This window comes from Lissotriton vulgaris, chromosome 7 (genome assembly GCF_964263255.1).
Source record: "Lissotriton vulgaris chromosome 7, aLisVul1.2, whole genome shotgun sequence".
NCBI lineage: Eukaryota > Metazoa > Chordata > Amphibia > Caudata > Salamandridae > Lissotriton > Lissotriton vulgaris.
The window spans coordinates 267,925,423-267,997,511 of record NC_141695.1 but is presented as its reverse complement, the minus strand read 5'-3'; the positions used below and the strand labels follow the sequence as shown (position 1 = coordinate 267,997,511).

At 44.7% G+C, this 72,089-nt stretch overlaps 1 protein-coding gene across 1 annotated transcript; it reads right to left on the bottom strand.

Annotated features, from left to right (window-relative positions):
- Positions 1-20,963: 20,963 nt before the first annotated feature.
- Positions 20,964-65,058, bottom strand: LOC147701359 (chymotrypsin inhibitor Ani s 6-like). The gene is made up of 4 exons (XM_086930056.1): positions 64,935-65,058; positions 34,819-34,875; positions 29,003-29,038; positions 20,964-21,418 (listed from the first exon to the last, which is right to left on the bottom strand). The coding sequence occupies exons 2-4, from the start codon at positions 34,856-34,858 to the stop codon at positions 21,051-21,053; spliced, it is 444 nt and encodes a 147-aa protein (XP_086786182.1). The 5' UTR covers positions 34,859-34,875; positions 64,935-65,058; the 3' UTR covers positions 20,964-21,050.
- Positions 65,059-72,089: the final 7,031 nt, after the last annotated feature.

Genomic DNA, 72,089 nt, shown 5'->3' with positions numbered 1-72,089 from the left:
GTATGCTTAATGAGGAAATTGAAAGAACTGAAAGGAGGCTCTCCTTGGACCCAGGTCGTACTGTTAATGCCATGGTTCATGACATCCCTGAGGGTATTGCCTCCCAGCCACTGATTCCATCCCCAGGTCTACCACAGGACTTGATAGACTTGGTTGATCCACCCTGTTTGTCTACAAGTTGTTACGTCCAATCCCAAAATGTTTCCCCCATAAGTTGTATTGAAGATGGCTTATCTAATTCCTCTCCTCCGCCCGCTCCAATCACGAGACGTTGCACTAGGGCTGGCGGGCAGGCACCCCCTAGTAAAATTAAACATCAGAAGGGGGCAAGGCCTCCAAAAGCAAAACCTAACTGCCACGCCCAAACATCCAGCCATCACTGGAGGAGTTATCTTACACACTCTGGGTAATTCTTAAAGAGAAATTAGACCTTACTCTGGGTCCCATCATGGCCATGTTAACATCTATTGAAAATAGGGTGATTGTTTTGGAGCAGAATAGTGGTTCGACCTCTCAGTCTAATGTCCCTTCGGTAGGATCAGCACCAGCTCCCCAGGAGCTTGTCGGCCAGTTAGCTAATCCAAAGGAGCAGATGCCCTTAACACAGGCCATATCTGTTCTCCCACATGTTACGGAGGGATTAACCACCATGGATCATGGCCATGAAACAGCTGCCCCAAAACGTCTTAGCGGGGCTGTAAATTTGGAGAAAGAGACCCCTCTTGTTACTCTTGCTGCCTGCCCGACTGTCCCCATTGGCATACATAAACCCTTAGTAGAGAGAGAGGCATTCCAGTTTATTCCAGTGGCTCGTTCATTAGTACTTGTCTTAGCTAATGCTCCTCCTCTGGGTCCTGGCCAAGTGGAAACTGCAGCCACCTTAATTGACAAAGCATTGCATTGGCTGACCAATAAACATGAGGATATCCGCAAGGGGTAGCCAGTAACTAGCAAGAAGGGTGATCTAGCATGGTTGGGCGATCACAAGAAAAGTTTTAAGGGTGATTGTATAGCCATGAACTTTTCCAATCCTCAAGTATTGACTAATGTGATGGCAAACTTACTCTCCCCCAACAAAGGGGTTCTGAAATAATACCACTAGCCTTGAATTTTGTTTATGATAGATTTTGGTATGCAAGGAGTACCAGCAGGTCTTGGCTAAAAACTTTCGTACGCACACCTGCCATTCGGGAGGATGACTCCATCTCTGTTGGACAGTATTAGTCTGAGGAATCGTTTTGGGGCCCTGACCGATATGGAGGAATGTGATTGACTACGTGGTATCTCTATTTTTTTCCTGAGAAATACATCTTTGAGTGTCTGAGTAAATGATCATTGGGAGCAGGGTAGTGTAGAGGTCTGTCAAGAACCCATTCCACTTGTATGTCCTTTAGTAAGTTGGCTTCCTAAAGCTGGGTCCACCCAGGACACTAACTCCCCCTTAGTGGTATATTTGAATTCCACCAGTGAGGGTGGACCTTGTAAAACAAATAGAATTCCGCCAAATGCACAATCTTTAATGCCTATCATTGTCGAGCAAACATCAGAGAGGGAGGGGGACATTTTAGTCCCTCAAACACGAGTATAACCCGGCAAAAAATCGAAGGCTTGTCCCTCCTTTCATGGAATATGGCAGGAATTGGTAATAAGGTATTGTCTCTGGAATGGTGTAGTTTCATAGATCAGCACGACATTAACCTTTTCCAGGAGTCTTGGTCAGTAACTCCAGTCTTTCATGTGGGATTTCTTAATCTTTGTGCCCCGCAACAAAAAAATCAAGAGGCACGTGCCCAACTTTTTTCTAGGCTTAAACTCTTTTTTACGAAGGTTTTGAGCCTGGAAAACAGAGCCACAAAGTTGCCCACGGCTAGGTGGTATAATGAGGCATGTAAATCAGCCCGCCTAAAATTGAGCTCGGAATTAAGGACAAAGAATCCCACTAGAGCGAGAGAGGAAAGGGTTTTTTATAGACCTGCCCAGAGGGTGGCTAAAAAACAGTGGGATGAGGATAGGTGGCGGGACTTGAAATATGATTGTGAAGCTAAAAACTCCAAGCAATTTTTTGAACATCATCAAATGGGACAGGGGAGGCCTAGCAGAACCTCCTCAAAATAAAGTTGCCCAGTCCCAGTGGTTAGAATTTTTTAAGCCCCAATACGCTTGCAGCCTTGAAGAGGAGTGTCCTCTACCTCCTACTATTTTTTATCAATGTCAGCTTTTTACCATAAAGATGTTAGCATAGCATTAGATTGTGTGATCGGTGGCAGAGCCCCAGGCATAGACGGCATCCCTGCCGACGTTTTTTTAAGTGACAGACCATCCTGGTGCCAGTATTTTGCACTGTTAGCGAACTCAGTGGCCAGGAGGGCTCCGATTCCATTTTCGTGGAAGGAAGCTGAAATAATCCCTGTTTTTAAAAAGGGCGATAAATCCCTCCCATGCAACTATAGGCCTATTAATCTTATAGACTCAGCACAAAAACTTATTGGTCAACTAGTACAAAATAAAGTACAGACATGGGTAGAGGAACGCAATATTTTATTTCCATTTCAAGCCGGGTTCCGTCCCTGCACTAGTTCAATAGATCAAGTCTTCTATTTTATTACACTCTATTGGGGGAACGTGGTCTTGACTAAAGGGTCACTTTATGCAGTCTTTGTTGACTCGAAATCGGCTTTCGATTTAGTTCCCCACTGCAAACTCTGGAAAGTTCTTGCTGAATTAGGAATGGCCCCTGAGCTATTGACTTTCCTCGTCCGCTTACATGAGAGCAATTTTGCTAGAATCAGATGGAGGTCACAGGGTGAGGTTACCGATTCATTCCCTGTCGAGCATTGGTGTTCGGCAGGGTTGTGTCTTGGCCCCCTCCCTGTTTTCCTTATATATCAATGGAATTGTTGACCATCTTCTTAGTTCCCCCACTGATGCCCCTGTTATAGCCACGTACCTGTCCTCATGTTTGCGGACGATACTCTGATTGTCTCACGGACGCCGAGTGGGCTGCAGAAGGCTGTCAACACCTTTGGGAAATTTTGCCAACAGCGTGGACTTGTTATAAAAACCACAAAAACCAAGTTCATGTCCCTGAATCAGCACAAACCCTTTAAAGGTAGAATCCTCTTGAATGATATACCCCTTGAGCAGGTGGAGGGTTTCACCAACCTAGGTATTTTACTCCAGAGCAATATGGGTTGGAAATCAAACACAGATGTGGCCATTTTAAAATTCCACCCGCTTGCAGGTGCCCTATCGTTCAAACACAAATCTTCTCCAAAAAAGCCAATTACACCTGCTTTGGAGATATACAACATGAAAGTAATAAGTGCTACCCTGTTTGAATCAATCTCCGTGCCTCTCTGCATATTTCCTTTATGCGCCGCCCGCCGCCCGCCTCCCGCCCGCCTCTCGCCCGCCTTATTAAATTATATTTAAAAGCCAAAAATTAAACTTAAATAAAACTTAGCTTATTGCAGTTGCATCCTGCCCATCACAGTTTTATCTGGAAACTACACCTGCGCGGGAGCTTGCACATGCGCATTCCTGGCCAGGACTGCACATGCGCAGGCTCCCGCGCATGCGCAATTTCCAGATGTAGCTCGCAATAAGGTACGTTTCATTTAAATTTAATTTTAGGCTTTGAAATATAATTTAATACGGCGGGCGGGAGGCAGGTGGGAGGCTGGCGGCAGGCGGGCGGCCAACTTCCGTTCTGCCGCCGAATGTGCAGACATTTGCCTCAAATCTCCGCCTTCTTTGCACAAGGGCGGAAGTGCAAATCTCTGCACAATCCGTGGGTGGAACGGAGATGTCCTCCCACCCCTAGTGTACCTTGGACCTACCTGATGGGTGTCTTACACGTAAGAAAAGGGAAGGTTAGGGCCTGGCAAGCAGGTGTACTTGGCAGGTCAACATGGGAGTTACAATCTGCGCGCGTCAACGCCACAGTGGTTGGCCTGAAACAAATTTACAGGGCTACTTGGGTGGATGGCCCAATCATTGCAGCAGGCCCACCAGTAGTGCCCTGGCACATGCAGTGCAATTTACAAGGGACTTACCAGTAAATCAAAAATGCCAATCAGGGAGAAACAATCATGATAACAATTTACACAGAGAGCATATGTCATTTAGCACTGATTAGCAGTGTTAAAAGTACCCAGAGTCCTAAAGCCAACCTCAGGGCAGGAACAAATCAGAGGAAGAAGCAAATTGTTTGTGGATAACCCTGCAAAAAGGGCAAAGTCACACAGTGGTGTTCACCTTACTGTCTCTCTTCATAATGCTTATCTTCCCTGGGAACTAGCGACAGAGGGGGAACTCATTTTGATACATCACAAAAGGCATGGGAGTCTCATGTGGCATTTCCTGCAGTTATCCACAAGCCCAGAGGCTCAGGGGCCACACTGGTCAATTATCCCACAAAGGGAGACAACAAACACTGTGTTCCCAAGCCATTCTGGCTTGTTTTTTGATGATTCTGTTATGTTATGTTATGTTATGTTAAAATGCGTTTGTATAGCGCTCGGCTACTCTAAAAGAGTGTCCCGGCGCTTTCCACGGGCTGAGGTGTAGAACAACATAACAAAAAGAACAGATTCCAAAGAAGAAGAAACCCACCTAAACATAAAGATTAAAAAGCCAAGTCTTCAAATTTTTTCTAAATTGAAGCAGATTGGGGGTACTGCGAAGTGCCAGTGGGAGCGAATTCCACAGCTGGGGGGCCTTGAGGCTAAAAGAGCGCCCCCCAATGCGGGCCTTCCTCACACGCGGGACCACAGCAGTGAAAAGGGATTCAGAACGCAAGGAGCGAGCAGGGCGATAGAAAGCCAATCTCTTCTGCAGATATCCCGCGCCTGAGCCAAACAGAGCTTTGTGCACAAGCGTCAGGGATTTGAACATAATCCGCTTCCGGATCGGCAACCAGTGAAGCGTCTGCAGCAGCCCAGAAGCCCGTGCTCGTCTATGCAGACCAAAAATCGCACGGGCAGCAGAGTTCTGTACCACCTGCAAACGCTGGACCAAGTAATCAGGAAGGCCTAAGAAGAGGGCATTGGCATAGTCTAGCCTGGATCCGATGAGCGCCTGCACCGTAATCCGTCTGTGCTCCGCAGATAGTAGAGGAAGAAACTTGCGGAGCATTTTCAGAATGCCGAAACAGGTGCCGGACAGGCCAAGAACGTGCGCTCTTAATGAGAGCTTGTTATCCAGCTTAACACCAAGGTTCTTTGCAACCAAGGAGGATTGTGCCAGGGGACACATGGCAGCCGGCCACCATTGCCGCCACTCGGGATCGAAGGCGCAGCCGAAAAATAGAACCTCCGACTTACTGGAGTTGGCCTTCAGACTATTCCGCTGGAACCACCCAAAGACCATGTCCAGGCAGTCCCGAATTCTCTCCCCATCAAATGGCTGATCTTTGCCACATGTGAAGAGGAGTTGCGTGTCGTCGGGATAGGACACAATCTGGGCTCCGTAAGCCTCCACCGCAGCCGCCAGCGGGGACATAAAGATGTTAAACAACGTCGGGCTCAACACAGAACCCTGAGGAACCCCAACACCCAATGGCGGCATCTCGGCGGAGCTCTGGGAAACCCAGACCGTCTGGCGGCGGCCATCCAGAAAGGATGTAAACAATCTGAGCACCGTCCCCCTTAGGCCGATGTCATGAAGCCTGGCGAGAAGCGCCTCGTGGGGGACAGTGTCGAAGGCCGCCGACAGGTCCAACATGACTAACATGGCCTTGCCACCCACATCCAAGGTCTCCCTGATGATCTCTGAGACCTCCACTAACGCCGTTTCCGTACTAAAATTCGGACGGAAACCGGATTGGGATGGATGGAGCAAATTGTTGGATTCTAAGAAGCTCGACAAGACGCCATGGACATGTTTCTCAGTGATCTTGGCCAAAGCCGGGAGCAGTGAAATTGGCCTATAATTGGCCAGAACCTCGGCATCAAGACCAGGCTTTTTCAGGAGGGGGATCACCATCGCCCTTTTCCAGGTGCGTGGGACACTCCCTTCCCTCAGGGAGGCATTGAGGATCGGGTTGACCAGAGGGTTCACCACTGCCGCCATCCCAGCCAGAAATTTGGCGGGGCAGGGGTCGAGTGGCGAGCCAGATTTAAGGCTGGCCAGAAGAACCTGGAACGCATCACTGGAGACAGGTGGAAAGTCCGCCAGTACTGCTGTTGACAAGGATGATGTTCCAAGTCCTGTCCCGAGGCCACAGCAACCCTCCTCCGAGCTCTCCGAGAAGGAGGCCTGAATTGCCTTGATCTTGTCGGTGAAAAAAGTGGCAAGATCACACGCCCACGCATCAGATGATACTGGCGGGGGTGAGTAGGAGCTAGGGGACGTGAACTCCTTCACAATCGTGAAAATCTCCTTACAGGAGTTCGCCGATGCCTCTATCCTCCTGGCAAGGTATTCCCGCTTGGCACCAAGAATGTCACGGTGATAAGCCTTCACAGCCGACCTATAGGCGAGTTTAGCCTCCCCATCATATTGAAGGCGCCAGGCCCGCTCAGCAACCTTACACTGGCTGCGAGCCACACGCAGCGCCTCCGTAAACCACGGCGCTGATTGCCGTATCGCCGTGGACCGAGGTGTTACCCTTGGGGCAAGATCGTCCAACCTCTCAGTCAGCCATCGCTGCAGAGCCTCAGTGTCTCTTTCCGGATCCCCCGAGATGGCGTCACCAGGCGCTTTATAAACTCCTTTGTTGTTGTTGTTGTAGATGACAAGGATGTTCCGTGAGCGCCTGCTCCAACATAGCAGGCGTCACTCTGTGCAACGCTCTCGCGGCTGACCTGGGCACCGTGGGGGCACAGGTGTCGGACCGCCCATTCTCCAACACGGATTTGGGTTTGTTTTGCTGGTGGCAGGCTCTATCTAGCTATGCTCAATCACTCCAGACTGGGGTCGATCCACGTGCAGTCCAGCCTTCCATGGGTCCTGCAAAATGCATCTTCTCTCCCAGCCTTTTGCTTTTGCAGGTTTCTCTAAGTGAAGGTGAACATTTCCAAATAGATGACACAGCTGCTTAATCCAAAGGAAACACATCATCCCACCAACACTGTCCCTAAACATCTACACAGAACGTGTTAAATGTAAGTGGCCACTGGTTGGAGCTCTATGAAATATTTAAGCTCAGCTAAGTGACACTTGCAGGCTGATTCTTTATTTCAAAAGCTTCAAAGGTGAGCATGTACTGTGAATGATGCCTGAGGTATGGCAGCCCCCCCCACCCATTTCTCTGGAGTAGGGCATGCCCAGATTAACAGACTGTTATAAATGTATTTACATTTTGCAGATTCTTCCCTCCACTTATTTGCCTAGCCTAACCTGTCCTCTATAGTACATCTAAGTACTCCATAAAGTAGACCCAAAATATCCATAGGACATGAAGCATGGTTTTTAAAATGTATGGTAAGTTTTACATGTTCTCTCAGTAAAAAATCTCCAAAGTCATCTTTCTCTGTGGCAAGGCTAGCTCTCCCACAGATAAGCACTGAGTTAAATTATAACACATTATAATGCATAGCATCAGTTTGGAGATAGCTTTATGCACGAATCAGGAAAGCAAATTATTAGGAATTTAGAAACCAATCTAATGATCAAGTCAGATTTTAAAGTACTATATTGAAAATGCTCCTAGTAGAAAGATAGCATTTTCCTGCCTAATGTCTCTAGTAGCGGTTTTAGAGTGGTTTATGCTGGCATCATGCAGTGTCTGAAACCTATCACATCCATTAATATAAATATGGTGGATTGGTGCTAGATGGATAATACTGCTGAATAGAATATATGTTTGTCCGATACAAATATATGGAAAACTACATTAACAGATTAACATGCAGATATGGTAGTTAAGATGAATCTTATAAAATGTAGTGTTAATTGAGTGTAGATTTATATGATATGAGGTATAATAAAGAGAAATGGAACCTAGATGCTGATCATGAAGGTCACTTATTTACTCAGAGGCATTACCTCAATCAGAAACAAATTACAGCTTTGCAGTCCAAGATCATTAGCTTGAACTGAGCCCTGTGTTAGTTGTTACTAGTCAACTTAGTCACTAGTAAGGTGTGCTTGAAGAGACTAAAGTGAGTGTTCTTAATGAAATTTAGAACGTTACTTTGCCGGGAAAATGGATACCAACTACTACAGAGTTACACTAGTCAATTTTTCTATGGATAGGTGAGGAAATGAGTGTCTTTGCTACGTAAATGAAAACATCCTATTGTATTTGCATTATTAAATAAATAACATTTGGCTTTCTCTTGTGATGTTAGGTATGAATATAATCATTTTATTTGAATGGTTTAAATGTACGCCTAATCTGAGGATACTATGGCTAGCCTGTCTAAGGGTAAGGTGTATAGTAGACATGGGAGTGTAGATGGGCCAGAAATTCAATAATTTGTGTTACTAATGGTTTCAAAATCAGTGACTGAACCACAATCCAGGGGCAGTTAGCAAGAAGGTATTTTGATATCTGTGAGAGGATGTGAGGAGACAGGAAGGAGGAAGACTTGGATCTCATCTGGATAGAGATGACAGAAAAGCAAAATGAAGTGATCATATTGTCCAAAGAAGAGATCGTGGGGTATATGTACAAGCTCCTATCACCACCACAACATCACTTTAAATGGCGTGGTGGCAATAGGGGCTACGTTTTATTTACAAGGCAGCATTAGCCACTTAACGTGGCTTAACAATGCCTAGTAAATAAGGCCCTGTTGCACGCTATGCTTAGTGCAAAAGGGGTGGGCAGTGGGTGTTGTGGTGGGTGTTCCATCGCAACACCCATTGATTTTGACGCTGCTCCCTATGTACAAGGACATCGTACATAGGAGGCAGGACCAAAATAAAGACCAGGAAAAACCTGGTCTTAACTTGGCTAAATGAGTAGAAATGCATTATTTCTCCTTGTTTTTGCTTTTTCCGTGTGCGCTGCCTGGTGCAGCACACTTGGAAAAAAAAAGCCATGGATTGTTTATGTACAGGAAGGTAAGCCTTCCTGAACATGAACAATCTGTAAATAAAGTGCCATGTTGTGACTTTCATGTGGGCTGCATGAAGCAGCACACGTAAAACTGACACAATTGCATTTTAGGACTGTATGTGCAGCAAGGGGGACCTCCTTTTTCATAAACAATCCCCCTCTGTACGCAGACACCCTTGCAGGATTGTACAAGGGTGCTGGCATTGATGCTACGCTGCTAAGTGTAGGGCCATCGCCAGTGGAAACGCAAGGCTGCACAATGTCCAATCAATATGGTGCAGCCTTGTGTTTCAGAAGTGGCGGAGTGAGGCGTTAGGCCATGATGGCTAACGCCTCACTCTGCCACTTCACTTGGACATATTCCCCATTGAGTGCATGGTGAACAGGCTTGTTCACTGTAGGATGCTGACCAGCAGATTTGTAGGGGTGTAGAGTGAGGGGATTTAGGATGTGTCGATAGAGTTTGTGAGTACTAGCTGAGAATTGGTCCTGTGAACTTACGGGTAATTAAGATGCCCAGAAGATCATATATTCATTAGTATCAAAATCACAAAAAATGTGAAAACATTCATTAGTATGAAAAGTCACAAAAGGGATGGGTATGGACGACATTTTTTTGTATTTGTCAGTAATGTTTCCTACAATTTCTTTCCTATGTGTGCGCCAGTGTATGGTCTCTGTGCACTCTTGCTTTAAAAAAGTGAAAAGATGGTGCATTTCCACACATACAGCACCATGTTAAGGGCCTTAAGGCAGGTTTGCAATTTGGATACACACGCCATGACATGAATTGATTACACAGGCAAGTACACGTTGGGTTTAGAAAAGCACAAGACTCAAATGGTGGTACCATCATATGATTTTACTGCTGTTGATGTAATGTTACTTGTTGCATTATATATCGGGATGCAGAGACAGAAAGAAGCCGCGAAATGCTAGCCTGTCAGCACACTAGACTAAGCAGATATTTCTAAGTGTTACCTAAGAAATGCCGAAAGTCCAAAGACACGATGTGTAAAGCGTAATGGCGCTCAAACCTGTCCAGGCCGCCCGATCTGTCAGGGGGCACAGGAGCTTAATTATTGGCCACGCAGGCAAATTATTTTTAAGCAGCCCAGGAGGGCCGACTCGAGTCCACTGCTGCATTATGCAGTCATGAGACAGCAGTGAGAGGGCCAGTCCTCACCAGTGGACAGTCACGCAGAAAAAACACATTCATAAAAACCTACCAGCCACTGTCAGCCACAGCATACCACCGTATACCACAGTATGTACAGTATACCAGTCACAATCAAATTGATTTATTTTCAGGAAAGCATGTAATATTCTTTCTTTGGAAGGTCCGGGCTGGCTATTGAGGAATGTCAAAGCTGTAAGCCATACACAGGACACAGTAGTACGCCCGACTTGCTATCGCCGCTGTAAACTTTAGACTACGAGTTGGTGAATTACCTGGTGTGTATTCTAGCACCAAATGTTAACGTTTAGCCTAGTACATCCGCACTTGACAGAATTACTGAATATTGCGAATCATAGTAAGAACTGAGCTACAACTATGAACTAAGTGGTGGGCAAATTAAGCATTGTTTTTCTTATTGTGGTGCTGGCTGCAGGCACACAGAGAGTGTGGGATTGGTGTCATAGTCCACTTGGGGCCTCAGTGGCAATGTACTGTGTGCATGCTTACACTTTCTCGTGACCAAAATCAAGCAATGAAGATGAGGGAAATACTTATACATCAGAAATTAAACCCATTTTAGCAGCGAGAAACTCTAAGAAGATCTTAAAACTGCTTTAAAGCACATGAAATGAAGGGCACTCTTGGACCCGACTGTACCAAATAGGATGTTAGAGGTTATACTCCCTGCAAATGAGCCGCATGTTCCATAAGGCCCCATCCACCTCACTGCCCACAGAAACAGGATAGAACCACATGCCTCATCCTCCCTCTGCATGAACTGATCAAACTGTGCTGAGAAACCCCAGCACGAACAGGCACACACTCCTGTACCATGGACCCTTAAAGCCACCTTCTGACACAAGCTTAAGGCCTTAATAAGAAGTGACAACCAGGCAGTAAATTCTCCTCATTCTGAACATTGACACTCCTCCCAGTAATAAGCACCTGTGCCTGACCAGGGCTGGACTGGCCTCTGTGGATCACATGTATGTCCTCCTGAACTAGCCACTTACCATTAGAGTTATACCTGGTTGTCTTTTTATTGGCATGAGGAATGTTCTATTGCTTTCGATAAAGTTTTGAAAAGCACCTAAAGCCTGTATTTTTCCCGCAGTAGTACATATTTTAAACAGAACAAACAAGAAAAAGAAAGCACTTTGCAGTGTTCTGGAGCTGCCAAAATAATTATTAATGGCTGCTAGTTAAAGTAAACAGACGATCTATAAAAATAAATATTTATAAACTACATTTTTGGTAGCATTGTATATCTTGTTTGACCCTTGAATGAGGTGAACACATAGTGGGTATTTCTTTATTAAAGTTGGCAATCCTACTTACCAGTTGTTTACTCTGCTGCTTAGGCATCGGCCGTGCCCTAGGCAGGGGCACTCTCAAGGGCAGTCTCTCACTGTCTTGGAGCTCAGGACAGTTCTAAGTCTCCATAAATCCCTCATCCAACCAGGACGCAGCTTACTGGCCTGAGTCAATGTAGCTGGTGAGCTGCTTCAGGCAGAGGGTCTCTGGCCAGAGGAAGAGGAGTCAGACTACTGGCAAAACGAAGTCCAGTCACTGCGTCTTGGCCTTCTCGCATCCTCACAAATGGGCAGATGCTTTCTTGTTCTGGACCGCAGCAATTGCCACTGCTAGTGCCTCACACATTATTTAAGAAATTACAATAGACATGTTCCTTCCTCGATGTCATGTCCGATGCCAGAGAGTCTGAGTTACTAAAACCAAGCGGCAGGCAGCAGAACACATTCTATGACCTAAAAAGCACATTTGTGTAAATTAATACTCACTGTTTTAGTGACACTTTTGTCAAAGTCTTCCTGTTATTTTATGTAATAAAAGCCACACCCTGTCTGCAGTTAGGAGTCCTAACTTTACTACTCCTAAACTGAGAAACATCCTAATTTTAAGACTTTCGGTATTCACAGAAGGCATTTAGGAGTCCTAAAGTTAGGAGTCCTAACTTTACTACTAATAAATTGAGAAAAATCCTAATTTTAAGAGTTTCGGTATTCACAGAAGGCATTTAGGAGTCCTAAAGTTAGGATTCCTATCTTTACTACTACTGAACTGAGAAAAAACCCAATTTTAAGACTTTTGGTATTCACAGACGGCATTTAGGTGCCAGGATTACGCCGTGAAGAGACGCTGTCCGCGCAATACGGGATAAATGGCAAGCATACAAACGAACTACGTTTCCCGGAATGGAGGGAGACGACGTCACGCAGCGGCGTCTGTCACGCAAACACCCGGAAATAAAACACATCCTACCGTCTTCAGCGGTGCCGATAATTCTCGACGCAGACTACTGACTGGTCGGTAAGGTGCTGTAAAGCGTTACGCTTGTGTTTGGAGAACTGTGGTTTGCCAAGGAATCATTCACCCCGTTCTGGAAGGGTGAATACCAGTAGCGGTTCCGTTGTGCACAAGGCTGTGTGCAGTTACGGAGAACCCTTGTGACTTCTAACAGGGGTTCTCTCTCCATTCCTTTTCCCTGTTGGATGTCAAGGTAAAACCTGCGTTTTGAATTGCGGGGAGAAACTTGTTTATCAAGCATTCGAAAGCGTGCATCGAGCAATTTGAGCACTTGTGTATGTATTCGGAACTGGGAAGAGAGCAAGAGTATTAAGAACTCCTTTGGTTTATGGAACTAAGTCTCTTGATTACGGACACAAGAAGTGTCATAAGGAATCTCCTAATACCTTATTGTATGAATTTCACCAATTGCGCAGGAAACATTTGAAAGGGTGCTGTAACCTTGCCTGCCGTTTTTTTGTGTTTTCCTTTTGCACATATTGTTTCTTCACTACGCTTTGTATTTGAATATACAGGGAAGATGATTCAGGGGTACGAGAAACAAAGGGAGTGGTATAACCTAAAGAGAAACACCAGAATTGTGTGGTATGTAGTAGTGTTATTGGTGACTTACATATCCTCATATGAAATCATAAGCTCATTGTGTTTTCTAGGCATTTGTCATTTCAGTTGGTTACAGTCCCTGATCTCTGCTCCCATCTTTCCTCCCCTAAAATACAAAGCCTTTGATTTTTCCCTTTCAGGTAGGGATTTAGATCACTGTTGTAAGGAATGTGATTTTCTTATTGACTACGTGCATTTTGGGGTTAGGGGGGTGTTTTCTAAATCTCTTTCATTGTCGTTTCAGATCTCCCTTCCCGCTGTCCCCTTTCTTTTCCCGCGCTCACAGGACTATCTTGGCAGTCAGTGTTATATACTTCAGACTCTAGAGAGTCGTGTGGGGGAGGGTATAGGATATTCAGCACAGCCCCGAAGAGAACCAACGCCGAGCCTGACAGAATTATCGGCCCACAATTGTTTTCTCTTCTTGGCTGTGTTGAAGAAATCATGGCTACTATAGATGATGTAATGGCAGCTTTGGTTTTAGTGCAGACGGAGCTAGCGGCCTTCAACAGAGAGGTGGCGGCCTCTAGATCCGAAAACGCAGTTAAAAGCCAGAATGGATCGTATGCAGGGGAATCCCTTTGATGTAGGGTCAGCTCCTCCTCCTTCCACCTCTGTAGTGGTGGAAATGCCCACACAAATCCCCTTGGCCCCTCCTGAGCGTTTCTATGGGGACAACAAGAAAGTGCAGGTGTTTATGACGCAGGTGTTGTTACATTTCATGTGTAAGTCCAAGATGTTTGCCACCAACCAGGCTAGGGTTGCTTTCCTTATTTCCTACTTAGGGGGGGAGGCCGCACAATGGGCAGTTCCTGTCGTACGGCGAGACGATCCCCTTCTCTACGATTGGGACGAGTTCAGGTCAGAGTTTGAAAAAACCTTCGACCGTAGAGCAGAAACCTTTACTGCCGATAGGGAGCTACTAGTCCTGAAGCAAGGCAACACTGACCTGGTGACCTCCCTGAGCAGTTTTCGTCGTCTGGTGGCTGAAACTGATTGGCCTGAAATAAAACAGTCTGCCTTGCTTTATCAAGGCTTAAACGACGAAATGAAGGACGTGCTGGCCCACATTGATCCTCAACCTCGCTCCTGCACGGCTCTCATTGAGCTGACACTAAGGTTGGACCATAGAATAAGAGAGAGAAAAGGGGAGCTCAAGAAAAAAGAACAGCCCGTTTTGTCCTATGATAAAGGAGGAGTGGGGGAGAAGCCAAGCACTACAACAGAATCGATGAAAATCGGAGCAGTACCAGCTGCTTTAACGTTAAACGAGAAAGAATATCGCAGAAAAAATGGTCTTTGTCTATATTGTGGCAAAAAAGGACATTACTTGAGAGACTGTCCGGTGAAACCTAAATCGGGAAAATATAGGACAGGGCAAACGACTGCAGGAACCGGTGAGAAGAAGTTGGAAAACTTCAGTGCTTGAAGGTGAGTGAGGGGGACCTATCAAGCAGAAAAGTCATCCCTTCAATAACGCCGGGCTGCGATCAAGAAAACAATCATTTGTTTCTGGCTATGACATTGATTGTGGATATGGAGGAGAAAAACATCAAGGCCATGGTAGATTCTGGTGCCACAGGATGTTTCATGGATTTTACAGAAGCAAAAAGACTGGTGGTACGTCTCATTACAAAAGAACAGCCTGAAATGGTGTACGCTGTGGATGGGAGTGAATTGTTTGCAGGGCCTATCAAATTCAATACACCCGAATATGAACTCATCCATAATGGAAATCATCACGAAAAGATCTCCTTCAACATTATACAAGCACCACAGAATGGAGTCATTCTGGTGCTTCCCTGGTTGAAAAAACACGAACCAGTTATTCATTGGTCAACCAAGATGGTACGATTCATATCGGACTACTGACGAATGGAAGACGGCCTTCAAGACGCGGTACAGGCTCTTTGAATATCTAGTGATGCCCTTCGGGCTATGTAATGCCCCGGCCGCCTGCGAGTTCTTTTTGAACGAGGTTCTGAGAGAATACCTTGACCATTTCGTTGTCGTATACATAGACGACATTTTGGTGTATTCAGACACCTCCAAAGAACATACAATACACTTGAGCCAAGTTCTTCAAGCCCTGATGCATCATCGTTTGTATTGTAAGATTACGAAATGTGAGTTTCATGTGACCACAGTAGAATTGCTGGGAGTGATGCTTACGCCCTCTGGTTAAGTCATGGCAGAGAGGAAGGTGAAAGCAGTAAAAGAGTGGCCTTGTCCACGAACTGTGAAAGACATACAGTGTCTACTAGGATTTGCCAACTTTTAGCTTTGTCATTTACAATGCCAATAGTTATAACTTTTGTATTTACGTGACTTAGATGTATTGATATTACAAATTACAATGGCTTTTAATTTTTTTAAATAATTAATACTTAAATAAAAGTGATTTTAATTTATAATGGCAATAGCTTAAACTTTGTAAATAACTTTTGTGAAGATTATGTTCAGTGTATTTTATTGTGACGAAAATCCAAGAACAGAAGTGAAATATTAATATCTTTTTTGTGACATTTGTATTAAAGCTTGAAACATTGAGAGAACATATTTGAACCAGTTGTTGTTGAATGTTTTCGCAGATTGATGCTGGGGTGGAGCTGAGTGGTGCTGTGGTGGTGCTGAGTGGTGCTATGATGATGCTGAGTGGTGCTGTGGTGGTGCTGAGTGATAGTGGGCTGGTGCAGAGTGATGCTGGGTGGTGCTGAGTGGTGCTGTGGTGGTGCTGAGTGATGCTGTGGTGGTGCTGAGTGATGCTATGGTGGTGCTGAGTGGTGCTGTGGTGATGCTGAGTGATAATGTGGTGGTGCTGAGTGATGCTGTGGTGGTGCTGAGTGATGCTGTGGTGGTGCTGAGTGGTGCTGAGTGGTGCTGACTGGTGCTGAGTGTTGCTGTGGTGGTGCTGAGTGATGCTGTGGTGGTGCTGAGTGGTGCTGTGGTGTTGCTGAGTGATAATGGGGTGGCGCTGAGTGATGCTGTAGTGGCGCTGAGTGATGCTGTGGTGGCGTTGAGTGGTGCTGTAGTGGTGCTGTGGTGGTGCTGAGTGATGCTGTGGTGGTGCTGAGTGGTGCTGTGGTGGTGCTGAGTGATGCAGTGGTGGTGCTGAGTGGTGCTGTGGTGGTGCTGAGTGATAATGTGGTGGTGCTGAGTGATGCTGAGGTGGTGCTGAGTGATGCTGTGGTGGTGCTGAGTGGTGCTGTGGTGGTGCTGAGTGATAATGTGGTGGTGCTGAGTGATAATGTGGTGGTGCTGAGTGATGCTGGGGTAGCTCTGAGTGATGATGTGGTGATGCAGAGAGCAGAAAGGCACAACAAGCAGTCTAACAAAGGGCAGAAGGGCAGAAAAACAAGGGAAAAACGAGTCTAACAGAGGGCAGAAGGGTACAAAAAAACAGTCTAACAGAGGACAGAAGGGCAGAAAAACAAGGGAAAAAACGAGTCTAACAGAGGGCAGAAGGGCACATAAAACGAGTCTAACAGAGGGCAGAAGGACACAAAAACAAGGGAATAACAGAGGGCAGAAGGGCACAAAAAACGAGTCTAACAGGGGGCAGAATGAATCCCGCCTGCATGTTTGTCCACGAAGATGCCACCTTTTTGTGTAATACCTCTACTCAACTGGAGTACTTTCTACTGTCTAATAAGTAAGTGCTCCCACGTTGGCTAAATGTAAAGGGGCAGATTTACAATAACTGGTTTTTCCCCAGGGATGCGCCAGTTATTTTGCGCTGCAGCTCCGCCACCTATGGTGCGCCGCATTTACAATGCGGTACAAAAGGGGGGTGGTGATGAACGGAGCATCTGAATCAATAAAACACTCACCCCCAGTCAAAAGATCTGGGTTTAATCCATCACCGTTCTTTAGCCCACTCTGCCACCCCAGTTCAGACATGGCTATATGCAAATCAGTCTGACCCTGTTCCTCATGGGAACAGTCCAGCCCGAACTGCCAAGCCATGTCTTCCCTGGACCGAAAACAAGCTTTCCGAGGACCGGTTTCTGGCATTCCAGCCGTCTTCAGCCCGGCTTGCTTGAATCCAGTGGCAAAGTGAGCAAGGGACTCACGTCTGAGCATACCCTGCCACACTTATGGTGGCCAAAAGCGGTAAAAAAGTGGGTGGAGCATCTGAATCAATTAAACACTCACCCCCAGTCAAAAGATCTGGGTTTAATCCATCACCGTTCTTTAGCCCACTCTGCCACCGTCCATCACCACCCCCGTTTGTACCGCATTTACAATTCGGCACACCATGTGGCAAAAACGGCACAGATGCGTCATCGCATCTCTGCCGTAAAAGCACCGCATTTCTGGAGCTGCGTCGCAAGCGAGACGCAGCTCCAGCAATGCTCTGGGGGGCCCTATCTCCCCAATGCTGCGTCAAGCCTTGTGCCTGCTTCAAGCAGGTGCAGGGGTTTGACGCAGCTTTGGCCTAAAAGTGACTGAGTGAGATCTTGTAGATTTCACTCAGTCACTTTTAGGAGGCATTCATGCGCAAGAACGCCCTCCCGAGCGCCGGAACGCCTCCTGATGGAGCAGGGCTTTACAACGTGACGCATCTCTCAGATGCGTCACGTTGTTAATACCCAGCACCATGGCGCATCTTTTGTGCTGCCGCTGCGTCACAAAAGTGATGCAACTGCGGCGCAAAAGAGGCGCAAGCGGCTTGTAAATCTGCCCCATAGTGCTTTTACTACACTGTAGCTGCGTAAACGGCCAGAAGATGTGTCTCCAGTGACCATGAGTGCCTGTGCATGTGTTACAGGCACACATGGTCACTGGAGACACATCTTCTGGCCCTTTACGCAGCTGCAGTGTAGTAAAAGCACTTTACATTTATCCAATCAGGGAGCACTTACTGGATTAGCCAGTAGAAAGTACTCCAGGGCAAATCGCAAAAAAATCTGCGATTTCGCGGGAAAATTTGCAAAATTGAGGATTTTTTTTGCAATTTCGCGGGGAAACCTGTGAATTCGCGGAACGCAAATTCGCAAATTTCGCCCATGCTTAGTTATAACTTACACACAAGGTACTCAAATGCAGAACTTTACGTTAGGGGTACCGTGACATTACATCACTAATGATGTGCCAAAGCACCCACATGTACCTGAAGCATTAAATGAGAGTCCAACGCTCCAAATTTGGTCCAGGTGGGGACTAAGGACGCATCAGGTCCCATCATCCACATCACCTACCTGTGCGAGCTCCCGGGCAGTGCCGCAGTCTGGACGTGCTGGGAGGGGCGCAGAAGCCATGGCGTGAGCTGGCGATCTCGGGAGGCAGCTGGACAGCCCGCTGCAGAATTCAACGCACCGGGGACATCCACAATCACCCGGGAGCCAGCCGGGCGAGTCACGCGCCACGCCAAGAAACAAAACTGGTCCGTCAATAGGAGCGGCACTGCGACTTCCTGCACCTCTTACACACTCCGCTGCTGCCAATTTTTCGCTCGAGCCACCTGTCCCGTTCGGGCAACGCTCCCTGACCCATGAGGGTGAGGCCCTGCCCGGCTGAGGCAAGGGCCGTGCCGCTGGAGACAGGTGCAAGAGGGCTGGCCGCTGTACTGTCCAAACCTTACCTCGGGTGAGGAGGGTGTATGGTGCAAAAGCACTCTGTTCAAACCATGTCGCCGGGACAGAGAGGGCGTGTGTGTCATGCAAAGCCAATCGACCAAGCCACGGCAGGCGTTAAACTTGAATTTGTTGCCACATTTTAAACGCCTTTTATTCAGAGCGTGAATTTATATGCTCCTTGCCTGCGCGCTAATGCAACCAAAATTCCATTTGCTCAGTTACCATATTTAAGGATAATTCCGTTTACCTGAAGGCTGCAGTTTAGACATATTCCCGGTCTCACTTCGGCCAGTATCAACAACGGTATCCATCCTCTCCCCCAATGTATTCCAGGATACTGGGGCCCGAGCCCCCCTTGCCAGCCAGGACAGACGAGCAGTGTCTCTCAGCTGTAGCTTCAATACCCAATGTGGGCTAACTCTCTCTGCACATGTGCGGGAAACCCAGCTACCAAGTCGCTTGCAGGCTTTCACTGATTACACTAAACACATCTTGAAACATCAGCTTTCCTTTTAGCTTATGACCTCAGTTGGGTGTTGAGCGGGCAAAATTCATATTCCAGACAATATTAGCATTAGCTGAGTGGCACCATCCATCTTGGGTTAGAATTTCCAATGCAATATATAGATAATATTTGTTTTGCTTATCGTGCGCAACACATAGGCAGCCTTTCTTCTCTTTATTGACCAAAGTGTGGGTTCTGATTGCTGCGGCTCGAATGCGCAGACCATTCTGACATGGCAATCAGTCTTTGATGAGATGAGGCTATTGGTGCATCCGGATTTTCACGAAATAATGAAAATGTATTTACAGCCATAGAAAACAAACTGTGTATACTGTGCCAGTTCTCAGGTGACCACATCCTTTGTACAAGAGCTTGCGCGGCAGGAGGGGGGGTGATAGACTGCGCGATTCACTTAATTACTTAATTACGTTAATTACTACCATCTTGTCGGGCGCGCTCCCGCATGTAAATCTCCTGACGTGCACGCGTTGCCATTGAAGGCAATGGAAAGCATGCATGTGCTCGGCTGAAAAGCCTAACCGATCGGAAAAGGTCTTTTTACCTTTTCAGCGCATTCGCGCTGCAAGGCGAGACCTAAAAAGAGCATTTACAGGCTCATGCATCAATATTATATTTTGCGATTCCTTAATTGCGAAAAATAAGGAATCGCAATTAAGAAATTGCAAACTGCAATGCATCAAGAAATCGCTATAAAAATAGCGATTTCTTAAAATTCCTTAATTGCGATTCTCTAATTGAGAATCACAATTAAGGAATACTTCCCCAACCATTCATATGGGCCTAGAGGTCCATAGGAATGAATGGAAAGACATTCTTCTTTTGTAATTCACCATTAAAAATTTGCAAATTAAGAATGCAATTTCAAGGGTGCAGGGGTGTCCAAAGGACACCCTGTTGCACCCTGAAATCTGCTTAGGAGTACATGTTGCACACTCACATGCCCCAAGGGTATGTGTGTGTGTAAAATGGAACTTTGAAAAATGTACTTTAGTGCATTTTTCAAAGTTTTCGCAAATTACCATGAAGGTCAACTTCATGGTAATTTGCTCCCCTTATTTGCGAATTCGCAAATTTTAAAAGTTTGATGCATTGCATTTAAGGAATCTCAATTTGAGATTCCTTAAATGCAATTGCAATTTAAGAAATCGCAATTTTGCGATTTCTTAAATTGCGACAATTACTAAAATGTTAATGCATCCCAAAAATGGGAATTACATTCGCAAACGGACGAGTTTTGCGATTCGCACCGTTTGCGAATGCAATTTCCTTTGATGCATGTGGCTGAGAGCACCTATTAAAAAGGTTATACTGAGTCTAAAAAGCAGGAAAAGGAAATTGATTAATAATGGCTGTGATCTAACAACATAATCGATTATGGACGATAGAACGTCAGTTCCTAAACTTTACTCATGTTTAAAACGTCTATTTCCCAAACTTCTCATCTGTGGGATTAGGACTTCTACTTAAGCCACTGTTCATCTTTTGGATACATTGGTTCCTAAGAAGGAATCATCAGTAGGTGGCCTGGGCCAGAATATGCTGTATGTCAGTCTTCTTAGATCTGCTGGCCTTGCCCGGGACAAAGAGGAAGGTGGCTTATCTTTCCAACTAGTAGCACTACTTTGAGTTTCTTCATTGTAGGTCTATGCATACTAACCGGATTTAATATTTTTCTTATTACGAACTTCTTTAATTCAGAGGAATATCACACTAGATTTTAATTAGTACGTATAACAGATACAGTTTCATTTTGTAATAACAACGATTTATTGCAATTGCACTAAAATACACTTTTCACACCTGATTGGAAGGATCCATTGAGCTCCAAGTCTAGGCTTTGGGTGCAAGAGGGCAGTCTTTAGGAAGCACACATTTACCAGGTTCTCCAGACCTAACATAGCCTTTGTTGCATGTGCATCCTGGCACACATTGTGTTGTGCATGCTACTGCATCTTTATAATTCTCACAGGTGAGCGGACATTGAGAGGCGCATTTAGAATAGTGAGCATTGGCGGCGCAAGGACAGGTACTCTCAGGTACACATTGAACAGAATTCCAGACATATCCTTCTTTGCAGAAGCATCCTTTAACACACAGTGCTGGGCACACCCTGACACTCCCCATGTTGGCCACGTCCTCGCAGGTTTTCGAACACATGCTGCCGCAGGTGTTGTACTCCATGTTTTTTTTGCACTTTTCTGCAATGACAATATGAGGAGAGTTACAGGATTAATATTGACCATATATGAAATGCGACACAGCAGCCTAACATTGGAACCGGTATCTTTAAAAATACTATACACTTTGACCATATACAAAATGCGACCCAGAAGTCTAACATTTAAATCTCTAACTTTTAAAAATACTACACATTTCCATGTATGTACTATGAGGTATCTGCAGCCCAATCTTACATCATCTGAAGCAGACATGCAGGGAATCCCAAAGATGTTTTGTGCAGGCCTGGGCATGTGAAATGAAAGTATCCAACAAGTAGACGATAACTGCCAGAAACATTAGAACAGCTACAGTGCTGCATTGTTGGGTACGAGATAACTTCTGCCCCTGAATTCCCTTTGGCCTAGGGGTTCTTTAGAATGTAGCGTTCTGGTTTATATCCTAGCTTCAGAATTTTAAAAACAGCCCCCCCTTCCTAAAGCCAGTAGGGCAGACATGTATACCAGCTGCCATTGGCTTACAAGCCTTCTTTACGAACTTCGGAGGAAGCACAGAGAAAACTACCCACATACCTGCATATGGATGCTACAAAATGAAATGCGGGCAAGGCCAATAAGTTGGGCTTTAATGTGGTAATGCATGCAAAAAATATGTGTACATTCCCGTATTTGCATATATTACCACATCACGTGTGTAAGTAAATACAGGGCCATATTCACAAGAACGGCAATAACATTATCTCTGCTTTGGCAGCAGGAAACTGCCGCTAAAGTGGCGATAAGGCGCTTGATAATATGCCCTTGTGAATTCACATAGAAGCCCAGGTTTGATGTCCTTCACACCAGAACCTAGGCTTCTATGAAAATTCACAAGGCCATATTATCAAGCTCCATATCGCTGCTTTAGCGGCAGTTTCCTGCCCCTAATGCAGCAATATTGTTATCGACATTCTTGATAATATGTCCCACAGTCTTTACTTTGCCATCACCACCTATCCTGACAGCACTCCATGACGCACCTTACCTTGATCTGAGCATGCTGCATTTGATAAACTGGGGCAGGGGATACATTTCAAAACAGATTGAGTTTATTTGCAATAGGTGGAGTTTATTTGCAATAGTCTTCGTGGTCAATTTAATATGATCTTGCAATGGGCGTAAATGCTCAGAGATATTGATGAGCCTTCTATTGTATCTGATGTTACTTTTGATGTATATTAAGTGATCATGTGGACACAGTACTATCCGGGAACAAAAAGAAAGCCGTTTCGAAGCCATAATGTAGAGCAAACATGGTCACTACTCTCCCGTGAAATGACTTTGAAATCTGCAGTAAGAAACCCAGCAGCCTCTTAGCTACATATGTCTTATGGTTATTGTGATATCTTAAATGTGTCGATTACTGTCAGTGTGTAACACTGAGCACAGAATGTCATTTTGTTAATAGATTGTTGTCTTAGACTGTCTCAGAGATCCATACCCTGGCAGTGGGTCTGCTGACCTCCATCCAGCTGGGGTGAGTATATCATAGCTTCGCCTTGAACATCTCTTTTATTAGTTCATGTGCAGTTATGCCATCTTCGGAGAATACACAAAGGACATATATCTGACTCTTGTTGAAACGCAGCTGGTAAGCTCCCACAAGAGTAATAACCCAGGGCCAGGGGCGGCTCTGGGGTCATGGTGGCCCTGGGCAGGGAGCGTAGGTAGGGGGCCCCGGAAGAGGGGGTCCGGGTGGGGCAGAGCGCGGAGGCCAGTAAAGAGGGGGGGGGGGTTTCAGGGTGTTTAGAAGTGGAACTGAGCCGGAGGCCGCCAAATCCCTGCCAGGGGCCGCCACACAAATATGTATCCATCCTCAGAGGATAAATATGTTAAGGATATATATTGGTTTGGTGGCCCCTGGGGTTTGGTGGCCCTGTGCAGGTGCACAGCTTGCACATGCCTAAGGCCGGCCCTGCCAGGGCCCACATGGATCAAACAATTTTGCATTCGCATATGGTGCGAATCGATAATTTCCTCCACTTGAGAATGCAAAAAAGCCTTTCAAGATGTATTAAAGGATTTCTAGTCCCAATTTTTGGTAATCACAAAAAGAGCCATTACCTAGAATTGCGACTATAAATAGGGAATCGGAAAGCAATGCCTGTGAAGGAAAAAACATTACTCAGTTGTATGTCAAGGACTATTGACCACCGGACGTTATCTTTATTTTAAAGAGCGCAAAAAATGCCAAGCAAGAAACAGAACAGAACAGGGGCCAAATCATGCAAAATAAGCACTTGGAGCACTACACTAAAACACTGTTAGGATCACAAACATTTGTGACTTGCGCCATGTCATACTCTTGGTGGTAAGGTACGGTAGTGCAAGCGATAAACACATTTTAACACTATATTATGAAAACAGTATTCCCCATGTGGTAACATGTCACAAAAATGATTGTCTCCCTTTGTGGTGCAAATTTTTTGAGTGGTTATATAGTCTGTTGTTTTTTGTGGTGCTGTAATTTTTTTACCTGGATTTTGTTGTGTTCTACAGTAGATGTGTTGCATTCTGGCTTGAATGTTTTCTTGGGACGTACCCTGTTATTTTTGAATGGTGTTGTTTTGTTGCTTTATATTTGTTTTTCTGTTAGGCACTGTATTTACGTTAGATATATTTGGGCCCTGGTAAACAACGGGACGGGGGAACTCAAATCAGCAGTAGAACCTAACATCGCCCCCTCTGTCTGGGAGGCCCATTTTGGGGCACTTTACCAAGATACTATTCTATGGCCCGTTGGAGCGGCGGTTGAGCCCCCCTGTACCCCGGATATGGCCCTGGAATTTTCCCTAGGTGAGGTGGTGATTGCACTGGAGCGGCTAGCGCTGGGAAAGGCGCCGGGGTTGGATAAGCTACCGGGGGATCTCTTTAGACATCACCCTGACATTTGGGGTCCGTACCTCCTTATCCTTTTTAACGCTATCTTAGGAGGTATGGCGGTCCCCTGCTCTTGGCTGGGGGCAGAGATTGTGCCGATATACAAGAAAGGGTCTCCTCTGCTCCCGGCCAATTATAGGCCGATTAGCCTTATAGATGTTCCCCAAAAGCTTTTTGCGCGCCTCATCCTGAACCATCTGTTAGACTGGGTGGAGGATAATGATATCATGAGCCCCTTGCAGGCTGGCTTTAGAAAAAACACGTCGACCATGGATCAGATTTTCCGCCTCGTCCTCCTTTACTGGAAGACGGTGAGGTTAGAGGGGGGAAGGCTGTACATGGTCTTCGTGGATCTGAGGTCAGCCTTTGACCTAGTCCCGCGCAGGAAACTCTGGGAGGTCATGGAAAAGTTAGGAGTACCCCCCCAGCTACTTAGTATCATAACCAGGCTGCATGAGAACAATTATGCGCAGGTCAGGTGCGGGAGGGATGGCAACCTTTCGTCCAGGTTCCCTGTCCGTCGAGGGGTGAGGCAGGGTTGTGTCCTGGCACCGACCCTGTTCTGTCTCTTCATTAATAACGTTATATCACATCTAGAAAACGTTAAGGACAATGACGCCCCATATTTGGCAGGCCGGAGGGTTCCGGCAATCATGTTTGCCGATGATACCCTCCTGCTTTCCAAATCCCCCATGGGGAGCCAGAGGATTCTGGATGGATTTGGTCTCTTCTGTCGACAACACGGTCTGGAGGTGAACACAGAGAAGACCAAGTTCATGATTTTCAATCCACCAAACAAAGCCAGGCCCAATCCCACCCTGGGTACTGTCAGCCTCGAGAGGGTTCCTACCTTCATTTATCTGGGGGTAACACTACAGGAAATTTATCATGGGACCGTCAGATAGCAAGATCAAGGGTTAAATTGTCCCACCTGTCTGGCGCAATTCTGAAGGTGGACAATACTTCCACCTTCAAGCCCATTAGCCCGGCCCTTGAAACCTATAGGACTCAAGCCAAGGCAGCGGCCATGTATGGCAGTGAGCTATGGGGGTATAAAGCAGGTAAAGATTTGGCAAGAGTGGAAAACAGCTTTCTAAGGCGCCTATTAGTTCTCCCACGAGGCACGCCACTCCTGCCACTGAGATTAGACATGGGTCTTCCACCAATTGCTGAGGAGCTTGTGTCAAAGCCAGTGAAGTTTTGGCACAGGCTTCGGTCCACAAACGAACTACACCACTACAGGCAGGACCTTATCCATGTCATGAGCCTGAACCACAATAGTAAAATCCCCTGGCTTGCTTTAGTAAAAAATGAATTGCTCACCATGAACCTATTGGAGCTATGGGAGGATCCCGTGCGAGGTTGCCAAAGGATCTCACGTAAAGCCTTGACCCAAATCTATAAAGACAAGAGCCTTTCACTTATGATGAATGCTCAAAACAGCGGCACCCTTACTGCGCGATTCCTGGAATCCAAAAATTCTTATGTATTTGAACCTTTTATGGATTTTATTTTCCCTATCCTGGCGAGGAAATTGTTTGTACAATGGAGGCTAGGCACACTCCCCTCTAAAGCATTTACCTAGAAATGGTCCAAGGGGGGTGATAAAATGTGTCCTTGCTGTAATATCCATGAGGAAGATGACCTCCACATCATGTTTGTATGCCCCACCTATCACAGACCCAGAAAATATTGGATAGCGCCGCTCTGTAGGAACCTGGGGTTCAGAAAGTACACACAGGCATTCAGAGTAATGAAAACCAGCACTCTGGGTCACATTGTGTTCGCTATATCCAAATTTCTAACGGCAGTATGGCTAATTAAAAAGAAAAAAGCCCTCTGAACCATGGTACTGTTATCACACTCCCTATTCCTCGCTGGATGAGAATAGAATTTTATACAATGTATTTTCTTAAAAATGTATTTTAAATGTATGTATTGTGTTTTGTACTGTATCTTTTATGGTCTATATGGCCGAAATAAAGAATTTTTGGATTGGATTGGAGATATATTTGCAATATTTCTATGTCTACAGACAAAGGCAGCACATACCTCCAAGGTTCCTGGGGAAAGCAATCAATTATCACAGTGTAAGTTGGTAAAATAGTGCTGCTCCTGCTCTACAACTACTTAAGACATCAGTGATCCCATGCTGTGGCATATATTTTATCTTAACTTTATGCTCTTTGTGTTTACTTTATGTGGTACAGCCCACAGTCTCCGGAACAGGTTTGGGCTGACTGGTGTCTTAAGTAGTTGAAGAGCTCCAGCAGAGAGTGGAGAAAGAAACAGCTAGAGATGACTTTGGAAGAAAAGGCAGAGAAAGAGGATGGAGAAGAGAAAAAAGAAAGATGAGATAGGAGATAGGAGTTGGAATAAGGGCCCTCAGAAAGAAATGTCCTGCTGACCACCCACTGTTTTACCTCTTCTCCCTTCAGTGTGCACAGATGTGTTTGCTATTTCTGCACACAGCACTCACTTTGAAAGAGAAGGAGGTTCTGGTCGAGTGGAAAGAGACCTGGAACATGTCACAATAGGAAACAGAATAGAGATTGTCACTTACAATAAGAGCCAGCATGCTACAGAATCTATCTGTTTAATGTCTTTGTTGGAAAGGAATATTTAATAAAGGTAACACCTAGTGGTCAATAGTCCTTGAAATGCAACTGAGCAATGTTTTTTTCTTCACAGGCATTGTTCCAGAATGAGATGTCAAACTCAGAAGGTTTGCTAAAAGAAAATGCCGTACCTCAGATGTGTTTCAACTGGTGTCCACAGAAGGACAGTCCACAGCTCTATTGGTCCTTGCAGCTCTGAATATGAATTTTGCTTGAAAGCAGGTATGTTGCCCTACATGAATCCCATTGGAATACTGCAAGTCTTGCATCTTTGTCTCCACAGCATCCACTCATCCTACAGATTTCTGCATTTTCATTTCAATGGTTGTTCCTGTGACTACCACTCAGGGCAGGCAAGCATATTTTGCTCCATATCTCCCCAGCATGACTTCACCACAAGTGCAGTTTTCTCCACATTATCCAATGTTTTCACAAGACTATCCAATACTAGCAACATCGCTTTCTGACCATGCACTACATTATTGTCAGTCCCCTCATTCGAAAAGGACTCCTCCCCATGTGTGTGGCAGGAGAAATTCTTCTTGCTCTGTTGCTCTCTCTAGCCATCCCTCACTGCCAGGGGGACTTCAGTGCACACCATTAATGGAGAACTGCCCCACTCATCACCCAGTCTCTGCTGACAAATAAAACCTGTCTCATTGTATCGGTAATGCCTCAGTCAAGCATACATTCCTTTACACGAAGCATATTTCTGGACCAGTGCTAGGGAGAGGAGAAGATAGCGCCATATTTAGTAAATATGGCGTACTTCTGCTCCCTCTCTCACACAACACAACCCAGCATTTGCGGCTGCTGCACTGCCTGAGCGACCAGTAAATCTGCCCCCCTAGTGTTTGTGTATTTGTTGGGCTGGAATCCATGGATAGCATGTGTTTGGGCACTAAACAGATACAAACTATATGATGTATTTATTGGATCTTGGATTACCTTGGAAATTTGGTTAAGTGATGACATATACATGCTGTAAATGCCACCTAACAATTGTTGTAAACTCCCAATTGAATAGTATTATGTTAACACTGTGATAGCAGTCAATGTATATATGTTTATATATGTCACTGCAATGGTTGGCATAGTTGCCTCTTTTAACTTAACCATTATTCGCATTCTTTACTATTTGTAAATGTTTGGCTATGTTAAAATTCCACCAATGCATTTTATGAACGAGCTTTGAGACCTCTAAGCTGTGGTTTATGCTATGCTACATGAAAACGTTTATGGGCCTGATTATGTGTCTGGCGGTTCATGGACTACCAGACTCACGGTGGCAATCTTCCCGCCACTCTATTCCAACTAGAGCTGTCAGGCCGCAATTGTACCACTACAGCCGCCACGGATAAGAGATCCCAAATGGTGGCATGGCAGTCTTGAGGCGGCAATATGCGTGGCGGAACCGCTGCGTCCCGCCACGTATATTATGCAATTCCTGTCCGCCACTGTTTTCATGGTGGTTCCTACTCCATGAAAACCTGGTGTAGAGGAAACAAAGGGGGGCCCTACAGGGCCTTCTGTTGTCTCAGGGCCATGGTGGAAGGGGGGGTTGGCATTCAAGGAGGCACATGATGTGCCCCTCTGTGTGCAAACACCTCCTGTACATGCACACCATGGACTGCCCCAGTCCATGCTGTGCAGGTAATGACTTTGACATTCCTATTGCAATGCCTATTACATAGTCACTGCCTTGGGACCTTCAAAGAGCCACCTGCCAGTGACAAAAATAGTTGTAATGTGGCAGGCGGTGCGCACACAGGTTTGGCGGTGCGGGAGCAGGGCGGCGACGTGACGATCTGGCCATAAGTCTTCCTGTCTGCCTGTCTTCTCTGCGCAATTAATTCCAAGTCTCACCCAGGTGTTCTGTGGGTCCTCTACAGGATAGTGGTTCCAGTAGGACCACTGCGAAGCATGAGTGCAGTAGGGGAATCCTTGGTTGTAGTAGACAAATACTTAAAACACACCTAGCAGGGCAGTTGTTGCCTTCAGAAGCACACATTTATATGAAATACATCGATTTATCTATTTAGAAACACATTAATGCTTATCTTCTTACCATCACAGTTTCCAATTGAAAGCGCTGCAGCCAACACTGAGAAGAAAAAATTATTGAAATATGAACATAATCAGTGTTAACACTCTTGTGCAGTTGCTTTGATGGCATAATTTACAGATTCTCTCTCACTACATTTTATGCAAGCACATTAAATGTTTCATAGTTAAAGAACATCTTTAGCAACCAGCAAAAGGAATAATACATGTAGAACAGGTAAACCTGGCACATAATTTACACAAAAAAAAACGACATCTGTTTAATAATCTCAAGCCCAATCCACCAATTTGCACACAGATTTGTTTGTGTACTTTGTTTTTCTGTTTCCCTATCAGTAAAACAGGAAAGCTGCTGGTTTGAAAAAGTTCATAAAGAAAATGAGAATCAAAAAAGAAGAAATAACCTGAAGCACATGTGGGAAGGACATCTTATAAGGCCCCGATCAGGAAACGAAGGGCTACACCGTTTAAATGAAGGCCATTGTGAATTGGAAAACCACTGCCTTTGAAAATTATAGGTCCGGTGGCCCAATGTTCACCCAAAAGCGCGAATCCTTGCTCGATTACCAAGATAACCACGTGGGATACTTTTTGAAACAATTACTCTTAATCGGAATCATGTATACTTTCCATGGTTAAACCAAAAGTAGGACATTTGTCCAGTCCTGCCTCTCTTGAACCAGCTGATTGAATTATTTGAGTCCACGACTAAATTCTTAGTAGTCCATCATGTTATGTTAAAGCAACTATGTAGAACTCCTCATCACAGATATCCAGGATACAGAAGCAAATAAAATCGGGCAATTGGTCATGACTGGAGCATGATCAAAGCTGAACCTCAATGCCCATAATCCTGTCACTATAGGCATCCGTGGTTTTGCTCCCGTAGAAACAGTCAAACCTGAAATGCCTGTCAATGTCCCAGGTGAACCGGAACATAAACAACTCCAGACGAGTTTCACCCTCAATGAGTGTTGGAAAAGACCATTTGTTTGTGGTATTCCTCCAGATGTTTGTGCACTGTTTTTGAGGCTGTATTAGTTAGCATATGACTGTATGCACTTAATTGCTACCAACTAGTGATAAAGTGCCTGTACTGTCCCTTTTAAATATGGTAATATTGGCATACACCAAGATGGCACATTTAATTTGCTTATAAGTCCCTAGCATATGGTACTATAGGTAGCTAGGGCCTTTAAATCAAATCCTACAAGAGACCTACAGCACTTGCGTGCCAAGCACAAAAGTAGCACTGTACAACATGTCTACAGGCCTGCCCTGGCAGCCTGTGTGTGCAGTTTTAAATTGCCATTTCGGCAGGGCAAAATAAACCTTTTTCCAGGGCTAATCTTTTCTGTTTATTACTTATAAGTCTCTCCTAAGGTAAGCTCGACGTACCTGTAGGGCAGGGTATATGGAAGGTTAAAAGTAGGACATGTATGATTACATTTTTATATGTCCTGGCAATGAAAAATCTTCAAAGTAGTTTTTCACTGTGGCAAGGATGAATCTCCCATAGAAAAGTTACATTATAACAATTCATAATGCATATCTTAAGTGTAGGACTAAGTAGAAAAATAAATCAAGGACTCTGTTTAATAGTAAATTAGAATCCAACCTAATGGTCAAGTCGACTTTAAAATTACATTTTTTTAAAAGCCAGCTTTAAATGTTGACATTTTTCTGCTGAAGCGAAATGTGCCTGTGTTCAGTGTCACCTGAATGTGAATGTCTCTTCAGTGGTGAGATGTGTATTCCTGTTACACGTGTGCAAATATCCCTGGGTGTGTTAGGTGTGTTTCTCCCATACACAGAATGACCTGTGGGTTTCACTCAGCACTTGATTGCATTTCAAAGGGTAGCCCGGGGTCTGTACCTAGCCCCTGTCTCGCTTCAGAAGAATCCTACCCTATGACTGACAGATGCAGCACTTGCCTTGGCCTGCCTGTCCTTTGTCTCTCTAGTTAGACTGGCACCAAAGCAAGTGGGGGTTACTGGAATTGACCAGAACTACTTTAGGGGATGGAAAAATGAGTGCTTCCCTGCTTAACTTAATTAATTTACAGAGTCTTATAAAGCACACAGCTATTTCAAGGTGTGTCCTGGCGCTAGAAAAGTAATTGGTAGGAGCTATCACAATAATTCCTGCGCTTAGAGCCAAGTCTTGAGTTTTTTCTGAAAGAAGACTCAGAAGAAAATGATCGAAGCCCAAACCGGAGCTTGTTCCATGCATGAGCAACTAGAAGGGAGAAGAGGTGGCCTCCCCTTCTAGCCTGCCTTAGTATCTGCCCCAATGCAAATGAAGCCTGAGCAGAACGCAAAGCTATAGAGGGACTACAGAGTTACAATCAACTACCAAATATTGAGGTGCAGTCAAAAAAGGCCCTAAGGGCCAGAACCAGAGAACTGTAAAGAATGCACTACTTTACATGTAGCCAATTCAAAGAGCTTAAATAAGAAGGGAGTCATGTCTAAAAAGGATGTTTGAGAATGAGTCGAGCAGCGCACTCTTATCGATCCGGAGTCCTTCAATGAAGAAATCAGGGAGACCCAGGAAAAGAGTTTTGGCAGAGTCCAGCCTAGAAGTATTGAGGGACTGTATGTGCCACTGTGGATACCTGCGTTTGAAAATAATAATGATTATCATATATCACCCCATGGTTTTTAATTACCACAGATGGAGAAGATGGAGAAGAAGCTCTATTTACTCAACAACTAGACCACCATCCAGATTGAAATGTCCCGAATAAGAGGACCTCCATATTGTCCATGTTGCACATAAGGTGATTCAAGTGCAGCTATCTAAAGACAGCAAAAAGACAAGAATTAAGAGGCTGCAGTCCATATCCACCCCGCCTGGGAAAAATAAGCTGAGTTGTTCAGTCTACAAGATCACATAGGCACCACAGCGTTCCACCAAAGTTGCAAGGGGAGCACATTAGACATTATAAAGAGTTGGACTCGAAGTAGAACCCTCAGGTTTTCCCACCAAAACACATTTTTAATCAGATGAGGAGTGTAATTCAATCTAGCACTTGTCCTCGCACCCCGAAGGAATGCTAATGCTAAAGGTGCAATGTACGTGACACAATGTCAAATGCCACAGGAAAATCCCACTCTAGTTGAAGGAAATTCAGGACCCCAGAAGTGCCTCCAAAGGTAAGTTGGCTGACCATGTGTCTGAGCTACAGAGATACAACAAGCATTCAAAGGTGTCTTCTTGCAACTGCCCAACTGACCATCCCAACTGGACGTCCCATGTACTCTGCTGATGGCCTCTGCTAGAGTGAGTCCTGAAACCCATGTGGTGCCCCTCTGGTCTTGGACCCTTTGATTAGTGTAAGAGTGTACTCCTCCTGTCTAACCTCTTGGCGCTTTAAAACGTTTCTGCAAACTTCTGCTCTGAGAACTGGAGTGGGACTGGGGTCTAATAGCAAGCCACTCACTGAGGGTGCATCGCGGTGGGATTGACATCAATGCAAATGCTGTTGTGTTGTTATGCGCAGTAGCAATTCCTGTTTAGCCGAACCTCCTGAACACAGTATGCAGCCTTGTGGAGCCCTTGTAATCTACAACCTGCATTGTTCCCTTGCCTGAGGAAGTCTGAGATCCAGAAAAACATCAAATTTTCAAGGTAGAAATTTCCACCAGGCCCACCATCACGCTGTACCCCATCGAAAACAGCCTCCTCAGCGTGAAATCTTGACTTTTCTCTCACTGAGCTTTTTTCCCTTCAATGGCTTCACTAAGAAATTGTCCAGCGGCTCCTAATCACTGTTGACAGCGTCTTTGGATCCAGTCAATACCTTGCCCCACAGAAGTGTTTGCCTTGTCAGAATTTCTTCTACATTTGAAGGTAACTCTAAAACAGGATCCAACTTGAACCTTCTATCTGACCCAAGCTCCATCACAGTTAGCCTTAGCTCTTGACTTTGACTGGTCATGCACAGCCAGATAACCCGGTAGGCCCTTTGTTCTTTTTGGCACTATTTTTCAATTCAAAATGTAAAAAAATCATATCTCTGATTCTTCCGATTGTATTTTTGCTGTTTTGGTGGCATTTCATTTATTACATTTTCTCTATTTTACTATATTGTTTTACATTTTCATTTGTGTTGCGTTTTCACTTCATTACTGTTTGAGTGCTGCATTAATGTTTTACACTGTTTCTTTAAGTTAAACCTAACTGTTTTTGTTTCAAGCTGCCTTGGGGTTAAGTACATGTTTATTGAGGGACTTTTGGCTCACCCAGACCAGACTTGTTATTATTATTTGAAGTGGGTTCTTACTTCCCACAACTAATACTCCAAGTTCGTATGATGGCTCTCAAACGTGAGTTGTAACCCAAATACTTAGGGGTTTTCACTTAGAAAAACTAAAATGTGGATAGAATATTTGTATTAATCTGAGGCCTTTTTAAATATTTGGGTTACATTCCAGTCCATTATCTTTTTGCTCCTCATGCCACTACAGACAGAGACCAATGACATACACATCAGACAGGTTTCTGCTCCAAGAAGAATAGTCCAGATCAAACTGCATGGGAAGACATGTATTACCTAACTGGTTTTAACATTTTTGAGCCTTGGCAGTGAGGTTCAGCCTAGGTTCTAGTCACAATGAGCTAAAAGATCCATGTCCTGGAAAATACCTACAGTTCTTTTATGGTGTTTGTGCCAAAGGTGGCAGCGACGGCTCGTGGAGGGAGTTACGGTGGGGCAAGACAGTGGGGAGGGGGAGGGAAAGCGAATTTCGTAGCTCGCACTGCATTGCATTTTGCGATGCAAGGCGCACTACGAAATTCGTTTTATTAATTAAATTGTTTACTTACCTGCAATTATCCATATGCCGGTTTTTAGCAACCTCCACCCTGCCCCTCCCCCTCCCCACCCTCCTGCCCCACCGTAACTCCCTCCACGAGCCGTCGCTGAAAGGTGGGGCACATGATTCCAGTCTAGTATGTCAATGACAGATTTCCCTAGAAAGTAATAATCCTTTAAGAGACATCAGAAGACACTGTATCACGTTTAAAGATATAAGTCTTTGGAAACATTCCTCCAGTTGCTGTTACTTGTGAAGTTAACTTGGCTTTGGAGTTTTCTCAATGAAAAAATGTATCCATATTTGAGATCTATGTTTTAAATGAATCTTCAGTGTTGGCATTGGTGCTTCAGTTTATGCATTCTTTTGTTTCAATTGTCACGTTCCCTCAGATTCTTTCACCTTTAGTCTACATTTCACATTTAGTTATTTTGTCCGATCATTAGATATTTCTTCTATCATTTGTTGCTGAATATTTAGTATGCATGCACAAACACCTTTGCACAAAAACTCACCCACAACTTAAATGAGTACTGCTTTGATCCTGGACGCCTACCAAAAATGATGACGTAAGTGGACCTAAGTTAGTTGTGGTCCATTTAGTGCGTGGCTTGGCATTGCACTCATCTATTCTCTTAACTCCACATACATTTAACCAAAGGCATAAGTAGATTCTAATCCCTTAAATGCAGAAGATGGACAATCAAAATACTAAACGTGTGAAGAAGAAACCAGCTAATTTACATCAAATCCAAAAGTACGTCCTTTATGAATGTATCAATATAATTTGAGTTATCAGGATGGATCTACTATCACTTATTTTTCATAGATTCTAGGTTACCCCTACTTTATGCAAACACATTAATCTAAACATGTACTTGGGTGATGAGTTTGATTTGTCAGGCATTTGAGACTTTCACAGTTCTAATACTATTAGCTAAGTGTGAAATAGACAGAATTATATCTCAGTTTTATCAACGCTTTGCTTGTGGTACTCACCTACTGCCATCATTGTAAGTAGATTCATGCTTTTAAACATTTTGGTAATCAAAGGCCCTGAAATAAGAAGAAACAAGAGTGAAGAGTGATACAAAAGTGATATTTTGATGACATTGAACTGAATGTCAACACATATGTTTTCAAAAGTTAAGTCTTGATTTTGTAATTTATTTCAATATTTGTTGCATTTGCACAGTACGGACTTAGCTATGTCAGCAAAAGCCAGAGTGCTGTACAAACAAATATAACCGGAGATGTATTTGAATATAGGTTGGGAATGGCAATTGTACTGGTTTGTATATTTTGGAAGGGTTTTGGAAATGTGATCTGAAGAGAGAAGTACAGAATTATTTCTTGCAAAACAATAATTCAGGGCTGAGCTTGCTTTCCTATAAAATTTGCAACAGAGAACACCTAGAGCTTTGCTAGTTAGTCATTGTATGCTCTAGAAGTAAACATATTTTGCCTCATGTATTTAGTTTGCCTAATGTAGTGTGAAGTTTGTCCTTGAGGAAGGTAGGTGAACTGAATTGCACACATTTGTATTTTGTGAAGTTTATTTTAAAGTGTTTTTTGACCTATCACTAAAAACACCCTCACTGTCCTCTACCCTTCGAAACACCATTACCTAATCCCTAATATAATATACAGAAAAAATGACCAACAGATTCAGGGACAGGGGATACCCTTAAGGGTCCCTAAAACTGTTAGGGAGAAAGCCAGCAGTCTGACCAGGGGCAGTCTCCTTACTAAGAAGAGGAGACACAAAGAAGATCCTAATAAAGTAAGACTCATCACCACTTACAGCAGTGAGTCAATGAAAAACAAATCCATGATCACAAGACACTGACAATTGGGAATGTCAGACCCAGTGATAGTGGGCAAAGTGTCCCTCCATCCCCTTGCAACTTATTGCAACTCGAAATCCATTGGAGACATGTTGGGGCATAGCTACACAGGCACACAAGGCAGGAAGGAGAGGAACAGGGTTCCTACAAATGTGGAAATTGCAACGCTTGCAAGGATAATAAAAGCAAGAAAACATACTAGTTACCCACTTGTAAGACAGCCAACATCAACAATTTTATTCAATACAGCAATGACTTGTGTGTGTGTGTCTTTGTATACCAATGTGTGCAGTATATTATTTCCAGTAAAGAAGAGAATAGTGAAGCATTTCAGGGTGATGAAGAATTGTGATGTGAATTACCCTGTAGCAAGACATCGGTCAAAAGAACATACACAGAACTCTGCCATTCTTTTGCCATTTCTATAGCAAAGTATTTAAGCATATGACTAGCACAATGCTGTCTCTGCTCTGCTGTAAAATGACAAAAGCCATTTATTTTGCTCTCATTAGAGCTCTTCAGAGAGGTATAGCTTTGTCTAGACACAAGGGAGCATCCTGTTTAAGTTCAAACAATACCCTTTAAACTGGGTGCTCCCTCGTGTCTGGAGAAAGCTATACATCTCTGAATAGCTCTAATGAGAGCAAAACACTGTGTCAGGGGTTGCTTTTACTCATTTCAGGTTAGCTTCGTTGATATTTTAACAATTAAAAACTGTAATACTGTCCCTGGAGTGGTAAATGGTTTTTGTCATTTTACAGCCGGGCCATGGATGGCACTGTGCTGGTCCTATGCTTAAAGAATTTTCTGTAGAAATGCCAAACAGCTTTGTCCCTTTCTATCTCGGGGTGGATGGCACTGTGCTAATCCTATGCTTAACGACTTTGCATATTGATGAGCGGAAACAATAGCACTTTGACAGTAAAATGCAATGAAAGTGTACCTGTGATAATGTAGTATGAGGGGAAATCAAATTGCCCTTAATTCCGTGATATTTCTTCCAAGGTGCATTATGGGAACGGCAGTATTGAAAGACTACATTGAAACCTAGTAGTCGGGGAGTTTAGAAAAACTACAATGCAATGCTGCAACAGGATATGATGGTTCACCTCTGAAAAAGAATTTGAACCAAGCTAAATGTGTCAAGACTGAAAGATCTAAAATGAGTTGCCATTCCTTTTTATTAAATAAAGTGGCTGATTCCTTGAAAGGTCCTGGTGTGCATCATTCTTCTTTATGTTCATGGGGTGCTCCGTCACCAAATGTCGAGGCTGCCCTGCTGAGGTGAGGCTTCCCTAAGCAGAGAAAGTCGTGGTGGATATATATATCTATGTATATATATATATAGAGAGATAGATATATTATCTACTGGCCGTTGCCAGTTAGCATTAGGACCTATTATCTATAGGAAATCCGCAACATTCTATTGGCAAAAACATTTGCTTCAATTGAAAAATCTTCTTGAAATTTTCCAAACTTTTGACCAGCTCAGTTCCGCTCCTTCCCTGAAAGGTTGGGGGTGATTAGTGAAGCAGGGGCCGAGAAAAAAGGGGGGTCCCAAAATGTGTTTTCCCCATGCAATTTCCCTTAGGACCTTTAGCCACGGCTACAGCTCGAACAGCTGAACAGAATTACACCAAATTTGGCAGAGAGGTAGCCCTCAGTTCCGACTTGTGCCTTTGGCATATCTGGTGTCAATCTGTTCAGTAGTTTCTTTGAAAATTACGTTAAAGTCATTTATATATCTATGGGCGCGGAGGATCCGCGGATTGTTTGAGGATAGGCCTCGTAGGATAAGCGCACAGTCCCGATCACGTGCTCAATTTTAATTGGTTGTCAGGCGGTTGTAAACATTCAAAATCAGGAACTGTTGGCAGCCATTTTGTGCCTCGGTAGAAGCGAGGCTGAGGAAGTCATTGAAATATGTGTGGAACTTATGAACACGGGGCAGGGTAGACACACCCTGACCCCCTAGGCCTGCTCAGGGCCCCCAATTCTTTTTTTTTTTAAGTCGTGATCGTCCCTAGGCCCGCCCCCTTATTGCACCACTCTGCAAACACGCCCCCTGATGCGTTTGCAGAGGGGGAATTAACTCCCCTAGAATACTGCGGGTCCCTGGGGGTCAACTAGCCAACCAGGAACCTCCAGCATGCACCAGGGGGCTGTGTTGCAGAGAGGTGTTCTGAGACCACGGCCCTTTTTACACCTCTCTGCAACACAGCTCTGTGGTGCTTACTGGAGGTACCTGGTGGGCTAATTGGCCACCAGGGGACCTCAGGATTTAAGGGGAATTTATCCCCTAACTTAAAATGCGCACGGGATGCGTTTGCACAGTGGTGAAGGTAGGGGGCGGGGCCTGAGGTGATATGTGTGCAAACACGCCCTGTGGCGTGTTTTAAGTTGGGGAATTAATTCCTCTTCAATTCAGAGGTCCCCTGGGGGCCAACTAGCCCACCAGGTCCCTCCAGTATGCGCCAGAGAGCTGCGTTGCAGAGATGTGTTCAGAGGCCACGCCCCTTTTTACAACACTCTGCAACATAGCTCCTTGGCGCTTAATGGAGGTAACTGGTGGGCTACTTGGCCCCCAGGGGACCTCTAGATTGCAGAGGAATTAATTCCCCAACTTAGAGTGAGCATGGCCTCTGAATACCTCAATGAAACGCAGCTCCTTGGCGATTACTGGAGGTACCTGGTGGGCAAGTTGGCCCCCAAGGGGAGCACAGCATTGAAGAGGAATTAATTCCCCAACTTAAAACGCGCCACAGGGCGTGTTTGCACACATGTCACCGCAGGCCCCGCCCCCTTCCTTCACCACTGTTGAGATATTTCTCTAAAATCAGCCGAACTACGAATTCCGATTTACTCACCTGTTATCAGGAGAGAACTCAGTGCTGCATTTTTTAGCATAGCACTGACCCTGAAAAGTAATTCTAAGTGTGCTTACCAGTAACTTGTATTTCCTTCCATAAGAATCCATTGTGTGATTTTCACCAGAAAAGTTTCTGTCTATTTTCACAAACTAAAAATATTGCCTGTATGACTTAAACACATTCTTTCAACTGTTTACAGGAGATGCACCCATGCTGGATCCAGGATACACCACTGAGTAAGAAAAAGTAACGTTAACATTACTTACCTGATAAGTGAATTTCCTCCCATAGGATAACATTGGTGGTTCTATGTGAAAACATTTCTTAGTGTCAACTTTTAAAATACAATAATTCAATAATATTCCTTAAAAATCACTACTGTAACCATAACGTTTTTACTCAAGTGTTTACAGGAGATATCCCAGGACTGAATTTAGCATCTAGTCTTGTGGTTAGAAAAGTAATCCAAAAAGTAACTCATTGCATTTAACTAGAAATTCGCATTGAGCTCAATGTTGCATTGTGTCTGAAATTGTGTTGCGCATTACAACTGAAACTACTGTACTTAAACGTCTATTGCCTATTTGCAAGTATTTAAACTAAAGTAATTCATTCTGAGAAAGTATATTTTGTAATGAAATGTATAATAACTATTATGTAATTTACAAAATAGAAGATCTAAAAATAAATAGTTAAAAAAATGTGGTAAATCCGTATAAAAAAAATATATAAGAATTAATACATTTAAAAATTGTCATTTACAAAACCTTTAAATTCACTGAAAAAACTATAGTTTTCATACATGTTATAGTTAGGAATTAGCATTTAAAAAACGTTTAAAATTAACTGAAAAAAACCATAGGTTTCAGACATGTTATAGTTAGGAATTAGCATTTAAAAAACCTTGGAAATTCACTGAAAAAACCATAGGTTTTAAGGGTGTTTTGTTTAGTTGGACATTTCACTCGTATAAAACCATTGAAATTCCCTGGTTATAGTTAGTTGTACTAACTATAACTAACTATAACTTGCGCGCCCGCAATCCACTGATAACATCACTGATGACATCCCAAATGACATCACTGATGACATCACTGTTGACATCATCCACGTGACAATCTGATACATCTTATCATACACTAGTATAACCTTTCAACACTCTTTATAAAATATGGAGTACCATATTTGAAACTATTGACACACCAATACAAGTTTCTAAAAACACACTCAGTGATTCCTACATCTACACACTTACCTATAGTTTCACTCATACATGCTAATAAAGATCAATAGAACAATATTAAATATACTTATACACCTACATCAACATTACACACCAGCACACATTCTATTTACTTATGTAGTAATTCTACTCCTTTATGCAAACAGTTGATCATACTTATATTTACTAAGCTACACACTTACACAAACACCTCTTTATTTATTGATATAGATAGTAACTCATACTTAGTATGTTTTAAAATCACTATTACAAGTATACAGTTATCCATACGTCACTCATGCAATCACTGAGTCTTATGTATAGTTATTTATATAAAACAACTGTCACATACACTGCTTTTTATATTTCTAGTTTCGTGGACATGTATCATTGAGAAATATATTTACTCATCACCACACCCATAAAGAGATTCACTCACCCAAACAACTGTTACCACATACAGTCTTAACCTTACATACCTACTAAATCTACTATTTACACATCTTTGGACAGTTACACACCTCCCACCCAACCACACACACATTCATTCACTATCCCATATTAATACTCACTTGAATAATTAATAACTAATATAGACTTTCAAATAGCTAGTAACTAACCTATGTAGTAGTTTACACAACAAGAGATAGAGTGCTACAGGTATTCACAAAGTTTAATCACTATCCCATATATTTAGTGAGACACTTTAAATTTGTCACTTACACAGTCAAACACATTGCTACTAAATCCTCCATTCAGACACTTATACATGCACTCAGTCTTCAAGGCAGATTGTATTATATATATATATATATATATATATATATTCACAGAAAAAAACATAGGTTATAGTGGATATATAGTTAGGAATTTGCATTTACAAAACCTTGAAAATTCAATGAAAAAACCATTGGTTTTAGGCCATATATAGTTAGGAATTAGCATTTACAAAACCTTATTTTACTCGCATAAAACCATTGAAATTCCATATATAGTTAGAAGCGCTAACTATATATCGCGCACCCGCAATCCACTGCTGATGATGTCACATATTACATCATTCATGACATGGTCAGTGACATCACTGATGACATCACTGATGACATCTCAAATGACATCACTGATGACATCACTGATCACAACATCCAGTGATTGTATGTGTCTGTAAAGTTTAAATATGTTTTACATATTGAAGAATGAGTGGATGTATAAGTGTCTGGATGAAGAATTTAGTAGGTGCATGACTGACTGTATGAAAGAGTGATTAAATGTGTCTCACTGAGTGCATGGGTTAGTGACTAAACTGTCTTAATTTGTGCATCAGTATGTTTGTTGTTGTGTAAGCTGCTGCATGTGTTGATCAGTAGCTATAAGAGTGGCCATATGGGTTATTGATTGGTTGCCCAAGTATTTGAATGGGAGGCTGAGTGTGTGTGTGGGTGGCTGGGAGGTGCGTGACTCTGTGCATAGATGTGTAAGCAGTTGATTCACTAGGAGTATGAGTTCAAGAGTGCATGTGGAAACAGCTATATGGGCGGTTGACTGTGCATGGGTGTGTTGGTGAGTGAATGGATTTCTCATTGCTACATGCGCAAGTAAGTACGTATGTAAAACACAATACATGTGAGAGTTGACATATATAAATAACTGAACATAAGAGCCAGTGAATGTGTGAGTGGCTGTATCAATCACTGTGAGCTTGTATCAGGGATTATATAAGAGAGTAAATATGTGTTATTATATGTTTGAATAAGTAAGATGTGTATAACTGTATAGTTGAGGAAATGGAGGTGTGATTGATTCTTTGCATGACTGACTAGGTGTGTGAGTAACTCCATGGATGAGTGACAGTCTGTGAGTGTCTGTTTATACTGAGTGTATGTAAGGTTATATTAGAGTCTGAAGAGGTTCATTGTATTATCACATGAGTGATGTGATCAGTGATGACAAATGAGATGTCATCAGTGATGTCATTTGAGTTGTCATCAGTGATGTCATCAGTGATGTCATTTGAGATGTCATCAGTGATGTCATTTGAGTTGTCATCAGTGATGTCATCAGTGATGTCATTTGAGATGTCATCAGTGATGTCATCAGTGATGTCACTGACCATGTCATGAATGATGTAATATGTGACATCATCAGCAGTGGATTGCGGGTGCGCGATATATAGTTAGCGCTTCTAACTATATATGGAATTTCAATGGTTTTATGCGAGTAAAATAAGGTTTTGTAAATGCTAATTCCTAACTATATATGGCCTAAAACCAATGGTTTTTTCATTGAATTTTCAAGGTTTTGTAAATGCAAATTCCTAACTATATATCCACTATAACCTATGGTTTTTTCTGTGAATTTCATTGGTTTTTTAATAGCAAATATGAAAAGCTTTAAAATGTAAAGTACGTGATAGATAAAAACATTTTCGTATTTATGCACGCTGATGTGCTTTGAACGCTGCCCCCCTCCCCTCTTTTCTCTTAGTAGTACTCTCTCTTTGCAGATAGTGAAGAGTAGTTAACGCAGGCCTTTACCCCCGTTGTAATCCGTCCTGCCTGCTTGTCTCTCCATTTGATTGATTATTATCCAAGCATTTACTGTTTTTCAATTGATTCTCTTTGGTTCATTCTCTATTTACAAACAAGCACAAAGTCGCAATACTCTGTTTAGTCTTTGCAGATCGTGAAAAATCGTGTAAAAAAATAAAAGTAATCGAGCAAAATCAGTAGGCCACTAATTGGATCTCTTTTTGACCTCACTAAAATAGAAATATTATAAACAACCCTTCATGAGAAATACGAAAATAGTGAGATGAACTGAGCTCCACACCATGAGGGCTGCAAGACAGCTCGGCTCCGTCACCCACCCCGCCCAAAATAACGACAAACCCTATGCAAATATTAAAAATATAGACAACACACCAGCAAAGAAACAGGGTAAAACATTTTATTAAATAACTATTTACATAACGTTGGTTTATAAGATGATGTCAGTAGTGGACCGATGTGTGAATAGGTCGGAAGCAGCACAAGGCGCCAAGATCCGGATGGAAAGTCCTGGATATTGGGTGCCATAGTTCAGAGTTCTGAGTTTGAGCCTTTTTCAATGCCTGTGCTTTGTTGTTTCCCCTCCATCAAAAACAAAAAAAATATATAAAACTGTGCAAAAATACAAAAAAAAACAAAAAATGTTTACAAAAGCAGTGCTTGTAAGACTGTCTGAAGCTTATTTCCACCTACTGCAGCTTCACTATTCCAAAGTAAGTGAGGGTCGTTTGTGGACCTGACTGCATTTGAAAACAATGTTATATGGTACCTCCCTAAACCGCTTGACGGAGGCCCCCGAGGGGCGGTGTGATGACACGGACTCGGAGAAGACGCTTGGCTCCGACCCCCTCCCCAAGTCTTATAGCACTGGTGTAGCCTGAGATCGCCCCCGACATAGGCGGCCGGCTCCCGGGGTCCGGCGGAACTTTTTGCCTTTTGATGACTCTTCTATTCTGGACTTTGTCCCACAATCCGTTTGACCTGAAGACACGCTGTAGTGGGGCGCCCCTTTACCGTTTTAGTTGCCATTCCGCCCGCTTTTGCTACACTGTGCCTCTTCCGCCATTCAGCTGTTTACCGCCCGCTCTTGCGACTACAGCGTCTCGCTCACCATGTAGTTAAGTTGCTCCCGCTCTTGCGGTGCAGCGATAGGCGGCTGCCACAGGACTCTCAAAATGGCGGCCGGCTCTTCGGTTTTGGGCCTGGTCCACTAAAATGGCCCTGGGACACCTTGGAACTCGGACGCTTCCCTGATAGGGCTTGGGTCCCATTCTCGAAAAGCGTCCCCTCAGCCGTGAAGATTCTACAAAAGTCTTGGGGGCCTCCGACTCCCGCAGGCTTCTGGTGGGGAGCGGCTGCCATGATTGCTCGTGGAATGGCCACGACAGAGCTACGAGATGGTAGTGGTCTCATGCTGACGCCAGCTTTAGTCTGAAACATCCAGAAACACTATAGACTACCAATTCGATCAGTTCCGGTAGCGCCCCAACATGACCCGGAAGAGAAGAATTTGCCCTCCCCTCTTTGACTGATGGTTCTTGTTGCCTGTCCCCTCTGTTGTCATTTAACAGAACTTTTTGGACTGCTGAAAGGGGTTGTGTTCTGAACGCTGGTTGGTGGAGACATTTAGACTATATTCTTGACCTACGTTGTCGCGTAATGCGTTTTATGACACGCCGCGTTAGCGCACCCGTAAGTGATCCGAGGCGCGGCGCGCAGCGCGTAACGTAAGCATAACAGGTCATGTGACTTGTTAATAAAACTTTTCATTGGTTCATTTTACTTTTGTTAATTTAATGATGAAAAGCTTGGTCATATGACCTAAAAATTACGCTTTTTATTTTTTTCGAACATCATTTTTTTTTCAAACATATGTTATAATATTCCAGGCTAATGTACTTTCCCGGAAAATTTACAACTGTCCTGCAAGTAAAATATATTCCTTTTTCGAGAAAAAGGGCGTTTCTTCGTTCCATGACGGAGCCGTTGAGTAAGAGAGACTCGGCCTGCTGTCTTAGTCGCCGATACGCCTGATTATCAGATTCTTATCGATCACTTTATGTTGCAGAAATGAAAAACACAACTGCCCTTGACCATTTATCTTTACTGCGATCCTACATATTATACCTTTTATCCGTCATGTAATTGGACTGCTTTATTTCACTTGCCTTTTACTGATTCGAAAACAGTGACTAAAAGTAAAAACTTTACCAATGTAAATACTACTACCGTGTTTTGTTTTAAAAACCTTTATTGTGAAAATATCAGTATACAAATACGGGCCTATAACCACGTGGGCCGGCCACGGAGCAAACTGAAATCGTATATGATGAGGAGACATTTACACTGTAGAGGAACGTAACGAGCGGGCCATTATTTTGCAAGAACTAAGGTGTCTAACAGTTGCGGAATCGGTGGACGTACATTTTGTAATTAAAATAAGACAGGGCCACTTACAATAACATTTTCTAGATATACATTTGCGGGCAAGGAGTTACGAGTCCCATTTATACCGGCGCCATTTTGGGCGAGGCCGGGCAGGTCCAAGATATAGTCAAAATGTCTTCACCAACAATCGGCCAGACCAGAACCCCTTTCGGCCCTTTATGCTACAAGATGGTGTCTTCCATTCAGAAAATATTGTTGGCAGCATTTTGAAAGGAAAGATAAACAGCCGTTCTCCTAGTGAGTCTCACATTGTTACATTTAGGAAGAATGTTGAAGAGTAATATGTGGAAAATCTGAAGCCATTTTTCTACAAACTCTCAATCAGCCTAAGTCATGGGCGATCTTTGTCCACACCAGGGCAATAGTGAAGCTGCAGCAGGTGCAAAGGAGCTTCAGACAGTCTTACAAGCACTGCTTTTCTAAACATTTTTTTGTATTTTTGCACAGTTTTATATATTTTTTTTTGTTTTTGATGGAGGGGAAACAACAAAAAACAGGCATTGAAAAAAGCTCAACAGTGCAGGGCGCCTTGTGCTGCTTCCGACCTATTCACACATCGGTCCACTACTGACATCACCTCATAAGCCAACGGGGCACCCCACACTGACTTTCGGCGCAGCATTGTAGGATGGCCACACCAGTGCGGCAACTTGCTGGACACCACCTCGGTGCCATCCGGATCTCGGAGCGTTCGAGTCACTGTACCGCAAGAGTGACCGGAACTCAGCTGGTCACGCCGTCTTTCGGCGCAGCATTGTAGGATGGCCACACCAGTGCGGCAACTTGCTGGACACAACCTCGGTGCCATCCGGATCTCGGCGCGTTCGACTCACTGTACCGCAAGAGTGACCGGAACTCAGCTGGACACGCCGTCTTTCGGCGCAGCATTGTAGGATGGCCACACCACTGCAGCAATTTGCTGGACACCACCTTGGGCAACAGTGAAACTGCAGCAGGTGCAAATAAGCTTCAGATAGTCTTACAAGCACAGCTCAGAACTCTCAACTATGGCACTCAATATCCAGGACTTGCCATTCGGATCTTGGCGCCTTGTGCTGGTTCCGACCTATTCACACATCGGTCCACTACTGACATCACCTCATAAGCCAACGGGGCACCCCACGCCGACTTTCGGCACAGCATTGTAGGATGGCCACACCAGTGCAGCAACTTGCTGGACACAACCTCGGTGCCATCCGGATCTCGGCGCGTTCGACTCACTGTACCGCAAGAGTGACCGGAACTCAGCTGGACACGCCGTCTTTCGGCGCAGCATTGTAGGATGGCCACACCAGTACGGCAATTTGCTTGACACCACCTCGGTGCCATCCGGATCTCAGCGCGTTGTGCTGCCTTCGGCCTATTCGCACATCGGTCCGCTACTGACGCCGCCTCACGTGCCAACGGATTTTCTACGGTTTTTGTAGCCCTATGCCGCATAACAGGTCATGTGACTTCTTTATAAAACTTTTCATTGGTTCATTTTACTTTTGGTTTCCTAAAGATGGAAGGCTTGGTCATATGACCTAAAAATAACACTTTTCATTGGTTTAGAACATTTTTTTTTCCCAAACGATGAAAGCCCCACCTTGTTTCTGGATCATTCAGACTGAAGCTGGCGTCAGCATGAGAGCACCACCATCTCGTGGCTCCGTCGTGGTCATTCCGCGAGCAATCATGGCAGCCGCTCCCCACCGGAAGCCTGCGGGAGTCGGGGGCCCCCAAGACTTTTGTACAATCTTCACGGCTGAGGGGACGCTTTTCGAGAATGGAGCCCAAGCCCTAGCAGGCAAGCGTCCGAGTTCCAAAGTGTCCCAGGGCCATTTCAGTGGACCAGGCCCAAAACCGAGGAGCCGTCTGCCATTTTAAGAGCCATGTGGCAGCCGCCTATCGCTGCACTGCAAGAGTGGGAGCAACTCAACAACATGGTGAGCGAGACGCTGTAGCCGCAAGAGCGGGCGCAACTCAGCTAGATGGCCGCCACCTGGGGAGGCCCGTTCATGCCGCCTCCCCCACGCCCCCCCCGGGCCGCCGCACGCCAATTTTCGGAGTAGCATTGTAGGATACCAAAACCAGTGCGGCAGTTTACTGGACATCACCTGGGTGCCTGTCGTACATGTTGTGTCAGCCATGTGACACTGGACACAGACCGCTACTGACGAGGCCTCCCCCCGCACCACCCGGGACGCCCCACGCTGTTTTTCTGTGCTGCATTGTAGGATCCCTAAACCAGTGCGGCACCCAGGCGACATCACCTGGGTGCCGTCCAGAACTCTGCACGTTGTGCTGCCTTGGGACTATTCGCACAAAAGACAGCTTCTAACCATTGTTGCTTTTTGTGTTGAGAAATGTTTAAATGTTTTTAGTTTTTGTTCCGTTCGTTAAAGTTAATAGTTAATAAAGTTTTATAACCTTACTTTGTTGGAGTGTTATCTATTTTTTTAAAAACGGGTGAATGGGGCCTTGAATCTGGTTATTGTCATGTGTGGGCTTTGGAAGTGTGCTGCTGCAGGATCGGACATTTCAAACTCAAATGCACGTTCTTTTTCTTACCTTTCCGAAGCATGGAGCGCAATAGCAAGCAGAGAAAGGGTGATGCACGTGTTGAACACTACCTGACCTAGCAAGTTGCTGGCAGTGCCCCCCCGCCCGCTCCTGAAAGAGGAAACACACACACCGCCGCTCCGAGTACTTCACAAATCTTTAAAAGACCATGCGCTTGTTCATGAGGCTTAAATGGTTTATCACCTCTTCTAGAACCCCTGCATCGACCCTCTGACGTTTCCTGGAAAAATTACCATGTAACACAATACCAAGCCCTGTCAGCTGAAACCCCCAAGGAATCGTGGGCATATTATCAAGGGGGTTTAACTCCGCTTTTTTGGCTTTAAAAGCCTTGAAAGCGGAGATAAAATTATCTCCCTATTACCAAGCTGTCGCTAACACCAGTTAGTGACAGCTAAAAGGAGATAGCGACCATCTTGGGCCCCGCTTTGCATGTCAGTAATACTTATCACTAATGACATGCAAAGTGGCGTGCCAAGATGTTAGCGACTGGAAACAGTCCCTAACATCGCTACCTTCTATTACCAACTTTTGGAGATATTCGCGCTAAGCGCGAATATCTCCAAAATCTAACACCTGCCCTGAGCAGTTCTTAGCCATGTTATCCAATGGGAGGTGGATAACATGGCTAAGAGCATTTGCTCGATAATACATGAATATCGCTGACTTTTCTGCGATAATAGCAAGGTTTATCTGCGATAAAAATCGCCGATGTACGGCGATAATTTTTGTCTCTAAACAAGTTAGAGACAAAAATTATCGCTAGTTGTTCGTAATATGCCCCCGGGTTTTTGCTTGCAGAAATCGGGAGGCGGGAGACTAGCACTGAAATCAGTAGTCACACGCCTGAATCGGGAGGATTGGCATGTCTGAATTCTCTACAGCTGGGGCCATAAACTACATCCGCAGGGTTAGGTGATAGCCTGGGACCAGCCTGGCATCTAAAATGGCTGCCGTGCACGACAAAATTGTGGCATTGGAAAAAAGGCAAGATGGCGCAGCCGCTGGAAGAGATGTATCAACATATATCAGCCTCCTCAGCCACCCTCAGGAAACATAGGGGATTAGGATACGTCTCCCGCACCCCCTTATACCTAGTACTTTAATTAACGAAGCACAAAATGGCGAATTCCCGTTTCGCTACCAGTTTGCGGCCCAGTTCGCGGCCCGTGAAGCGCTTCTACCGTGAAAAATCATTTTTTTTTATTTTCCCCACGGGACCCTTTAATAACCCCAACAACATTCCTAGGGGGTCAAGAGGGGGATACCTTGCCCCCTTTCATTAAATTCCCCCTTAGTTTTTCACCTTTTCTTCTCTCTCGATCCTACCGAGAGACAAGATGGCGGCCGCTCCGGACTGTCACGCAGCAAAAAAAAAAAAAAGCTCACGCACAGCCGCTGGAAGAGATGTATCAACATATATCAGCCTCCTCAGCCACCCTCAGGAAACATAGGGGATTAGGATACGTCTCCCGCACCCACTTATACCTAGTAATTTAATTAACGAAGCACAAAATGGCGAATTCCCGTTTCGCTACCAGTTTGCGGCCCAGTTCGCGGCCCGTGAAGCGCTTCTACCGTGAAAAATCATTTTTTTTTTTTTTTTCCCCACGGGACCCTTTAATAACCCCAACAACATTCCTAGGGGGTCAAGAGGGGGATACCTTGCCCCCTTTCATTAAATTCCCCTTTCGTTTTCCACCTCTTCTTCTCTCTCGATCCTACCGAGAGACAAGATGGCGGCCGCTCCGGACTGTTTAGAATGTTGACAGACACCGGAGAGCCAATCAGCTTTCTGCGCGCAAAGTTCCGATAAGCGAAAAGTAAGCGGACCGGATCGCTGCCCAGAGCGCTGTTACAGATATATATCTTGGTTTGAACGTCAATTTCTCAAAAACTACTGGAGCACATATATTGAGACCTAGCAAAGGCACATCGGGCTAACAGTCCCTACAATTTTGCCAAGTTTCGTGCAAATCCATTCAGCCGTTCGAGCTAAAAGTGAGTCCAACCGCCCTATGGAAAAATGAATGGAAAAAACGCGTTTTGGGACCCCCCCTTTTTTCTCAGCCCCCCCTTGACGAAACTCCACCAAATTTTCAGGGGCTGCTCAGAATCAAAATGTGCCATTTTCCTGAAAATTTCAGCCGATTCCGTCCACAAACGCCAAAGTTATTAGACATAGAATTTTCAAAAGTCCCATAGAGAAAAAATTCTAACTATATATACCTACTGGCTATCGCCAGTAGGTAATATATATATATATATATATATATATATATATATAATACTTATTTAAATATAGAACCAAACTACATTCACTGGATGATGTCATCAGTGATGTCATTTGAGATGTCATCAGTGATTTCACTGACCATGTCATGAATGATGTAATATGTGACATCATCAGCAGTGGATTGGGGGCGCGCGAGTTATAGTTAGTACAACTAACTATATCAGTAACTGTATATGCTATGCAGGCAAAGATGGGGCGAAGGAGTGAGTCTCACTCCTGGATTAAAAAAACAGACCTAAACGGTGTTTCTGCCCACTACTTGCTGGGCAGCTGGGAAGTAAAAGTGCGGCAAGGGCTCTCACTGGCCCTCAGGACAAATGTGTAGAACGTTGGAGCCATCTGGCTCTGAAAATAAAGTATGTCCCTGGGAGCACTCATGCTCCTGAAATGACTATGCGCAAACTGGGGTAGCACAACCCCCTGAGGGCCCCTCTGGGCCCTTTAAGTAAATATGGTCAAAGGTTAGAGCCATCTAGGCTCTGGACTTAAATATGCCCCCAAACGTTGGAGCTGCCCGCTGCACATTGAGGCTGCTCAGAAAGCATTGACAGGGTACTGTGCCTTTATCAGGCATCATCTATAGTCTCCACAGAGCCCCCCAGCCCTTTCCTACTTACCGAGCTGCTCGCATGGGACCCCTCTCTGTGGATGTGGCAGGGGCAGGCACCAGCAATGTGCCTCGTGCCCCCTCCACGAGAACCGGCTGCGGCACTTGCTGGGCTCTCCCCATTAACGAGAGCCCCGCCAACCGGGGGTCTCATTTATGAAAAAAGACGCATCGCTGCGTGAAAACAGCGATGCGTCACTTTTCACTGCGCACTCCTTGTGACACCAATGATGCGTCATATTTAATGTATGACGCATCATGTCGCAAGGACTTACAGATACGTCAGTATTTCTGACGTATCTGTAAGTGCAAAAGTGACGCATTGCTGGAGTGTGTCACAAAAGTGACGCAACTCCAGCAATGCGTCCTTTCACATGGGGAAAGCCCCATGTGAAAGGGCTTGCGTCAGTCTTACGCCTGCTGTGAGGCAGGCGCAAGATTTTGACGCAACAGCATCCTAAAAGTGACGCAGTGAAATCTCATAGATTTCACTGCGTCACTATTACGAGGCTTTTTGCCGGGGAACGCCCCCTCTGCATATATTATACCTGACGCAGGTATAATGTGGCGCAGGGGGTTAAAAGTGACGCATCTACCTAGATGCGTCACTTTTTAAATATGGCGCAACAAGGCGCATATTTTACACCGCTGGTGCGTCACAAAATGTGACGCACCGGCGGCGCAAAACTGATGCAAGGCCTCATAAATAAGGGCCCAGGTGCCTTTCTTCACCCGGTCCCCCATCTTGCGGCTGCCGTCTCCTCTCCCAGCTGGGTGCATGCCCGCCCCCCCAACCAGGCAGACAGATTCTTGGTTGCACTAGGCAGCAGCCCGGCAGCAACTCTCTTCCCTCAGCCGAATGTTTTGAACGTGGCTCGGTCCATGGCGGTGAAACACGAGGTGGGCACCCACTTTAGTTATAAGTTTAACAAAAGCGCAATGAGGGGTAGGCTCCCTCTAAATTGGACTATAAAGCAGGGTGGGCTCCTGCTATTTCAAATATAAAAATAGCGGCCATGTATCGTGGGCACCCACTGTAAATATAAAAATAAGCGGGATGGGTAACTGCAAGGCCGGCATCAAGGGGGAATCCCCAAGGTGGGGGTTCCCTCCCAAAGGGGAAAATTAGGATTCAGCGCTCCCAGGGTGCAAAAAGATGCAGAAAGGTCCTGTAGAGAATAGAAATAAGTCTCAGCAACAAAATGTTCTTAAAGATGAAAAGGGGGCAGGCAGGGCTGAGTGAAAAGAAGTCCTCCAGGCATCCAGGGGCAGGGCAAAGCCCAGGGAGGCAAGCCTTCCCCTGAGCCCCAGCAGCAGCACACCCCTGGTAGATTCAAGTCGCACACAAGAACATTTTCATTGGGTCACAGCCCCTCCTTTTATACAGCTAAATCCTTTCTTCTCAAAGGTGCAGGCAAGGGGAGAACCAGATACAACTGGTTCTGGAGCACTTTGTTTTGCTCAGCTCCCTTCTCTATTCACAGGACAGGCCAGGGACATCAGACGCACCACATGAGGTTGAGCCAGCATTGTGGAGGGAAGGCACAGCCCAATTCAGGTCCCAGGGGCAACTCCTCCCTCCCATCTACATGAAGATCTCCCTATTCACCACCGGGCAGACTCATCCTGGCTCCTGGAGCCAACCACACCAGCCAGCCCCTGTCACTCACAAGCAAGACAGGCAATTCACATCTCACAGAAATGCCAACTTCTAAAAGTGGCACTTCTCAACTAGACACAACAAATCTGCGCACACCATTGCGCAGCACTTATTCTCACGAGTTCGCACATACCACATTCGACCCTGCACTCCCCACATACCAGGAACTACCCTGGACATACATATCCCCCGTGCATTCCTATGGGTGGCAGTCCACTCTCAGCACACATTCACTCCGAGTGCACACACACTTTACAATGGGCCACAGTGCTAGTGTGTGCTGAGGCCTAAAATCACTACCACCATGCCAGAGGCTAAAGGCAAAAAAGTAAGGGGTGAACCTACCAAAAAGGCCCAAGTCCAACAGTTAGAGTAGTACATATGACTAGAAACAGCAATGGCATGTATTCAGGTTTTTTTGGGGGCGGAAGGGGAGAATGTAAATAAGAGATTTTGTATGCAGACATATATTTCAGTTAGTCTTCATAGAAAGGTATGCTAGACCAATTTTTGGAGTTTCTCCAGTATCAAAGTTACATTTCGTTAGGATGGCATTGATCTCTCCGGATTTAACTAATAAGTGAAATATGTATTATTAAAATGTGATGTTCATGATACTGTGATTTATAAGTGTCATATTTAATGCACAGTGTTGTATAAGAGTTCAGGCATAGGCTCCTAATAATGTTACATATGATTCTTGGATTCCAAATTCTCCGTTGGAGTTTATGATTCCAGTTCTTGAAATGATGACCGATTTGCAGTGGTATTTTCCATTGTGTGACATGAGAATGCATTCTGAGAGATTTAAGCTGTTTGTTGATCTTCTGTATTTTCCCAGCGAAGAACTTTGCAATATTATTTGTAATACCCAGGAGATTTTAGGTTGTGAGATAGTATGTAAGTTAGTAATCTCTTTATTTGCATGATTAACTAAAACCACTACAATAGGGTGAGCAATTGGCATTCAGTTTCTCAGAGTAATCAACCATAATTAAAGCCCCAAACTTACAATTCAATCTTATATTAATATTCAGGTACAGCAGTGTGCTATGTGCAGAGATCATGCAGTTAAAACAGTAAAAGATTGTTTATTCAAAAATAGAAATCCGGCATTTAGAAGCTAGAATTAATAGAATTAACAAACCATAGGACCACAAAATAATGTGTAGGCAGCAAGAACCAATGTGCAGAGTCAGCAGCATAAAAACTCATTATACAGATGCAAGAGCAGAAACAGTTAAACATTATTTATCAGAAGTAAAACCTGCTATTAGCTGCTAGATTATTTAGGCAAATGAACTGTAAGGCCATACGATTATGTATAGGCTTAAAAAAACAATGTGCAAAGTCTGCATCGTTTAGACTATTACCACAAAGTACTGTATGGGCGGCAAGAACAAATGTGCTAAGTTAACAGCATATAAACACATAGGGGCCGATTATGATCACGGACGGACTTGCGTCCGTCCGCGATCATTGAGGAGGAGGGGACGTCCGCATGGGCTGCGGAGTCCCCGCCTGTGCGATTAGGATGTGACCGCCAGGGTGGCGGTCACATCCTCTATTTTTAACATGGCGGCGGGTGCGGCTTCAAGCTGCTCCCGCGGCAATGTTAAAAATGCACGCATTGCATTTGCATGCAGAAAGAGGCAGGCACCGCGCGGTGCCTGCCGCTTTCTGCATACAAATGCAGGGGGGTACCATAGGTACCCCCATGTGCACCCCTCACCCCCCCTTCACCTAGGGGGCCCGCAACGGGCCCCCGCAATGAAGTTACACATGCTTTTCCACGGCGGAAAAGCCGCAGCGGAAAAGCATGTTTGCAGGCACATACAAATCTGGCGGACGGTGTCTGAGAGACACCGTCACCAGATTATTGCTTTTCCTCCAACCAGCCAACCGCGGAGGAAAAGCTGTGGACGGAAACCGGGACCCACCAGCCATCCTAATGTGGCGGTGGGTCTTTGGTGAGTCCGCTGCGGATTTTCCGCATCCTCCGGGCCGGCGGTGGCTTCCGCCGGCCTGGAGGATGCGGAAAATCCGCAATCATAATGAGCCCCATAATACAGATAGCACAAGCAGAAACACGTAAAAATGATTCTTCAGAAGTAAAAACTGTTGTTAGCAGCTAGAATATTTGAGGTTAAGAGTCCGTAAGACCACAAGATTCTGTGTGGGCTGCAAAAGTCAATGTGTAAAGTCAGTAGGATTTAGGGATATATTCACATGGTCTGATAACCACTACAAGATTAGTGTAACGCAACTTTCAACATCGTAGCCTATCGTGGGAAAATAACCCTGCATCAACGTGGAATTCACAACAAGGCAGTAGAATGCAATAGACACCAGACAACGCTGCAAATATCCGCGTGAAAATCAACGTCACGTCACAAATATGTGATACGCGAATGCAAAAAACAAGCGAAGAGGCCAACTGCGGTACAAAAAGTAGCGAAAACCGTCCACAGGCCTGCAAATCCCACGTGTCTGGTGGGACAATGCACCATAAAAACCAAGGTAAAAATACACCAGAGACAAAGCACGTAGCAACATGGATGCACCCTGACCCAGCGCAGACCCCAACTTGAACTCCACAACCCCCACAGACTACCAGCAATGAACAAGGGGTCGGGGAAGGCTAAGGAGAAGAGGTAGAGTAAAACAGGGTGCAGACTGCAGGAAAACAAGACCAGCATCACAGAGGTGACAGATTACTACCAGCAACTGACCCACAAGCAGACCACCTGTAATGCATTCAGGGAGAAGGGGAGGCGAATCCAGGAGGCCTACAGGCAACTGCATAGAATGACAACCTAAACCACGCACCAAACCGCTGCCAACAGGAAGGTGGTACGAAAGGAGGTGGTGATGGCCAAAAGCGGTACGAAAGGGGGTGGTGATGGACGGAGTATCTGAATCAATCAAACACTCAATCAAAAACTACACACAGCAATGGCGACAGGAGGTGGCAGTCCAGTGCTACTGAAGGAGTTGGAGGAAACCCAGCCAACAGCCATCAGTGTGGAGACGGGGCAAGGAGTAGGGATTACGGACACGGGGGAGATGGGCACATTGGCATACATGCACAATGAGGCATAGCACACCCACAAACACCCAGGATCATGTCTCGCATCTCCTTTGCACACAGCAGGTCACACACATAGCACAAACAGCACACCGACATTGACGACGACGTGGAACTACACGCATAGCCGACACTGCAGAACGGAGGACACAACTGGCTCCGCACATGCACACACACATGCCCACTACAGCTGACAGAGCCGGTAGCAGTGAATTTGAGTGGGTGATGACAAATCTCCATGTCCAAACCCCAACCCACTGCCTCCGGTGACATGTCTGCATCCGATGTACGCAGCAAAATGTAAAGTCATAGGGCCCAGGGCCCACATGCATACTACAAGAGCACAGGGACACATGCAGAGATCATGTAGAACTGGCTGCGGGCACATGCGACTGGCCCCTTTATTGGCAGGGCTACATGTAGTGACACCTCTGCTGGATGTGTGTGGGGTGAATATAAGTCAACCCGCACGGAATGTCTGATGTTGGCAACCACTCGGACATTGGACACCCGTGCAATGGATACAGAAAACACATGCAATACATTGACAAGTGCTGAGCAGCATGGGGTGAGGTGGATGAATTCCAGAGGACAGCTGACATGCAAACAGAAATGCCCGTGAGTTGCAGTGCACTGGGCTGTGGACACTAGAGATGAGTGTGCTCAGGTGCAGTAAAAGTCTCAGATTGTGTCCCTTACATACACTCCTGATGCAGATGCAATGGGGTGTGTCAGACCTGCATCATCCTCACTATTAATGTTTCAGGGTTCCCACACTGTTCGTGGTGACACACCTGCGCAACCGCTCCACAGCACAAAACACAAGCAGCAACGGACAATGTCCTGCAGTGCACTGAGTCACTGGCACCTGGAGTGCTGAGCAGGGAATTAGGCCGTTGATGGCATCCAAAACAGGCCTGAGCAACCCAGAAGTCTGTCAGGACCTCCGCTGCAACTCTGGCAGATGGGGTTTGGAGGTGGTCCTTGCAGTGGTGGCATGTGCCTCCTGCGGTAATGTGTTGTCTGAGTTGGACTGTAATCATGTGATCCCTGGTGGGACGCATTTGGGCCCGGAGGCTGCATACAGCACAAGGCCACTGAGTCATAGCGTTAATAACCCCAAGGCCTACGCCTCAGGGGCCAGCCTATGTTTCCAGAGAAGGGGTCCCGGACTTGACCAGAAAGGAATTGTTGGCCCTGGATGCGCTGCAGCCGGCACAGGCACCCAGCCACGGGACGGTGACCTGCGGTGCAGTCAGATGGGCCATAGGGACCTGAGCAGCTCACCATCAATGTCGGAGGTCTATGTTGTTGAGTGTTTCGGGGGACAGTGGAAGGTGTCCTCCAGGGCTAGATGCCGAAAGGTTTGAATTTATCTGAAAGCAATAAATGGGGGAGTGGAATGCAACAGCATGTTGTCAACACAATTCCGCATCAGCTACATGGGGGTAAAAACTGCCCCATAGTCCATACGCTCACATGCCACCACTGTTTGACCAGAAAGTGTCTATGAATGTCGGGGAAGAGACTTAGTGGCACCGGGGCTGAGTAGAGATGCAGACTGCGATGATGCCGATACACTAATATGGACTCCGCCATTGCTGAATCATGACTCTGTGACCTCCTGGACCACAGTTTAGGCATCAGGGAGTGGTCAGCAGTGGCTCACAGTCACATGTCTTTGGTTAGTGATGCACTGCGCTAGTAACACCAGGGCAGTTGTCGGAAGGGTGCAAACATCTCCGTAACGATGATCCTTTTCTTTCTGCCAAGTTGCAAGGCGACATCCTCTTAGGCCTCCCCTTGCATGCAATGATGTATAATCAGCCTTTGCATACTCGAAGTTCTGTTCCAAATGTGTGGCCTACTCGAGCACAGCCTAAGCCAAGAGCAGTGTAGGCAGCGGATAGCACAGGCAATTCACAGAGAGTCGCCGGCATAGGTTGGTGGGTTGGTGGTCCCACTGGCCTGTGTATTTCAGGTTAAGTCGCACCATGTGCCCGGTCACCTCCGTGACTGTGACCCGGCTTTTGTCCAGACTGAGCCGCATCTTCCTCTTATTCCCCTTCATTCGTTCACTGGTGTGGACTCTGCCAATCATTATTCGCAACTAGTTGCTGGATGTGAAACTTACTGGTCTGCAGGGTTGTCCTGGTCCCTCATCCACAGTTCGCTGGATGGCGTTGGACAGGATTTGTGGCAGCACGGCTCGCCGGATGGCGTTGGACAGGGTTTGTGGCACCAGGGCTCACCGGATGGCTTTGGACAGGGTTTGTGACAGGATCTGTCACTAGAAGCTCATATGGCACTAAGCTTCACTGATCGAAGGGAGTCTCGGGCTTTGAGCTTACACTGACACGTGGTGGACGCTCCATGACACATGCCAGTGTCGGATGCCGATCGCTATGGCCTGGCTGCATAGGGTCGGGCCTGACGGGGTCTTGGTCCAGCGGGCCGGGGTATGTCAGGCGCACTGGATCTCAGGCAACTGTGTTGGGCTCATTCCAGAAGAACTAACAGATTTGGCATCACAAAACAGCACAGGAATGTGTCCTGCGTATCGGGGTCCTATGCGTGGTTGTAGAAACGGGAATTATGATGGGGCACAGTAATTGTCTGTGCTGCCCCTGTGGTGGTCCAGGGGGGGTGTTGGGTGGGTGTTGTAGCCCTCTTGGGTGTCCGTAATGCATGTTCAGTTGCTCCATGTCATCTGTTGCTCCGATGACACCCTGGACAGGGCTCCCTATTGTGGAGCAGGCTGCCGTCCAATTTTACACAAGGTCAGAGCAGGTGTAAAATTCCTGCTGCTAACTCGCCTTATCATGTGTTTTGTGTTCTTATCACTGAGCTGGCTGGTCGTTATGAATGTTGAGGTGTGGTGTTGTTGTGGCTTTTTGCATGGGAACGCCTACTCTGCATCTCATTAACGATAGTTGCGGGGGTCCTCTGTGGCGATATTTTTTGCGGCTGCTATTGTGGGAAAAGTGGTGCTGTGGGCTGTAAGCACCTGCTTGTGAATGTTGGGGTAAATTTATCATGACTTTGGCTGCGATAAAGGGCAGTAAATTCAGCAATAGCTCCTTGTGAATATGCCCATAGTCTTAAATAATTCTCCTTTCCAAGGTATTTTGCCCTCTTGTGGTGTCAGTATTCTGGCCAAGAGAAATATACATAATTATTTATTGGTTGTCAATCTATTGCTACTGGTGTTGAGTTTTTTCAGCAATTCTCAGGAACAAGACAAGGCAGCAGTTTAACACCTTAAGTGCTGCCGTCGGCCAACGGTCGTCGTGAGCACTACCTTGCCAGTGCTGCACACGACCGTTGGCCGACGGGCCAGCATTCACTCGTCGAACGTTCAGCACTGGGCGCTGAACGTTCGACGCTCTTAAGGTGTTAATGGAACATATCTGCCAGCGAAGCATGCTTTCACTGCTTGACTTCTAGTTTTTAATCCCTTGGCATTAAAGGGAAATCTGTATTCATGTACAAGTTCTCCACATATGCATAGCAACTGAATCATATCCTCTTTGGCTGCCCCACACAAACTGCAACTAAATGTTGTCTGATGGTGTCTCTATGGTGGTAAGTGGAGCAGAGATGGAAGGAGGCCAAGCCAGTGCCATAGTTTTTTTTCTTTAGTTCTTGTGTTGAACCCTGCACCTAGGTAAGGTTGTGGAAATCCCTTGGGGAAGCTGAGCAGAATAAACTATTTGTGCACTCTCCCAGACAGCAGAGTTTCATCCTTTGCCAAGGAAACCCTTTTACCACTTGCTGTGACAGGCTGTTTGAAGCTGTTGTATGCTCCTTATTACTCCAAAAAACCATATAAGCCTAGTTGTTCTATTAACTCTTGCAAATAGGATTTTGCTGCACTGGTATATTTAGACAGCAATTGATTCATAAATGAGAATTTAGTGAGCCATGCTTAGCTCTCTTAATCTTATACCAGCTTTTGACATAAGCGGCTCTGCGTGCTCATTGTTACAACTGCAATCAGAATTCCAGTCTAATTTGAGCAGGTGATGTGTATTTTGGTAAGTTAAAAATCCTTCCAAATGCTCACGTTACTAGACCATCCTGAGTGATAGCATCCCGACCCCTCATACACTCGCTCCCATAGGTGGTAGTTGGAATGACTTTTGCCTGTACCACCTGGATCAGGGGAGTACATTTTGGACTGACAATTTTGTTCTTGAGATTTTTTTTGCTACTGCCATTGTAATTCCTCTTCTTTTTAATGCCTCTTTTTGAGCCGTAAATGCACCTTTGCTATCTTTTATGAACCCCACATATTTCTGTTCATTCACTTTTTCTACCTGTTGTCTGTCAGATGCCAGTGACATTTTAAGGTTATTTTTATTGGTTCAATTCCAAGCTTTTAGATTTGACTATGTTTATTTTCAGCCCATTTTCATCAGAATAACTTTTGGTGGTGTCCAGTAAGATTTGGAAGCTGATGGCCACAAGGTCATCAGGGTATAACAGCTTCAAAAGGGAAAGACCGACCATCTTTAGAGCATGGGAATTACACTTGTCCCATTTGTTTGATACATCTGGCAAAAAGAGAATGAACAAAGTCAGGACTAGTACCCTGCCTTGTTTCAGCCCCTTTGGGGTTGAAATCTTTATTGATAGATGGTCGCCGCCTGCAAGCTTCGCTTGGACCCAAGAATCAATGTGTAAAAGAATCAGCTGATTCAAAAGACTGGACGGAATATTTCTCTTAGTGAGTTTGTCCCACAGCTTCTCTCTGTCCGTGTGATCAAAGGCTGAGGATTAATCAATGAAGCAGGAGTATAATGGTAGTTTGTCATCTCATATAGCGTCTATCAACAGGGAAAGAGTTAATATGTTTGTGGTTGTCCCCGTGTGCTTGCTAAAACCTGTTTGATTAAGGGGGATGTCTGTGTTTTGTGATGCCCAATCTGTTATTTCTTCTGGAATGAGCCCAACACAATATTTTGCGTTGTTGTCTGTTAAGGTGACCAGCCTATCATTTTTTCCTTCATTCTTGTCACCTGTCTTGTGGATTGTAGGCATGGGCGGAAAATCCGTTCCGCTCGCGGATTTTGCGGATTTTCGGGAAATCCGCAATCCGCGAGATTCGCGAATCTCCCGCAAAATCCGCAAATCCGCGAGCAGCGGATTTTGCTCGCACTGCTCGCACTGTTCGCGTGAGTTCGCGTGAGTTCGCGACCCGCGAATAAGTGCAAAATTGCAGAAATACGATCTTAGCAAAACTGAAAGTAACTACTTACCAGGTTCAAAAGTTCAGGCTCATCATTAGTAGCCATTTCCTGTAGTGCTTCCTGAGGGGCCCCTCCAGAGTTCAGTTGCCAGTTGAAACTAATTTGTGACCCTGCTCTGAACCTCAGAATAGTTACACATATGCCACAAAGGTCCTGAATTACAGCTAAGGGAGACAAGCAGGAGCCAGGCTGGAAGTTAAAATCCATTAATCAGCCCCTAATTCATTATTGTCAGTTGGGGCAGGGCAGGTGTTGTAACTAATTTTGCAACAATGAAAGCACTTAGCAAGTGCAAAAGATCACTAATCAGGGCGCACTAAGGAAGCAGGTGCCAGCTAAAAAAATATTCTGTGACACATTAATCAGCCCCAAATTAATTCAGGTCACTTGAGGCAGGGAAGGTGTGCTTTGCTTTGCCGAAAATAATGTACACTGGACAACCAGAGGGTGTGGTGATGAAACAGAGGGTGGCATGGGTGGGCCAGAGGGTGGCATGAGTAGTCAGAGAGTGGCAGTGGTGACAGAGAGTGGCAGTGATGAAGAAGAGTGTCCCAAACAGGCTGGACACGTAGAAACAACAAGTTCGCGAAACTTGCGACCCGACAGGTAAGTTCGCAATTTGCGAAAGTGTACAAAACCCTCGCGAACTGGCAGAAACACGGGCGAACACAAAAAAAAAAAAATCCGCAAATTCGCGGGAATTCGCGGATTTTGCGGATTGCGAATCCGCAAATCCGCAAAATTCGCGAACGCGAGATCCGCAAAATTCGCTCATGCTTAGTGGATTGGGGAAATGATTAACCCCTCCATAAAGCTGGGATTGTGTGTGTGTGAAGAATGTTCTCAAATACTGGTTTTACTGCTTCTGCCCAGTAATCTGGGTCTAGTTTGAACAGAACTGAGGGGGATCCAATTTGGACTTGGTGCTCCTTCCCTCCTTTCTTTGGGCTTCCTGTTTGCAATCTGTGTGGCCGTAATTGCATTTGTTAATGTTGTCTGAGCATTTTTAGATCATGAGTTTCTCCTGTGTTTCTGTGTTTGTATAACCCGTTATCTTCTCTTTGTTTGTACTGCTGGAGTATTCTGTATTAAAATAATGACACAGAAAACTTACCCAGGTTGTTTTTGTCAAGTGAGAGCTAACTCTGTGAACTGTGGGATTCTGTAATCTGTTTCCTGTGTGCCAGAATCTTGTTCTGTTGTTTCTTTTGATATCATGGAGTAATTTGCCAAGAAGCGTCTACACTGATTTCTTGTTTGCTTGACAGATTACGTTTTTCCTGGTCACTTTTATTTGTTCGAACTCCTTTAGAGCATTATTATCAGAATCAGATAGGCAGTGATCTATTTATTGCTTTCTTAAGGCACTGAATTTGCCTATTTTGAAAGGTGGAGAGGTGATTGGCTAGCATGATTTGAGATGTGGGGGATCCCCATGTCAAGGCTTCTCTCTTGTCATTGATTGTGGCCCTTCATTTGCTGTGTGAGATTCTCCTAATAGTTTAGTGAAGTTTTCTTAGCTGATTGTTGCTTTTGGGCCTGTCATTTGAAAGAGCCTTCACCAAAGCCAACAGTCATTCTGGGTAGTAGGTTTTGCATTTGATCCTTTTGTTATTTACAGTATGTATGGAGTTAGGATGCTCCATTGGCCGGTTTGGATTTGCACCTTGCACACTCATTGTAATGTTTTGAGGGCGAAGATCACTATGATCCTTCGCTCCTAGATGACAGGTTATGAGACAGGGTTGGCAAAATATCTGATAATTTGAAAGAGTGATCTATGTCTTTTAGAGTCCTTATAGGGATGTTTCATGAATAGATTGATTTAGTGAGTTGTGCAATCTTTATGTAATGTGAAGGCATTTTAGGGTTGGTTCTGTTGCTAATTTCCTTTACTATGCCCGTGAGGCTGCTTTTTTGCTCAAATCAGCCATATGGCCTGTTCCTTATTTTAGTGGCTTCTGTTTCATCATTTCCTTTTGCAAGTGTCATTTCCTTCAGTGATTACACCCATTAGGTTGGTGATCATGCAGTCACTTTACAGTTTGTTCTGTATTGATCGATTACATTGGCATAGAAGAATTTGATATTAAGTAATAAATAGTAGGTGTTTGTGATTTTGGGCCTTATGGTCAAACCTACTTGGGTGGTAAAAAAGACTCTGACCGGCCTAAATCGGAACCTTTGTGACCTCAAAATAGCATTTGGGTATGTTCAAAACTCCAACTACATACCAAATCACAAATTGAAAAGGGCATGTTTAGGGCGTCCCCTTAAATTTGTGATTTATTAAGGTACTTACCTATGGTTTACGACAGCAATTGTGGTTGCAAATCATTTATAGGTTACTGATACCTCACAGAAGGTGGTAGCACACTAGCAAACAGGAAGGGGTCCCCTAAATGCACTTTCCTCTTTGTCAATGTTATAATAAGCATTTTTTGGGAGTAGGCAGTGGTTCCTGGGTCTGCTGCTCACCTGTAAAAGGCTTTAGAAGTTGTTCTTTTTCAGTTTTTTAAGTGCACCCTGTTTTCCTTTAAGGATTTGTAGACCTTATCATTAACTGTGCCCAAAAACATTGTTTAAATTAATATAGCAAATATGTATATCAGTTCCGGGTACCCAGCGACAGCAGATGACACCCCGACACTACTCTTGCTGCCAGTAAATTCAGACATCAACTTAGGCAGGAAAATAAAGATGTCTCCAAGTCCCATATTTGCTCTCTGTACATATCAGTTAAAGGTAGACCGGACTTATAAAAAAAATTGTTTTCTTTAATTAAAAGCAATCAGAGACAGTGATTTGCTGATCCCGGCAGTCCACGATCCATGTGATGGCAGCGATTTGAAGTGGGTTGCAAGTTACAACCTACCTGATGCATATTAATGAAGAAGGTCAAATTATGACAACTTAGGAATCAGAATTTTTTGACCCAATATGTTTCAACATATGTTAGTTTGCAAAACAACAAAGCACTTAGTAAAATGTAGGTGAACAAATTGTGACCGCTTTTACCCAATGCATTGCACGAACGTTAGGCCGTTTATCACTTTGATGGGCCCATGGTCATAATAACTACATGTTCCAAGGGTTTTTCTCGCTTTATATTACTAGTAACAATTTTACAAAGTTTTGAGAACTTCCTTCAGTATAATCAAAACGATTTGTTCTGTTTTGTGCTTTAGATATCTTTTCTTCGTCATGAAATGTGGTAATTAACGGTCCATCTTAATTTACATTCTAATCATTGCAGGAGCCCGTCTCTCACTCGCTTCTCCTTTAGAGGGAGATTCAACCTAACAATGCAGTCACTGATGAGCACATCTGTACATAACAGTCCAGAGTTATTCTTAAAGAAAGGTACAGTACACAGGAGGCCGTATGCAGAAGTAAAGAGAGGTGGGCAAAATAACTAAAGAAAATATGATGCAATAGAAAGTGAATTAACTTTCAACGATCTTAAGAAAAACTGATACGAACGGGAACATCTGCATCACTTGTCATGGTGAAACGATGGCTGTCTTATGTATGAATTCTCCCGCCTGCCCAGACCATAGCTAACACCACTTTACATTCTGGGACATGGAGTTTCACTTGTCCCCTTTTAGGTAAAAAGGAAAAAGGCTCAGAATGCAAAGAATTGTGAGATGTCGACATTGTGAATGGCCTAGTCAGATTGGTTGTTAAGCACCTATAAGAATCTTATGAAAAAGAGATCATGGACATTTACAGCTAGATTCATCAAGCTAAATTGCGCTCGCAAAGGGCCAGATTGTGAGAATTTGGCCCTTTGCGAGTGCAATTTTTGCATTTGGGATTCATCATCCCAAATGCAAAAATCGCTATTTGCAAAATTGCATATTTGCGAGGAATTAGATTTAAGGAATCTCTATTAGAGATTCCTTAAATGCAATTCATTAACCAATTTTAAATTGCGAATTCGCAATATTTGGTCGCTATTTACCACGAAGTCTGACTTCGTGGTAAATAGCGAAAAAATAGAAAAAAGCACTTTAGTGCATTTTTCTCTATTGCATGTTACACACACACATGTCCTTTGGACATGTGTGTGCGCAACACCTGCGTAAATTTGCATTTCAGGGGTGCTACAGGGTGTCCTTTGGACACCCCTGGCACCCTTGAAATCGCAATCTTATTTGCGATTAGCGAATTGCTAATCGCAAATAAGTAATACTCCCCATTAATTCCTATGGGCCTTTAGATTCATCAAAGACCCGTTTTGCGAGTCTTTAATAGCGATTCATTGCTATTAAAGACTCGCAAAACGGGTCTTTGATAAATCTAGATGTTAATAACCAATTGTAGGCGAGTAGCAGATGTGAGACCATGCAAACTGTATCTCCAATGAATACAAGAGTGTCTCCTTGTCTCACCATTGCACCCTCGAAGTCCCCCTTTTCACCCCAGCATTGTTAGGAGAACTTGAAGTGAAGTGTACAGAGAGTAAATACGAGTCTTCAAGATATCGGTATCTTCCGGACTAGCTTGATGTCTGAATGTATTGGTAGCAGGAGCAGTGTCTGCTGCCCCTGGGTACCCAGAACCTATATCAATATTTTTATATAGTAACTTAAACAATGTATTGGGCACAGCACAGTAAATGGTCAGGTCTACAAATTATAGTTCGAAGTACCTGCATCTTTTATAAGTAACCCAAAATACAAAACAAAGAATAGATATTGACACATACCTGCTTTCAATTCAGCTGCGGTCAAAGTTTCCTGTCAGAGTCTGGCTGCAAGTGGGCACGTCCAAAGCACTGCGGTTTATATATCCTGACATAATTCACCGAGGGACCACTTGGGCACATTTGCACAACTCTGTCTGTGAATAAACGAGACACTCCAGGTTTGGGTGCGGCCGACTCATGAATGTTCCTGCAAGTCACATACTCCCTGGAAATAAACGGTGTGAATCACGCGCCGGGTCACACAATTGTACCTTTCCTAAAAGCACAGGTATTGTTACACCTGCTGAGCGCTGAAATGAACACCTGTTTGCAGCTTGCAGCATTTCCTGATGACCTATTCGGAACTATTTTTGTCTTTCGCATAATTTAGGGAAGTTCAATTTAATATTTCACAAAGACAAATTTCCCTGCTATTATAATAGTTCAAGGGCGTTCTCATTTTGCATGACATGTTGCGTATTCTCACCATGTTGTGTACTTTTAACTGTGATGCGTTCTCGCGTTTCTGCAACAACAAGGGTGACGTCCTACAACATTTCAAGTTAACACTGGTAATTGTATGAAACCATGGTGTCTTTGTTTTTTTGCAAACGTGTGGTGTGAATTGTTTTAATAAGGTTGTTCCCGAAAACAGCACAGTGGCAACTAGTATCCTCGAAAGCTTCTGATCAACCCTCATCTAAAAAAATTCGATTTCTGCACAAACATGAAAATGGATTCCTCCTCATTTTCAAAAACTCTTGGACATCCTCAGATACTGTAGGGGCGACATTTCCTTGATACCTCACGGCATCACATACGTTAGAATATAATTTTTGTTTCTACGTCATACAGAGCGGGAGATTTTTTATTGGGAAATAATTAGTGCATTTTTGGTAACCAGATTCATCATCTGGTAAAAGTAGCATGTGGGGAGTATAATCTATTACGGCACATAGGGGCTGGTATGTCACACTGTCATTCTTGCCACTAATATGGACAGAACGTTTTGCATTTACATGAAGATGTGACATGTGCAGTCATGACGGGTTTCCTTTTTTGTTTCTAGATTAAAACTTTTTTTGAGCGTAGCACAAAAATATAAATCCTTCTTGAAACAGATGCTAAGTAGGAAAAATGTATTAACTTATCTTAACATTTCACATATTGAATTGTCTCATAGGATTATGTACTGGAATGCTATTGATAAAGTACAAATCCAATTGTGAATAGGATGCACACTCCTTTTCACTATAATTACCTCACCCTTAATAAAATAGATTGAAATACTGTATACCTGTCAGCCTTTCGGTGGTCTTCCCCCAAAACATTTGCCTCACTCCTCCAATTTGCTAATCTTGTTTTTGTTGGCCATAGGGCTCTGTGCACTTTACCACTGCAAAAAAGTGCCAACGTGTGTGTGCTCACTCCATAAAACATTGTAACATTGGCTCACACCCAATTGGCAGATTTATTTTACTTATTTGTCACTAGTAAATTTGCACTTCGTTTACTCAGGGTCTGTAAATTAAATGTTACTAGTGGGGCTTCAGCATTAATTGTACCACCCATTCAAATATGTCTCTAGACTATCATTGCAGTCTGTGTGTGCAGTTTAACTGCCATTTCGATCTGGTAATGTAAACCTTTACTTGGTTAGACCATCCTTTTAATATCCCTAGGGTAGGTCCTAAACAACCTATAATGCAGGGTGCAGTGCATTTAAACGGTTGGGCAAGTATTTTAACTTTGACATGTCTTGGTAGTGAAAAAAATCTTAATTTGTTTTTCAATACTGAAGGCCAAATTCTCCCTTAGGATAACAATGGGTTACTCTTTACATGGAATAAGTTCATATCTTTCAATTTGGAGCAAGTAGAAATGATCAGTTTGGTGTCTAATAAGTTGCAATTTAAAAGTTGGATTTTCAGTTACAATTCCGAAACCTCCAAAACCTTTAGAAAGTTGGCATTTTCTTGTCCCAGACATTTGTTGCCTGCAGCTGTATCCTGGGTCCCATGACTAAGTGTAGCTGGCAGTTGGTATTTGTCTATTTCTCCCAGACACTGAGATAAAGGAGGAATAGGTGTTGGCAGGATGGGACATCTCCGAGTCGATTGTGGGAGGGGCTGTCATCTATCACACTTACACATCACAAAGGCTCTGCTGCTGCACCTTCACAAAGGTTGTATGCACCAGTCTGTTGTGCCACCAGACAAGCTGGGGCCAGAGCAGGGGGGTGGGGGGGAGGAATTCCAAACGACCCTGAGGTCTAGGAGCTAAAATCTCTAGGACCTTCTCCTAATTCAATGCTGGCATGAAGTTTGAATATTGGACTCTCAGACTCATCTCTTCAGTAAGGATGTATGATGGACCAGGTTTGTGGCTTGCAGGGGCAACATGGTGGAAGTGTTCTAAGCTCGCTCTGCCACTCATCCCCTTCATCCGATAAATTTCTTTGCATACAAAACAGGTGATGGACAGAATGTGGATCAATGTCACACATTCACCCCAGTCCAAAGAACTGGGCCCAAATACATCGTTTTTTGCACTCCACACCACCCTGGGTTAGACAATGGCGATATGTAAATCAGCTCTGACCCTGTGCCCCATGGGAACAGTCCAGTCCGAACTACAAAAGCCATGTCCTTCCCAGAACGGAATCAAGCATCCGAGGACCGGACCGGTTTCGAGGTAACACCTCTCATCAGCCCGGCTAGCTTGACTCCAGTGGTGTGGAGTGCCTGGGACCCACGTCTGAGCATCCCCAGCGCACTTATGGCGGTAATTGCAAACAGAACAGGTGATGGACAGAATGTGGATCAATGTCACACATTCACCCCAGTCCAAAGATCTGGGCCCAAATCCATCGTTTTTTTGCAATCCACACCACCCTGGGATACATTTATTTGGCACAGACATAAGATCCACAGTGTGGAGCCACGGTGGATCAATGTGCAAGCCCCCAGAAACCGATTTGTGCGAAGATACCTGTAGGGTGGCCATTGCCTAAACATTTATTTTTTTGTGTTCAAATCTTTTTTATTAAGCAATAACAAAATTTAGAGCAGCAATAAAGCATCGTTGTTCATACAAACATATTGGAGTGGTGCCGAAATCGGTCATGGGTCAAAACATATAAAATGATATATGAATAAAGAATAAAGAATAAAGTATAACATCGTACCAAATAAGACAATAAACACTGTACCGTTCTAAAAAAGAAGAAGTGATAACAATTTAGAAAACAATAAACAATCAGCATCGCATTATTACTATTGCATACAATTCCGTAGAAGCCTTCCATCTATAGCCAGGCATGAAATGTCATGCAGTACCTCGTCATCCCTGCACATTACGTCTCTGGTTATTATGCTCATTCTGTGCAGAAGTTACCCCATGGAGTAACTAAACATTAAGTGTGTCGGACAGTACCTTATGGTGGGTCGAAGGTGAAGGAGGAGGAAGCCTGGTCTAAGGAGGACCACAACTTGTTGTTGCTGACCTGCCAAGGTGATGTGTGTAGAGCAGGCTTGTCAGTGCCCCTGATGCAGGACAGCCATTCCCTCCAGGCATTGAAAGAGACCTCTGTCGCTGATTTCTAGTTGCATAGGATCACCTTGCATGCCAGTGTTAGTAAAAAGTCTAGAAGCTGGCGGTCATGGTCTCCCTTTAATCTCGGGTTTATGGCTCCCAGGATAATATAAGTGAATTCTCTTGTGGGATGTATGTCAAGTATGTGTCCAATATAATCAAAGATGTTGGTCCAATATGTGTGAAACATGGGGCAATTAAATAACATGTGTGGGAGATCACCAACATCCAAAGAGCAGTTCCAGCATGTCGGTGTATCTCCTATGCCAGCCTTATGTAGTCTCTGTGGGGTCCAGAATGTCCTGTTGAGTATCATGTACTTAGTTTGCCACAGTATCGGTGAAACCTTGTGTGTGAGTGCCGATGCATGTATCCTGGTCCAGTCTATGTCTATACCAGTGTTGTTTGCTTCTGCTTCCCATTTGAACTCATTACGCCTCATTGATTTGTTAGGTGAAGGTGCAAGTAGTTTATATATTTTTGAGACGAAATGTCCGGAGGATTGGAAGTGCGGAAGCATAGACGTTAGCCACGGTGTCGCTGGCTTGAAAGTTCGTGTGGACAGAGCCGATTTTATCTTCAGGAAAGCGTAGAAGTCAATCTGTAATAGGGAGTGTCTAGCTTGTAGTGTCGAGAAGGGCAATGGCATATTATTCTCATAGAGATCTGAGACTACGTTAATACCATTATCAGACCAGTGGTCCCATATGGGGGGGCGAGCCGTTAATCTTAATCAATGGGTTGCGCCATAAGGATGCAGAGGTTGATTTGTGGAATTGCAGACCAGTCTTGTGGAGCTGATCTAATCGCAAAAGTGCTCTCTTGGTATTGAGCATGATGTATTTAGAGTGCGTAAGGTGTGAGAGGACCATTGTAAGTACTGCAGAAAGCGGGGCCTTGCCTATAATGGTTTTCTCAATATCAATCCATAGAGGCGTATATTTAGGGTCTTCAGCAAACCAGGAAGCACCCTGCTAGCAGAGAAAGGCGGCTTGTTAATTTCTGAAGTTGGGTAAACCTATACCGCCTTTTAGTTTTGGAAGTTGTAATTTTTTTATGGCAATTCTCATTTATAACCAGATATCAGACCACAGCTGGAGATGTGTGTCCTGGGTGGAGCCTGCTGACCCACCTGTGAGGCAGTTGTGGCCGCTGCTTGAGCAGTCACCGGCAACAGAGGAAGTGCACATCGCACCACTCAGAGTGGAGATGAAAACCTGTGGATGATGCTACGAGGAGACCACTCAATGTGAGACAGGGTGAGTAGCACTGCATCCTGAGGCCTTGGGAGTGCCCGGCGTTGGGGCCTGGTCTGTCACAAGGACCAGGCAATGTGGATGGGGGCACCTGCCCAGCAGTAAAGACTAGTGGTGGTGAAGCCCAAGTGAGAGAAGTGATGGGAGACACTGCTACTGACCTTACCTCTGCGAGTGGCCCGATCTGGGCCTGCTCTTGCTGTTGATGCGACATGCATTGGGAAGTGCAAACAGTGGTTGCCGATGGGCCCCATATCGCACCTCTGCGTGAAGGAAGGAAAGTGTCGCTGCCAGCAGCACTGATTGGTGAGGTCAAGAGAAGGGTGACAATGCGGTCTGACCATGGCTGTGGGAGCAGTGTGTGGCCTGCTTAAAATACTTGGAGGAGTAATGCTTGCAACGGCCTTCATGCGTGCTGTGGTAGACATTGTTTGCAGCTCTGCTTGGTATGGGAAGAAGTGGGCGGCACAGCCACTTCAGGACCTGATTGTGACCTCGGAGCAGTCGGGCTGAGGCCTGATAGTATTGATGACACTGTTGCTTGGGACAGAGATCGCCAGAGGGACCATTTGGAAAGAGTTGCGTTGTTGCAGGAGGTTGGGGATGCGGGTGCTGAAGATGGAATATGGAGGGTATTGCATTTGAGGGGTACAACCAAACCACAACAGCTGGCCATGTGAGTGGAGGGACTGTAGGGGCTTCTCCTGCTGGTTCTTTCATTAAGTACTGCACAGTGAATAGGGGAATCTTTCCAACTATACTGCTTGTTCTGCTGGGAGTGTCGCACCTTCTGTTGTGCACTAAAGAAATTGGCTGGAACAATGGCCCATACTAAAGGTACTGGGTCATGGACCTCCTTGAAGTTGCTGGCTCAACAGATATGGATTTGATGCAACCATTTACACAACAGGACCCCACGCATGACCGTTTGGATGTCATCTTGCATGCCATAGAACGAACCAGGGAGTCTATTGAATCCAAAGTGGACAAGGTTGTGTTGGATCTTACGCTTCTGCATGCGGATCATTGGAAGTAAGGAGACCAAGTTACTGCAGTGGAGCAGGATGTTACAGAATTAAAACTGGCAACTGATTTCCTGGAGAAGCAGCAGAATGTGTCTGACACCCGAATCAGATACCTTCAAGATAGAGTGGAGTAGGGTCACCCTAGATGAAATAATGTGTGCCTGATTGGACTACTGGAGGGGGCAGAGATTCAGGATGCAGTGGTCTTCTTGGAACGGTAGCTCAAGGATATTCTTACGTCCTCCTCCTTTTCTCTCTTTTTGCACCATAGAGCGGGCACATCGCATTCCTGGCAGAAAACCTGCATTACGAACTGCATTATTACTTGCATTGAGGAGTGCGTTATACTTGCATTACAAACTGCCTGATTATAGTAAGTAAGTAATAGCTTTATTTCGATACGGTACATATCATAAAAGCAATACAAAACATCAAGTAAAAACATTACAAGGATACATAATACAAAATACCGTAGGGAATCATAATAAAAGCAGTAAGACATAAGTGTGCAAGTATAAGATATCCTTCAACATATATACGCCAGTATAAGATACAGTTCAACAGGGAGCACATTACTGGATCAACAGCTTCCTTGAGGTTCTTATGCGCCATGCCCAGCCTAAAAATTTTGCCATACAGAATGCAAAAAATGGGCGGGCATCTGAGCGCAATATACGTAGGGCTTCTAGGTGTGATCTTGTTCCCAGGCTCCTACACAAGGGCTTTAGCCATTTCGATCTAGGAGCTGCATAGGCATTGCACTCAAACAATAGGTGGGCGACAGACTCAACCCTTGAAACGCAGAACGGACAATACGGAACCGTTTGTAGTGGAGGGTTCCAGGAGGAAGTTAGCAGTCCTAAGGGGAGTGCACCCACCCTAAATTTAAAATACAGTGATCTGTCTCCAGAGTTATGAATTAAGTCCAGATAAGGTTCCCTGTGGGGGAGCTCTTTAACTAGCAAAAACTGGACGACAGATTTGCAATGGTTGGAGTTACACATTCTCCTATTGTTTACCCATAACCAATAGGCCTTCTTTAGGAACTGTTTGGGCGGTGCTGTTTTGTTAACCCAAGCGTCTCCTAACCCCAACTCATAGAGCAGTCGTTTGACCTCCCTAAGCCAGGATACCTTGTTGCAACCTGGAAGGGACAACAGATCTTTTAGGGCGTCGGCGTAACTACACAGTTCTGGGACATTCCATATCCGGGACCAGAGTAGCAGGGGGCGCAATTTTGCTTGTTCACAAATTGGGCGGGTGCCTGTATCTAACAGGAGGGGGATTGTAGGAGTACTGTG

Excerpts from the sequence above, each read along its gene's own strand:
- LOC147701359 (XM_086930056.1), bottom strand. The coding sequence starts at position 34,858 with ATGTTTAAAAGCATGAATCTACTTACAATGATGGCAGTAG. Across the intron at positions 29,039-34,818 it reads ACTTACAATGATGGCAGTAG|TGTTGGCTGCAGCGCTTTCA; the intron begins GTGAGTACCACA and ends TTTTCTTCTCAG. Across the intron at positions 21,419-29,002 it reads TTCAATTGGAAACTGTGATG|AAAAGTGCAAAAAAAACATG; the intron begins GTAAGAAGATAA and ends TTGTCATTGCAG.